Source organism: Coptis chinensis, chromosome 2 (genome assembly GCF_015680905.1).
Source record: "Coptis chinensis isolate HL-2020 chromosome 2, ASM1568090v1, whole genome shotgun sequence".
Classification (NCBI taxonomy): Eukaryota; Viridiplantae; Streptophyta; class Magnoliopsida; order Ranunculales; family Ranunculaceae; genus Coptis; species Coptis chinensis.
In genome coordinates, this window is record NC_141457.1 from 7,480,115 (window position 1) to 7,552,203 (window position 72,089).

The 72,089-nt window shown below is 42.0% G+C and overlaps 4 protein-coding genes across 6 annotated transcripts; all 4 read right to left on the bottom strand.

Moving 5' to 3' along the window:
• Positions 1-24,384: 24,384 nt before the first annotated feature.
• LOC147514655 (uncharacterized) lies at positions 24,385-32,043 on the bottom strand. Of its 3 annotated transcripts, none has more exons than XR_015213250.1 (3): positions 31,872-32,043; positions 31,489-31,547; positions 24,385-24,675 (listed from the first exon to the last, which is right to left on the bottom strand). XR_015213250.1 is itself a non-coding variant. In XM_086594390.1 (3 exons), exons 1-3 carry the CDS (start codon positions 28,102-28,104, stop codon positions 24,639-24,641), a joined length of 408 nt encoding a protein of 135 aa, XP_086450516.1. In that variant the 5' UTR covers positions 28,105-28,123; the 3' UTR covers positions 24,385-24,638. The 3 variants fall into 3 exon arrangements, 1 of the variants encoding a protein (XP_086450516.1); XM_086594390.1 differs by lacking the exons at positions 31,489-31,547; positions 31,872-32,043 and adding exons at positions 27,661-27,948; positions 28,022-28,123; XR_015213251.1 differs by lacking the exons at positions 31,489-31,547; positions 31,872-32,043 and adding an exon at positions 25,405-25,543.
• Positions 32,044-45,487: 13,444 nt separating this feature from the next.
• On the bottom strand, positions 45,488-46,540 carry LOC147514656 (uncharacterized). The gene has a single exon (XM_086592649.1). It carries the CDS (start codon positions 46,538-46,540, stop codon positions 45,488-45,490), a length of 1,053 nt encoding a protein of 350 aa, XP_086448775.1.
• A 1,427-nt stretch (positions 46,541-47,967) lies between these two features.
• LOC147514657 (uncharacterized) lies at positions 47,968-50,013 on the bottom strand. Its single transcript, XM_086592650.1, has one exon. The coding sequence runs from the start codon at positions 50,011-50,013 to the stop codon at positions 47,968-47,970; it is 2,046 nt and encodes a 681-aa protein (XP_086448776.1).
• Positions 50,014-54,095: 4,082 nt separating this feature from the next.
• On the bottom strand, positions 54,096-56,378 carry LOC147514658 (uncharacterized). Its single transcript, XM_086594391.1, has 3 exons — positions 56,255-56,378; positions 54,809-54,979; positions 54,096-54,551 (listed from the first exon to the last, which is right to left on the bottom strand). Exons 1-3 carry the CDS (start codon positions 56,312-56,314, stop codon positions 54,288-54,290), a joined length of 495 nt encoding a protein of 164 aa, XP_086450517.1. The 5' UTR covers positions 56,315-56,378; the 3' UTR covers positions 54,096-54,287.
• Positions 56,379-72,089: the final 15,711 nt, after the last annotated feature.

Sequence of the window (72,089 nt, forward strand, 5' to 3'; positions counted from 1 at the left end):
CTATTCTTAAAGATAGAAAAGACTGACTAATCATCCTAACTAGAGCTTATTCATTTTTAACCATTTTGATTCCTTTCTCTTTTCCAAGCAACGGAATTTCTACCTTACCTTTGGATTAGTATTTTGACTTCAAATCTCACCATTTCATACACTCACAAGAAAATCTCTCTCAGATAAGTTTTCTATTTTACCTCCATATGTAGGGAAATGAGTAAAAAAATAGAACATCCCACACATTTAGTCAGAAAGACGAAAATTTTCAAATATATAAATAAAGTCTCATGGAAAGAATGTCAATCACATTTGAAGTGTCGGGTCCTTCACTTTAGCATCCTCTCACCTATTCTACACTTCATATCATACTTTAGTGATAAGTCTGGGTATTAAAATGGGGCTTAGGACAGGTTAACAAGAAAAGGGTAAAAAGGATTCAAAAATTTCTGAGAATATACTAAAGACTTTTTGCTTTTGACCTTCTTGGAAATTTTCTTCACTTGTAGACTGCAACACTTGACCTCTATCACTACTTTTGCTCAATTATTTATATTTCTTTTCTTTCTTTTTTTTTTTTTTTTTTTTTTTTTTAATTGAGCAAAAGGAATGATTTTCTTCATTTGACTTTAGTAAAATTTCCTTCAAAAATCTTCTTCATTCTAGCTTTCTCTTTAGTCTTTAGAAATCCTCAGAAATATGGATAAGGCTGATAATATGGGATATACTCCTTATCTGGAGTTGGGTTTAAGATGGTTGGTTTAAGAATAAAAGGTTTAATATATAAGGCTCAAAAGTGGTTAATATGATAATCCTACTAGGTGGGATAAAGGCTGATTGGGTTACTACTTGACTTATCAGTATGATATTCCGCTTTGAATAGACTACAAGACCTAATGGCTATCTCCCCAGTTGATGCCACCTCGTGATTGACCAAATCAAGAATAAATGAGACTATACAACGAATTTAAGCACTGAAAAATGGTTGAGTCAACTTGGACTCAGATTTACGTAAAGACTTTCCAAGGAATTAAAATTGAAAGGCTCAAGTCTCACAGGTCAAGTCTCTGTACTAATCATCTAGTTTGGTAGAAGTTTAAGTTGCTCTTTCATTTGAAATTCCTCTAGTGGTGTATTATATGAACTTACTTTAGACTAAGACTTTTATCAGTGAGATCTATTTCTAGTAATAGAAACTTAGTCTAAAAGTCTTACTAATCCTGGTCATGACTTATAATTTCCTATTTCATTAGCCAGTTTAAACGATAAAAATATACTTTTCACCTAGAATCACCATAATTCACATATAAACTTCCCAAATATTGTAATTAAAATATTGCAAAATTTTAATTCTCACCCCCCTAACTAAATTAGGCAATGTCCTCAATGACTAAATAAAATAACTGAAAGCTTACCATAATTGAAATAATCAGAGAAAAGGAGGGATATTACCTTAAATGCATGCAAAATTACATCAACTAAAATCTGTAGAATTTATATCCTTAACAAAACAAATAAGAGTGATGATTTATAAGGATCAATAATTACTACAACGACTAAATATTTGTCATGTGCTCAATCTGTAGAGTGATACGTCTCTAAAAAGACAGAGAAAATGTGCTAAAGTGGAATGTAAGAGTCACATGTACAAATGACACGACTGAAAAATAAAAAATAAACAATGAATAATAATAATAATAATAATAATAATAATAATTTAAATCAATAGTAATAATAATAATTTAAATCAATAGTTTCATTGTTGCACGGAATACAAGATTTGTCTCTGCCTACAAATAAAAGTGATAAAACCATAATAGACAATCAAATACATGAGTGATCAAAAATAGTTTTAAAGAAAATGCGGAACTGTGAGCTAAGTCCAAATTTTTCTACCAGAAAATCAGTTATGATAATAAACTCGGTTTCATTATCCCATTACAACTCCATTTTCCCAGGCCACTCGCCTTCTCATAATCGATTCGACAATCATAAAAACATCAAACAATATATTTTCAGGACATTTGTCACCCTTAGAATACAAGAGACAATCCCAACCCCGATATTCGCATTCTTGTTTAAAAAAAATCCGTTTATGGCATTGTTATCAAACAACTCTCCATAACAGAGTTCGGCATGAATTTTTCGTTTGGTCGTCATGTTCAACCGTTTGCGAACTTATCCTCGAGCTGTCATAATGGAGATGGCCATACAGAAGGTAAACTAACACAACAACACTACTAGAACAAATCGCAAAAACAGGTTGCTCATTAAACCAAAAAATCGCCCTGTACACCAAAAACCTTGTTTCTCCGAAAATTTTCAAGCCTAACTACGGCACCATTCCTTCTTCACAGTTCAACACCCATTACTACCTTCATGTTTTTCCCATTCTCCTCAATCAACAGCCAACAAAAAAAAGAAAACAAACTGAAAAATTAATTCAAATCGCGAATTTCAGCCACCCATAATCTAAACCGAAGCGGTGATACAAGTGTTGAACACGGCGGTCGAATCTTGAGCCACCCATAATTCAAATCCCATTATGCTTGACCGGCGGTCGATCTTCTTGGTGAGCAAGTGTTGTTGAACTGACGATAAGGCCTCGATCGGGCTGGAAGTTGCGGGTTGTGGTGGGTGGAGTTAAATTGTGATGAGGTGGTTGTTATTTGTGACTTGCGGCTGGAAGTATGCGACTTGTGGTGGGGGCGGCTGGAAGTGTGTCCGAAGAGGAAGAAGGAGTGTGGGTGTTTTGGGAAGAAGAAGAAGAAGTTTTTTTTTTTTTTTGGTTGTTGGGCTTTTTGAGTTTTAAGGCCCAAAATCGATTTTAGAGAGTTTTACTAGGGTTGGGATTTAAAACAAAGTGGGATTCTAACTTATCGGGTCGAATAGAGATCTAGTTAAGTAATGGAGAAGAATTCCACCTTACTAAAGCACAACTTAACATATATATATGTGTCGGCAAGATACACTTCAAAGCTCATATCAATTTCATTCTTATTCATAAAAACTAATCACTCACTCCATAAACTATTGATATTTTAAGAAATTAAAAACAACTAATCCCATGACAGTAGAAAATAAAATTAACATCTATGTAAACTCTTCCATATACTATATCATAACGAGTAAAAATAGATTAATTCTCCGTGCTCTTGATACTTAAAGCTCCTTTCCGAACATTTTGTGGTGATGGGATAGAGAATACAGAGATGTAGAAAGTGTTGATGTAGTGAACGCAAGAGACGCTACAAAATATAGCTTTATAGGAAAACTTTTCAGAAGTGCTCCACGTCGTTACTAGTCCTAATCATTGAAGCTACTGACTTCGACGTTTGGGTAGATTTCAACTCCTATCTTAACTCGAATTCCAAAATCTATCGACTCTCTCTCTTTTTCCTTGCACTAATCGGGTTATGTTGGACTATCCTAAGTCCTCTATCATTGTTTGAATTGGATTTGGAGAAAGCTATCACAGTTGGAAATATAAAAGCTCAAGAATCATCAACTCACCGAATTCTTTAGCTTTATATTTCAAAGACCGTGTTCAGTGCACGATCTATTTTATTCTATTTTTGTTCGATTTTCTTGTCATGAGATACTATCTATTTAAACTACTTGGGTTGCCTCCCATAAGCCACGTTTAATGTCGCCACCGACATAGAGAGGGGAAACTTAAGGTTACCCCCTAACTAGATTTTTTTTTTTAGGTAATTTTTTTTTTTTTTTTTTTTAATTTGTGGGTATTTTATAGTCGATTCCTAGACTTAAAACTTGTTTGTAATCCAATTTTTGCTCTTTTTATCTTTCTTCTTTTCCATCGTGGCCTATACATTTTAGTAGAGGGCTTAGTCATCTTAATTAAATCTTTAATAAATCTACGATTAAAAGTAGCTTGACATAAAGATGCTTCTCGAATGTCTTCTATTTTTGTATGAGGTTGACCAGTGTCTAGCAATGTATTAATATGATGTATAACACTATCCTTGTTATAATTCATGCCTAATTGTGATACACATGATAAAAATGGATCTTTGTAGTGAGTGTTCCTAAAACTTTTATTAGCTATTGTGTGTACTATACATAGATCATCCATCTTTTCCGTATCATCGTCAGGGTTTCTAAATAGTGTAAATATGTTTACATCTACTCTCATATTCCCGAAAGTGATAAACATGTTCCCATTCCTACAATTAATTAAAGCTTCTGCTGTAGCTAAGAATGGTCTACCCAAGATGATAGGAATTTGGTTTCCATTTGTAGGTAAAGTGTCAAGAACTATAAAGTCAACGGGGTAATAAAAATTAGAGACCTTGATAATCACATCCTCTATTATTCCTCGTGGAATCTTAATAGATCTATCAGCTAACTGTAGTCTAACATTTGTTGGTTTCAAGTCTTTTAACCCTAGTCGTTTATAAACCGAGTATGGTAATAAATTCACACTAGCACCTAAATCCAATAATGCTTGATCGGTGTAGTCGCCTCTCCTATTCTACACATAACCGTAGGACTACCGGGTCCTTATGTTTTACTACACGGCTTTGTTCGTAGAAAGGATGAACAACATTGTGCAATAAAAGCGCCCTTAGGAATATTTGTTTTCTTCTTTACTAGGTCTTTTATAAATTTTGCATATGAAGGTATTTGTTTAATTGCACTTAGAAAAGGAATATTGATATGTAGATTTTTAAAAATATTCATGATCTCATTATATTGTGCTTCCTTTTTGTTATCTTTTAACCTAGAGGGGAATGGTGCGGGTGGAATTTTTCGGGTTACCCGCTTCTTTGGTTTTCTCAGTTTCAACTGACTTTTCCTTATCTTTTGTTATAACAACTTCATCAGAATCAGGTATGTCAACTTTGTTATCTACTTTCTTTCCTAACCTAAAGGTAGATATTGAGTTAACTACCTCTGTGGGTACGGATGAAGGGGTGGTTTCAACTTGATAAACATTTCTACCTTTAGGGTTTTGTTCAGGTTGACTTGGTAGAGTTCCCTTGGGTCTGTCTGCTAGACTAGCTAGTATCTAATTGAATTGTTGGCTCATCTGTTGAGTTATTTGTTGAGTTACCTGAGAAATTTGTTGTGTTACTTGTTGAGCCATAATATCAAATTTTTGGTCAATTCTTTTGAATTCATTCTCAGTTTTGGTGGCTAAAGCTTTCATGGTTTCATCTGTGGTGTTGGGTTGGGTTTGGTAATTAGCCATAGGATCAATAGCTGATTCTCTATTTACGTTTGGTTGTTGTTGTTGTGGGTAATACTTGTGGAGAAGGTATTATCGGCCTCTATTATTCATGTATTGTTGCCTATTGTTCTTGATTTGATTACCTTGAAAACCATATTGGTTTTTTGAATTGTGGAGACATGTTCTGTCTCCATTGATAATTATTTCGTGGATCTTGGTTATAGTTATTACTAAAGTTATGGGCAACAAATACTGGACAAACTAGTGTATCATGGTCTGTGGCAAAACAACTTTCACAAAATTGATTGACACTCATTGCTTGTTGAGGTTGATTATTCATTGGAGGGTTTGAAGTAAATGAATCAAATTTCTTATTTAAGTTTTCGATTCCTGTGGTTAAACTAGCAATGGCACCTTCAAGTTTCTCATTAAGTTCATTTTTAATCTCATACATACCTGGTTTACTAAAACTCATCCCCCATCTACCGTGCCATGTCCTCATGGTCACTACTATTGGCCCAATCCTTAGAACTCTCAGAAAAGTTTTGCAAAAAAGTGTATGCTTCATCCGGAGTAAGACTAGTAAATCTTCCTCCATTCATTGATTCAATTAACTGACGGTTCATAGGTGAAAGACCTTTTATAAAGTAATGTACTATATTAAGTATGTCAAAACCATGATGTGGACAACGGACAAGTAAATCATTAAATCTATCCCATGTTGTATGAAACTCTTCATTAGGTTTTCCTTTGAATGTTGAAATAGCCAATTGCATGGCCTCAGTTTTACGTAAAGGGTAATATTGTTTCATAAACTTTTGTGATAGTTGCTCCCAAGTAGTTATAGAATTAGAGGGTAGGGATCTATACCAACGTAGTGCGACATCCTCAAAAGTCAAGGGGAACAACCTTAATCTAATTTCTTCAGGGGAAAGATGAGGTGCTTTAAAAGTACTTAATATGCTCAAGAATTTACTCAGATGATTATATGGTTCTTCATTTGTCTTGCCATAATATCTTGGCAACATATTAAGAGTGGTGGGTTTAATCTCATAGTTATTGTTATTGTCTGGCATCACTATGCAGTTCGGTGGTTGAATTGCGATAGGTTGAAACAAGGTGCTAAGAGTTCTTTGATCAGCCATGGCGGCTAATGGTACTCTCTCTGGTGTATCTTCTAAGTCTACTAGTGGTGTGTGTGTTTTTAATCGAATCGATCCTCGAAGTTTGATGGTGTGGTCTCCTCCAAAACCAGAATTGGAAGATTGTTACAAGAATTAGCTCTTCTGATTAAACGTTTACGAGGTGAATCACGAAACCAAGTTTTCATGCACTAGATAATAAAGCTATATCTAATATGAACTTAATTAACTAAATTATATTATCAAACTATATGATGCTAACTATTAATGCTAATTATGAAACCGCTAACAGGGGATTCACGGTGGAAGAGAAGCACTTACTGTTACAGCAAGCAAAACAAGTCCAAAATTTTTGAAAGTTTTATAGAAGCTACCTGATACGTCCAGAAAGTAGCCTGTAAAATTTCAGAGCAATCGGAGCTTGCTAAGTTCCTCTTCTGTACTGTTAAATCCTGCAGAGTCCAGTGAAGAAGTTTTCTGCACACACTGTAAACAATCGATTAAATAAATATGTAAAAGAGCACTAAAAATCACGAAATTTTTACTGAAGTCTCCTGACGTGTCAGGGATGATTCTGTAAAAAGTTTGGATTATTTAGAATTTTATAGATCCTTCTTCTCGACTGTTCTTCCAGAGACCTTGGTCCTGAAAAGCTGCAGAAACACACTTAAAACAAGCAAATAGTTAAGTGGTCAAAACAGGTTAAAAATTACTCAAATTTTTACTGAAAGCTCCTGACGTGTCGAGGTTCCTCCTGTTTAAAATTTAGAATTTTTGATATTGTGTAAATAACTCTGCTTGACTGTTTTTACAGATGCTTGCGTCCTGAAAACTGAAAATGGGGTACTGCAAAGACGATGTTAGTTACTCAGGTAAGACAAGTACTAAAAATTCGAAAAAATTTCAATAAATTACCAATACTTGACAGATCAACTCTGTAAAATTTCAGAATATTTTGAAATTTTTAAATATGTTTTCTATACTATTCTTTTCTGTTAAACAAACACTGAACTTTATGAAAATACTTTCTACTATGCAAATCTAATTGAATTAAACTAAATTAATCTAATTATGCTAAATATGCAATTTATACTATATGAATTCCTAAATTAAAGTAATCTAAACTAAATATTCTATCACCTAATCAATTTAGAGCGGGCAGCGGCGCCATTGAAAAAGCACGCAACACGTAATTATTTGTGTGTCGTTGTTTGTGTTACGTATCTTTTGCAAATCTTACTTAGCCTAATATATATTGATTAGTATAGTGGCTAGCAAGGTATCAATCCTACTCTAATTAACTAGTTGATAGTAATAGAAATTCATAATCTAAATTACTCTAATGGATGCAAGTAAAAGATGTGGCTAAGTAATAAGTAATATATGGTTGATTTGATTTGAGATTTAAACTATGCATAAAATAAACTAAATTAAATATATGAATATGAATCAAGAGAGAGAATATCTTGGGAGAGATGAATCCACCAAAATCATAGAATTAGTCTAACAGATCTACCTATCATGCTTAATATAAATCACCAATAGAAACTCACCATACCTACAAACCTTATGCTCATAACCATGATGATAATATGTGGCTTTCAACGTGCTTTCTATCTTTCCATCAAATACTTCTTCAATCTCCAATGATATCTTCTATCTAACCAAATTGTGCTTTAAGTGGCATTCAATATACAACTCTAGGTGCCATGGAAAATCCACATGTGGCATTAACCATACAACTAATTGAGGTGCCATAAAGAATCCAATCATCACACTAGAACACTAAAAACTAGAAGAAAAGAATCTAGGGTTTGTGGTATTTGGCTCTACACAATCTTGAATTACCCTAAGACCTCCTAACCTCCACAGGAGCGTTAGATCAATGGATGAATAAGAAGAAACTCAATGAGGGATTTAAACTAAAACATGATAGAAGAAGAACTAAACTAAAACATACAAAAAAGGCTTCATCTCCCCTCCCAAGAGAAGGGAAGTTAGCCCCTCATACTATGCTATGAACACAATATGAAAAGGAATAATCTTTATAGCTATTAATGGTGAAAATGTCTGAACTTTCTTCTCTCTTAATTCTAGATCTAAGATGCAAAAACTAAATTTCCTAGATGATTGTAAACTGAGGTTTTTGTGCCTTATATATTGGCTTACATGCTCGTCTGGATAAAGATCCGAATCCCATGTTTATTTGGTGTCAAACTCTCTGTAATCTTTCTAGAAGCAATCCTTATAAAGTTGGATTCGGTTGGGCCAAAGTTGGACGTGGCCCACTTTGTTCTCATGAGGCTATTTCTCAGAAGTCGCAGCCTTCGATAGCTTTAGTTTCCTAATTCTTGTGAAACTCTGACTTCTTTTCCATGTTAATCTTATCTTCCTATGAAGTCGAAATTAAGGCTTTGAGATCAGATTGAAGACTCTTCTAACTCAATTATTATCCTCTTTTAGAGTCCCATTAGGCTTGGCACTTATGGAGACAAATATGACATTTTGCCCTAGGCCTTTAGTGTAATTCCCAGTGACTCCCCTTTTTGACTTGTTTGACTTCTTTTCCCTCCATATTTCACATTTAGGTTCTTTGACCTGCAAAAACTCAAATTGCATCATATTAGAATATTTAAATATAAAATGGAGACTAACATACACATAATTGGGGTTATAAATCATTACTTTTGAGCACTTATCACCTTCTATCTGAACCATGAGCGAGCCCACCAGCTACACGATGGCCAAAGATTTAGTTGCTGAGATCAAATCTAAAAAACCAAAGGAGAACACTGGGGGCTTTAGTAAAAAAGTTACTCCACCAGTCAGGACCCCAGAGGTGGCCCAAGTTCCTGTTACTCCACCAGTTAGGACCCCAGAGGTGGCCCAAGTTCCTGTCACTTCACCATTCAGGACTCCAGAGGTCGCCCAAGTTCCTGTTACTCCACCAGTCAATATCTCGGAGGTCACACCAGCTTCTGTTGTCATGACCACAGAGGTCACATCAACCCCTGTTGTTGTAACCACAGAGGTCACTCCAATGCCCATGGCCAAGATCTCCACTATTCAGATTGACAAAACAGTACCCACAACCAGCTCCTCGGAGGTTGCTTCGGACTCTAAAGCACCAGTTCAAACTAAAGAGAAGGAGCGAGTGAACCTAGGGACTAAAGATGATCCCAAGTTTGTATATGTAGGGGCTAACCTTGACCCCGCACTCAAAGCACAACTTGTAAACTTTTTGTCATTGAATAACGACGTTTTCACTTGGTCGTACCTCGATGTGCCTGGTATCGACCCTAGTGTTGCATGTCATAGATTAAACGTCAACCCTAATGCTAGACCAGTTTGACAGCGACCTAGGAGGCTATCCCTGAGATTTCAAAAAGCAATTAATGATGAGGTCGACAAACTCAAACAAGTCGGCTTCATCCGGAAGGTCAATTACTCAGACTGGATCGCTAACATAGTAGCAGTCCCAAAAAAGAAAGGCACAGTTCGCCTCTACGATGACTTCACTAATGTCAACCAAGAAACGCCTAAAAAAAGCTTCCCTTTACCTAGAATCGACCGACTTGTAGACCAGACTTGTGGTCATGAACTTTTGTCATTTATGGATGCATACAGTGGATACAACCAGATTCCACTCGCTGAAGAAGATCAGGAGAAAACTTCATTCATCACAGAATAGGGAATCTACTGCTACAACGTCCTCCCGTTCGGCCTCAAGAACGCAGGAGCGACCTACCAACGGCTCGTCACTGACATGTTCCAGGACATGTTGGGGGACACCATGGAAGTCTATATTGATGACATGGTGGTCAAGAGCAAGAAAGCGGTTGACCACCTCAGTCACCTTGAGCAGGCGTTATCCAGATTATGCCGAACTAAGATGAAGCTAAATCCTTAGAAATACCTTTTTGGAGGGTCCTCTGGAAAGTTTCTTGGGTATCAAGTATCACAACGAGGGATCGAAGCTAATCCAGACCAGATCTGAGCATTCTTGGAAATGCCCGATCCAAAGACAAAGAAGCAAATACAAAAACTATCAGGAATGGTTGTAGCACTCAACCGATTCATATCAATGGCGTCAGACAAATGCCGACCTTTCCTGCAGCGTCTTAAAAAAGGGGAGCAATTCTCATGGAATGACCAATGCTACCAAGCGTTCTCCACTCTCAAAGAATACTTGACGACACCGCCCGTCCTAGCAAAACCAACAGATGGTGAAACGCTGGGGCTCTACCTTGTGGTGTCTGATTTTGCCATCAGTTTGGTTCTCTTCAAGGAAGACAGCAACTCAGAGAAACCTATCAACTTCACAAGTAAGACATTAACACTAGCATAAAAGAACTACTCTTACATTGAAAGAGCAGTACTCGCCTTGCTATACTCTGCAAGGAAGTTCAGGCCTTATTTTCAAGCACATGCAAGCAAAGTACTCACCGACCTCCCACTGAAGAAGATCCTTCTTAAAGAAAATAAGACAACTCGCATGGCAGTATGGGTAGAAGAGCTCGGGGAACATCACATCGAGTTCGTCCTGTGTATTTCTCAGAAAAGGCAGGTCGTTGCAGATTTTCTTGTCGATGACCTGAATTGGGAACCAGAAATAGACATCCCATCCGTTAAAAAATAGGACAAGGCCATCTGGTCACTCTTTGTGGATGGTTCTAACAACCCCAGAGGAAGTGGAATCGGAGTCGTCTTAGTATCCCCAGATGGAACTATGGTTGAGAAGTCAGTTCGCATCGACTTCGCGACCTCTAATAACGAGGCCGAGTACGAGACACTAATCATGGGGATCAGAATGGCGCTACAACTCGGTGTACATGAACTTCAAGTCTTTAGTGACTCACAACTGGTTGTTCGCCAGATTGCTAAAGAGTACACTACCCATGAAGGTAACCTTTCTAAATACCTTCAAGTTATTTATCAGTTACTTCATTCTTTTAAGAAAGCCACCATACACCACTTCTTGCGTGACGAGAACCGTCACGAGGACAGTTTAGCTTATCTGGCTATTCAAACACCAAACTGCGCCCCTAAATACTCATCGAAGTAATTGACCGACATGCTTATCAAACTGAACACCACCTAGAAATCAGCGACCTATGCCCACTCTCTGACAGTTAGATGAGTCAAACATGGATGCAACCCCTCATAGAGTACATCCAACATGGTACAATCCCAGAAGAGCGTACCAAAGCTAGACAAGTTCAATATCAGGCACGTCATTACTGCCTAATCAACAACAAATTATTCAGAAAGTCTGCTGGCAGACCTCACTTGAGGTGCATAAGCCCATAATAAGGTCAGTTGATTTTTGCAGAAATCCATGAGGGCGAATGCGGGAACCATGCTGGAGGTCGCTCCTTGGCTCACAAAGAGATCTCCCAGGGGTACTTCTGGCCACGAATGCAGGTCGATGCCAAAAAGTACGTACTCAAATGCATCAAATGCCAGACATTTGGCCACAATATCATTCAGCCAGCACACGAGTTAATCAACATAGCCAGCCCATGGCCATTTCACATGTGGGGCTTGGATATCATGAGACCATTCATCCCACAAAAAAGCATTAGCTTTTAGTTCGTCTTGGCCGCAACTGATTACTTTACTAAGTGGGTCGAACCAATCTCCTTAGCTCATGTCAAAGAATCCCACGTCAGAAACTTCATATGGGCACACATCATCACCTGATTTGGCTTGCCACACACACTGGTGATGGACAACGGTTCCCAGTTCAAGGGAAAAACAGTCAAAAAGTTTCTGGCCAAGTGGAAGATCGTTCATACATTTTCCACTCCCCAGTATGCCCAAAACAATGGCCAAGCAAAAGCTAACAATAAAGCAATCTTGGAGAACTTGAAGAAAAAGATTGAAAAGAATAAGAGCCAATGGCCAAATCAGTTAGAGAACATTCTATGGGCTCACCGAACTACAGCTCGTTCTAGCACAGGCGAGTCACCATTTTCATTATGCTATGGCATGGAAGTCGTTATTCCTACCGAACTGACGATCACCACGACTCGGTCAGAACTCGTCGAATCTGGACAAAATAACTCCGTCCTAGCTCGAGAGGTCGACTTACTGGAAGAACGCCGCGACCTAGCTGCCATCAGAGTGGCATCTTACCATCAGACTCTAAAGAAGTCATACAATAAGCGAGTCAATCCTCGATCCTTTCAACCTGGTGACCTGGTTCTGAAAAAGTCTCAAGATGACTCTAAGCTAGCATTAACATGGGAGGGTCCGTACATAGTGGAACACGTCGTCGGCAATGGAGCATACTAGATCAAGACCCAAGAGGGGAAACCATTACCACGTCCTTGGAACACTTATTTATTGAAGAAATTTTATCAATAAAAGTGTAATGTTTTCCAATCTATGTTTCTATTTACTACAAATTTCGGTATAATTTACTTATGCATATTATTGCAACCCACTCCGTTCAAGTTCATCAACAGACATGGAACTCGCATTGAAAGAGCCACAAACATACGCGAACCACAAACACTCTCATGAGTTCAAACGCTCTCTGCGAGCAACTCGCTTTCTTAAGCTAACACGCTCTTTGCGAACAATACACTTTCTTAAGCTAACACGCTCTTTGCGAACAATACACTTTCTTAAGCTAACACGCTCTCCGTGAGCAACACACTTTCTTAAGCTAACACGCTCTCCGCGAGCAACACGTTTTCTTAAGCTAATACGCTATCCGTGAGCAACATGCTTTCTTAAGCTAATATGCTCTCCGTGAGCAACACGCTTTCTAAAGCTAACACGCTCTCCGCGAGCAATACGCTTTCTTAAGCTAACACTGCACACTCTCCGCGAGCAACACGCTTTCTTAAGCTAATATGCTCTCCACGAACAACACACTTTCTTAAGCTAACACGCTTTCCGCGAGCAACACACTTTCTTAAGCTAATCCGCTCTCCGTGAGCAACATGCTTTCTTAAGTTAACAAGCTCTCTGTGAGCAATACACTTTCTTAAGCTACCACACTCACTCGAGTTACCAGGCTTCATAGCCTATACAGTTCTTACTAGTTGACGACCTACAACTCTAGGATAAACTAAGTGAGAACGCTCTCTGCGAGCAGAACACTCTTTATGAGCAAAATGCTTCCTTAAGCTAATTTTCAGGCTCCTTAGCTCTTACATGCCTTATTTATTGTAGACAAAACAATAGGTACAAGCAGTTAGGCATAAGCAAAGGACATGCATTCCATAAATATTCATAAATTGAACTGCCTGAACAAACTCAGGAAACCAGTTCACAAATCCACCGATCTGCTGGAACTACCCAGAAATCCAGATCGGTCTTCTTACAACTTTTGGAAATATCGAACTGCCACTTACGTGGAAACCACTTCATTCTGTAGCAATGTAACCATAAAGCAAAGCGAACTGCCCATACAAGCCTGGGAAACCAGTTCTATAGTTTTAATCTCTTACAAAGAAGGGAACAGGCAAAATATTCAAAGTATTTCATAACTTACTTTCAGAAGACAAGTTCAGCAACCATAGTCAAGAACCAGGAACAATATGTTTATCATCAGCAGGCACAGCGGGAGCAACACTGGTTGAGGGAGCGTTCCTCGCATCTCTTGGTACGACACACATACTTGTACCTAGAGCCCTACGATCACACACCTCTTTTAGCTGCAAGTGCTTCTCTTCCAGCACTGCATATTTGCCGCATGCCCGGTCGTATGCGCCTTGCGCCTTACGTGCAATGCCCTGGCAATGTTTAGCATACTCCATCACAACCGCTAGCTTTTCTTGCAAATCCATCATTGAACTAACCAACACCGACCTCTCATCAGTAACGTCCTGGTGCTTTTTCGTCATAACTTTCAATTTCTTCTTGTCAGCCTCCCATGCAGCTCGAATATGCCCCAACTCAACCTTAGCACTATCACCATTGTCAGCACGTTGAACAGTATCTTTAAGTTTATCATACCCAGCAAGGAACTACAAATAAAATACTAAGGTTAGAGCCGCCCATCAAAAAATAGGAAACCATACCAGATGAAGAGCTTATCAAACAACAAGCCATGTCCATAGTCCTTAACATCATCCCCAAGTCTTCATCTTCAACTTCTGCTTTATCATCGTCCAGTACTATCCCTTCAAGAAGGCAGGTCGCTATGGGTGCCGAGTGGAAGCTACAGTCACAACGTTTGACCATAAGCTTCTTCCCCGTCCTCCCAACGTAGAAGAACTCGCTCCCCACGTCACCAACATGCTGTACAGAGCTGTCACCAGCAGGATTTTGGCCTTGACCCAGGTCGCCACGTTCTTTAGCCGTCAGGTTGTCCCCATCCCTCCGACTAGGGGACCTGAACACAATGCCTCCAGTAGAGCGACCTACACCTTTAGATTGCTTGTTACTCTTTGGGTCAGGAGCAACCGCCTTCCTTTTGCCACGATCACAATGACGATGGGGTACAAACTCTATCTCTTCCATTACGAGGGGGGATACTTCCCTTGCCCCTCTATCATCAGTTGTACCTCCACGTCGTCTGGCCATCAGTTATGCTAAAAGACACCCAATGATTAGCAACTCAAATCAACAAGACAAGAAGAACAAAACAATGAAAAACACCTACCTGAAATGATCAAGAAGGTGGCATAAGAACCTTGGAGCAGCAGCGTCAAAAAATGGTAGAGCAAATACTCTTAAATTGCTTTCAACAGTTCTTTTTATATTCAAGTAACGTACCTTCCCAAGGAGTATCATAATTACATCGAGACGCCAAACGTCAGGCCACCTGGCAACCATCATTTAGTATACCAAACTGTTCATATTCCTAAACGTGCCACGCACGTACCACGGTCTCTTCTCACTAGAGTGATTTATAAGGGAGAACGCTTCATAAGAGCAAGACGCTCACCCGACTTTTCACAATTTGAGCCCTATAATGCTAGAATTAAGCAGCAGAACGCTCAATCAGGCTCATAGATTACTTAACCTCACCCACTCTTACCAAGGGTCACAGACACAGCCAGACAATTCCAATATTATCAAGAATAGCACATTCAAACCATCAAGCAACTTAAACAAAATGAAAGAAGCAAAAATAGGCATTTCATAAAGGCAAAAGGATGAACTGCTCGACCAACCTTAGGTCCTAGTTCGATCGTCTACTAACCGAGCTGCTGAGTCTACTCAGAAAATCCAACTCGGTCATCCACTATTCACCACCTCACGAGCTCCCCAGAACAATCTGGGAAGCCAGTTCGTTCAGTATTTTAACAACCCAAAAGAAAGGCGAATTGCCCAGGTTACCCCAAGAAACTAGCTCTAATGTATTACAACTTACACCATCAGAACAAGCAATAATCACTCACAGCTCACAAATTCAAGAAAGAACAGACATATTTTTGGTAGACAAGGGGTCTAGCACGTCCTCCGCAGTGTTCACATCACCTGCAACAATTAAGAGACCAGCAACATCCACATCCACATCCACAAGCACGTCAGAAGCGACCTCTTCAGTTTGAGACTCAATGACCTCCAGAGCAACTCCAGGCAATACAGGAGCATCACATGCATCTCCCAGTACCCCCGTCTAACACTGTTGTACTGGAAGCCCCGCATTCATGCTCCTATTTGAAAGCTTTGTATTCTGCCTCTAGCTCGAGGAAATTAGTGTCCAGAACTTGGTAAGCTTCAGTAGCCTGCTGAGCGACGTCTTTACAGTGCTGGGTGTAGCCAGTCACCTTGGCAGTCAACGCCCTCGCAGCATCAACTTCTTCCCTCGCGGCATGGAGCTTCAGCTTTGTTTCTTCCAACTCAGTGCTCAGCAAGATCTTTGTCAAACAAACGTCCTGGTGCTCTTTCTTCAGGTCCTCGAGCTCTTGGCGATCAAGGCCATACGCCTCCTAGACATTCTTCAATTCCTCCTTCAGCTTAGACACAGACTCCCTGTCTGACTCGGATATCTGAGCGATCACCTTCAGCTTCTAATATCCGTTCACAATTTGCATGAGCGCATAACCACAACAACATTCAATCCCTGAGGTTCTAATAAAGAGTTAGAGAGTAAGATCTAGAGAACGTCACTTACCAGACAGTGAGCCACATCCATTCGCCTCAGATTATCAGCAAGGCCTTTGGAGTCCAGTTCCTTACGGTTACCATCCAGAGACATATAATCAATCATACAGGACGCAATCTTACTTGACTTGAAGCTTACATCAGTTCGTTGCACCCCCTAGTCGTCCACATACACCACCTGACGATCCAGATCAGCATAAGCCATAACAGACTTCCCACTCACCTTCCTCGGGGCCTTCAACTTCGCCGACGAGCTGGGCTCTCGAGGAAACGAAACAAAAAATGGCTTTTTGAATCTCAGGTTGGGCGCATGCATTGGGAAATCTCGTTTCCAGATCCAAGAGACTCAGGTTGGGCGCATGCCTTGACCTGGTGCTACGAGTGGTTTTACCTCCAACTCGTTCACCACCAACAACACCACCAACACCAGAGCTGCCCCCAACAAGGAGCTCCGTAGTCCTTGCAACCTTAACAGCCCTAGGCTCAGCCTCATCAGCTTTTCTCTCCAACGAGTTGCTTCGCTCGTGAGGCTTGAAGACCATTTCATCCAACTCAAGGGGAGAGCTACTTGACCCCCCTCCCCCTTCAGATTGCCTAACCGACCCACTAGCCCCCGAGGCTCCAGCACCCCCGACAAGACGCTTAGGACAAGCGCGGCTGCGGTTCCTGTCCTCTCTTGTCACCAAATCACTCTTGTTCTTCTCCATCGCTACTTCACTAGAAGATTCACGAACAGCTTGGCCCCGATCCCTTCCTTTTTGACTTCTCCTCGCTCCACAAAGAAGTGCGTGACCTCAGGAAGTTTCTCCCGTTTCTGAGCCCGAGTTAACTTCGTAAACTTCTCTATCACCTCTCGATTAGTTCACTTCTTTATAATGAGCTCTGCAAAAACAGCACAGAACCATGTTAGTTAGCATATCAACAATTCAAACATCAAAACAATAGATCAATACACTCCTACCCACCCGAAAAATTGCAAACCCTAGTTTGCAAACTACAACCTCGGGCACAGAAGTTCCCAACTAACAGCAACGGCCTCCTCTCCCAAGCCTCATTGCTCACACCATCTAACACGCTAGATTTTCTTGTCACCTTCTACAAGCTAAAGTTAAAAGCACGAGATCGCTTTACTGAGTAATGCTCAATAATGTCAGTGACCCCTATGCGGTATTCACTACTCGCATTTAGCAGATCAAACACCTTAAGCAGCCGCTAGGTATTACCCACAAACTGGCAGGGCGCTTTCCAACAAAATTTCAAAAAATCACAGGTCAGCTTCGAGAACGGTATCCTCATACCAGCCCTTAGCTGCCCCTCACAGACTATTATCCCATAGTTTGGTGGTGTGTACCTCTCACTGAACACCTATACATTCTTGTCCAGTTTGTGTATCTCCAGGTCGCCCCCTTGGATACCAAACACTTTCCTTAGATCAGCGAAAGCTTTCGTTACACATTTATCTACAATCCTAGGGGGCAACCTACTAGAAGACGACCCCTTATCACGACTTGAAGTACTAGCTACAACAGCAACATATTCAGATCGTACTTCCTCCTCCACATCCTCACTCTCAAACCCTACTGATTCCTCCCTCTCATCCTCCATTTCCCCACAACTCAACGACACTTCTTGAATCTCTTCAGATCGAGTATCGTCCGAATCAGACATTCCCCTTTTTTCTTAGTGATTATAGATCCTAAACAAGACAAGCTAAAGACGACCTAACAACTAAACGAAACAAACAAGAACACAAGAAAAATGAGCAGCAACAATGGTGGAAGCACTAACCTGAAGAGTTCTAGTCTCTGCGGTTCTGGAAACGAAACAAAAAATGGCTTTTTGAATCTCCAAAAGTTGTTTTATATAACCGCCCCTCTTGTTCCCAATGCATCATGATTACAACCTAACCCCTAGCCCGCACACGTCTACCAAAGACCTGTCTTTTCAAAATTTCGGAAAAAGCGGCGACACATTTCCTCACCAACTGCTCAGATTCTCTCACGTGGCGGCCACGTGCCAACTATCACCCCACATCAGTTCGTCATACAACACGAACTGACTTCCATAGCACGGTGGGTATTTCCTTGCACACCAGTTCACTTCTTCACTCATGTTCAACACGCGCCACCGTTTTCTCTCAGCAGGTCGCTTCTATGTACAACACGCCCTACTGAGAGGGGGCTATGTGAGGGAGTGATATCCTCATTCAGGAATATCAAGCACTTGTCCAGCATAGCGGAAATACCACACCGACCTTTGACCTCGTTCCCCAAACTGCCTTCAGAGCAACCTACATCATCAACTCACACACCCGAACTACGAGATCGCTCCAGAATAGATCGACTCGCACATCCTCACACTGAGCGTTTATCTCGTGACACATCATATCTTTTAGAAGCAATCATTGCCAAAGCCATATTTACACATTCTATCACCACAAATTATGAACCACTGTAACCACTCCCCATCATTACAGAATTCCTACCAACACCATTCCAATACTCCTTCTCAATCTCAACCATACATTTGTGGTTGTCAGTACACGTGTTGGATAGATCTCCACGTTCACCAGCTATAAATACCCCCTACATGAACTACGCCAGACCTGATTCTTCTCTCCCCCAGAATAGAGAGATAGATACGTAAGCAGTCGCTCAACAACGAACTCGGTCTTTCCCATTTCCAAACCCATTCTTTCCCCCTATCACATTTGTAAGGGATAACTAAAACGCTCCTTTACACTTACGTAGTGGGTTGTCAGGTGGATGAGATAGGAAACTTTCATTTTGATGGCAATGAAGTTCAACTCACTGAAATTGAAATTGTGGCTATGACAGAGGCCCTAGGTAACGCTAACAGCTTCTTGTGGAACCGTGGTAGCTTCTTTCTATATGATGAATCAGTTCTAGTTGTCTTGACAAGGATTTCCTTCAGAGCTATGGCTTTCTTAAGTAAAGCCGCTAAAAATTTCAGCTCAGCCTCATTCAATCTGGGATTCCAAAGCCTAAAGGTTTTTAGACAGTAAAATTTACTTTGAAATGCGAAGTTGTCTCCACAACCTTCTTGGTCTCTCCCACACTCCAGCTGGCACATTGAAAACCAATGAATGTGATGGAAGTAACTGAATAAGATGGTAGTTTCAATAATAGTAGTGAATGATTACTAAAAAAATTAGGAAAGTTATTGGATAAAATACAAATGTGACACACCAATGCAATTCATCAAGCAGTTAATACGGCAAATAAGCTGGCTTAATTAAAAGGCGAAGGAATAAAGTTTTGTTAAGTACCTTGAATCTTTTCCAGACAAGAGTCCCTACATGAGGCAACCTTTCTAAGAATGTTGCCAGTGCTTGGACGCAAGAACAAGTAGACCAATGTCTTTCAAGTACCTTAAATCATGAAATAGATCAGGAATCCTTCCTAACATGTCTGAGTCTGTCAACACCTTTAGAAAGGAGAAGAAACATCAATACATTGCAAGGAATAAGAAAATTTGTGAGTCATAAAAAACAGTAAAGCATAGAATGTAAGAGTCGTGATTAATGACAGAGTTTAACACCTTACAGACATAAAAAAATCGAGTCACTACACCATATCTGTTGAAAAAAGACACTTTTAGATGTCATTTTTCCAAAAAAAAGACATTTTTGGGTGTCGTATGGTGACCCATTTTTTTTTGCAGTCTTTTTTTTTTCTACAACACTTGACAAGTGTCTTTTTTTCATTTATTTTTTTAAAAAAGGCCGATTCAGGGCCAAAAAATGCCCCTACAGTTCTGTAGCATTAATAGCATCAGTAATAAACATATACTTGTGCCTTTTGAAGTGTGCAGTAATAGACAAAGCCCAGTCCTCATCCATCATCAAATGGCTAATAGAAACAATTTTATAGCCTACTCGGCCTCTCGACCCTAATAGCAGTTAAAGGTTCCCATCAAGAAGTTACTCAGCTTCTACTAACAAACCATCGCAGCTTCTTTTAGTACTTTTACAACCTACTAACACTATCACTGATTCTCATAACATATTCAAGTTGAGGATATTCCATCCATAGAAACTCAACCAAAACTCAAAACAGAAAACTCAACCAAAACATTTAGTCGTTAAATGGTACTAAGTTCCTAAAAAGTTCAGGATATCCATCCATAGAAACAAAATAGAAAATAGTGTATTCTTCTAGTACCAATTGCTTTTAAAATACATCAAATATTGATGGAATTCTCCATCCTCGACTTCCCGCCTCTTGTTGTGTATTCATTAATGGAAACTCAGTAGAACCTGAAACAAATAATAAGATGTTTCTTTAAAAATAGAACTCTTTAAATGCCTGAGACTGAAAGAACAAAACACTAGTGACAACAAATACTATCAACATACAAAACATGATAGATACAAACCAACCTCAACCCCCCAATTGCTTTATTTAAGTCTTTTTGCAGTTAACAAACAATATTCTAGTAAGAATTAAGTCCTATCACAATTTTCATCCAGTATAATTTTCCACTGAACCAAAAAGTCCATAAGAATCAAAACAGTTTACATGCAACAAGGAAGCCCATAAATGTTACTAGTACTTTTTATTATGGTAAAACAATTGGTACACCAGACAAGGATGGAAAGAATTGAATGCAGCCCATTTGTAGTTCATAATTAGCCACAGATTGTCCTGTTCAACATATCAAAGAAACTACTTGAGATTGATCAGTACTACTACCACAACTTGATCAAGAAGAAAGTGTAAAAGAAGTACTCTCAGAAACCACAACACCCAAACCAAGATTTCCAAAGTTTCATGAACAGAAGATACTTAGACTACCTTCTTTTCCAAAACTAGAAGAACAAAGAAGTAGACCATTTGAGGAAGTTTCTGAGATTTGTAGTGTATCAACTAGTGCATTAACTGATGAAAGAAGTTATGAATATGATGAAGTTATGCAACAAAGATTTGGTCAATCTCCAAGTAAGCAGTTTCAAAGGAAAAGGTCATATTCAGGTGATTTTTACACGAGAGGGGAATCTCCAGTTAAAAGATCATATCCGCATTGGCTTAATAATAGTTGAAAATGAATAACTCTTTATGTGAGTAGGTAAGTTTGACAAAGAGTGCAGATGAGTGTTATACAATTGGGTCCATAAATTGTCAACTTTGTCCTCCAAACACCATATATCCAGTTCAACATCAGAGACACTTATGAGGCACAAGCATCCTTTGACCTCTGATAAGATACAATAGTTGGTATTAGTCAATGAATCATGCATGTGCAACAACTCTTCCGTACCATAAAAACTGTATGCTATTATATTCAGCTTAAAAAAAAACAATCTAAACTAGAAGCAGTATATATACTTGGCCATAACTAGTCATTCTAAGCAAGTATATATACTTGGCCGAAAATCACACTTATCCTAAAATCACAAGAAATAAAGATAAGTTATACACACACAAACACAAGAAGAAAAGACAAGAAGTAAAGAAATGATAACACAGACAAATAGAATACCGTACCTAAAGAAAACGAGTAAAATCCTTCGGCCATTTAACTGCTGTAGGAAGGTGTAGCTCCCCGAATGTTCTTTTGGATCCAAATAAGTGCTCAGTGCGGTCAATGACAAGACATACACGGACGTTGTAAATGTCCATTGGGGTATCCAGAGTTGCATCAAGAATGATATTTGCCCTTGTTGCCCTTCCCTTGGCAACAACTTCTCGATGCATGTTAATCAATTCACATAATTCCATCCCTCTAGAGGAATCACCATGTGATTGTGAGCGTGTTGGATCCCTCGCCTACAAGTAATAAGTTAACAAAGACAAAACCACGATTTAGTTATCTCATAAATTAGCTTAAGCCCCTAGGCATAATGTCTCACATTCAAATCATACATTTGACGTCGTTGATGAATCTGCAATGATCATTCTATGTGATTGCTGACTGATAAGAGCCCAAAACTGTAGTTTTAACCCTGTAACAGTCATACTTTTAGACCAATTATGTGAGTAATAATTAAGAGTTAATACTGATTACGTGTTTTTATGCATTTCAGGCTTCAAAGTCCATTATGTGCAGAAATGTGCCACTTTAGCGAGATAAATGAGCAAAGGTCAGTTGCTAAGGAATTCTGTGATTAAAGGTCAAGATTCAAGAAGACAAAACCTTTCTAAAAGCCCGGTCAAAAGCTGAAAAGTCGACGTGGGCAGGAACAGCACGCAAAGTCAGCAGAACTTCCGAAGGCCGTATCTTTGGACTCAGACCTCGGAATTGGGCCTACTTTATGTCAAAACGACCGGCTCGGAAAGAGCTTTCCAATGGTCTAAGCCTTGACCCAATCAGAGGAGCAGAAGTGGACGAAAAGTCTGTTGAAGACAACTATAACTGAAGAGGCCTTTTTGGACTAAAAGAATTGGGTTTCGGGCCTGATTCTCTAGCCCAAAACATGGCTCCAAGCCCATGCACGATTTTTGGATCTGAAAACATATAAAAACAAAAGCTTAGCTCTTTGTTAATGGTAGCTAATTAGACCTAAAAATATAGATAATTCTAGATCTAGATTTAATTGTTTTTAATTTAGTTTAGCTTCAATTCAATTCTTGTTTTAGATTAAACTCTTAGAATCATTGTTCTTAATTAGTTTGATAAATAAAATAGCTATTGGTCATTTCGATTTTGTCATTTCAAATTATAAATCTAGTTTAATTCTTGTTGATAATCATTTCTGAGTTGTTAAATTAGATTGAAGTATTGTTAGTTAAATTAGTTAAGTTAGAATTTTGATATGATGTTTAGTTATAATAATATGGGAAATGATGGTTTGATGAATCAAGGCTAAACCTCCATTAGAGGGGTTGATGAAGCCTTGATGAAAGCTTAGTTGTATAAGTGTAGAATCGTTGTAGAGTCTATTCCATTCTAGAAGGTCGTGTTTTGCCATGAGAATGGGTAAACGACCTCACATGCTAGTTATAATTGGTAGAAATGCCATGTTAATTAGGGATTAGAACAAGCAATTCTTACAGTAAGAACGTAAGAATTGGATTACAACAGTCTATGCTAGGTGATTAAGTTGGATTCGAGGTGGAATCAATTCCCCTCTAATTCTTTATCTAGATTCACATTCAAGATTCAAGATTATCATTTTAGTTATTAAGTAACTTATTAATTTCATTCACCTTGTAGTATAGAATTCCCCTCGTAAACCTCTCATTAGACTTAAGACCGATTAATAACTATGAAATCATTCCATGCTAGAGAACTAGGAGTGGAACGAATTTGTTACTCCACTCTATTTCGATAGAATTGAGAGTAGAAAACTTGATAAATATAGACTCGTAATAAGTTTTAGTTTACTTGCGTTTTGAGTTTCATCGTTCACAATCGTAGGTAAACTATCATTTTATGTATTATCACTGACCTGCCACTTTTTCTCTTGTCTCCAACAAGATCTTAGTGATGGTGACCATTTGTCGCTCTAAACTTCCAAACCGCTCTTCAAGCATTGGGTGTTGTTGCTTTTGTGGGCAAAGCTGCTCTTTAGCAGGAGCTGATGATGCAAGGAATGTCTTTGATATGCCAACACTCATACCCAACACTCGACCAAATTTATCAGGGCCACACACTTGAGCAATTGGATTATGGTCTAGGTCCAAGTTTACGCTAGCAGGGTCATCCTCAATTACAGCCTTGATTCTTTCTTATCATGACAGCATATTAGTCATTTAATAAATTTCAGAAGCAGTATATAAAAGAGAACAGAAAATAGGCAGTGGTCAGATTCATCATTCATGAAAATAGGCAGTCAAACTCACCATCCTTTCTGGCGCAATAAAAGAGCCATCCTTGTGAGTATGGATAGCCATATATGAATCCGTTCTAGTTACTTTAACATTTAGATTTTTCGATTTCTACAAAACATTACCAACTCTGTTAGAAGTAAATATGGTGTTACGAATAAAATTAACAATTGACAAGGTAGATTAGTACCATATCATGGACTGTCCTTGCTGCTCCCCTTCTACCTGATGTGTGTAAAGCATTCATAGCTTCTCTAGCCACCTTGCCCTTTGTTCGCATGAGTTTTCTCGAAGGTTTAGATTCATTATCCATGAAATTTTCCCATTCTTCCAATTTCACTCCTGTTGGGCAGTTCCTTTTCCTATCGACGTCATTGTCATACTTGTCATAGTACTTCACGCGGAGACGATGCTTAAACTCCCTAAAGCTTTTGGCGACCTTCTTCAGATTTATCTTTTTGTATGCATCATCCACATTGTATTCTTTCTGTATAAGAATCTAATATTAATAAAAGATAATCCACAATACATAATACTGAACAAAATATTTCACAATTGATAAAATGAGAATTTATATCCATTGCATTAGATCAGGTCTGCAACCAATTCAAATGAATGCTCAAACATAACCTAATATGGATATTTTAATCTCTTAAAGAGTTATTAAGTGTTAGTTCATTATAAAATATGACTAACAATGAATATGGACGAGAGACTAGAGGCAGAGTTAGTACACAATCACACCTGACCTTCTCTCACAATGGATGGATATTCAGTGGAATGTGGATCATACATGGTGCACAAATATTTTGGGTAACAGTGGGTCTTAAATAGACATCGATACTACACCTAAAAGGCTAAAATGATACATACAGAGCATGCAATTGCACAAGAAACCAGTGAACTTTGTGCCAAAAATCATGGAAAATGGCTTCTAGGTGTCTTGCGTAGTTTGCATAACTACATAATCTACTCAAAGTTTTAGGCCCTTTAAAAAGCAGGCGCAGTGTGCAATATCAATTGCTAAAAACCCAAAAAAACTTAGCATCAAACTTGCACACTTGGGTCGTCAACAGTTCAACACAATTATACTTACGTTCATACATCAGTAATTGTATCCAGCACTACACTAGATATCCAGGGTCTTTCAAGCCATGCATGACTCATACTAAAAAAAGAGAGAGAGAACCATAATGGATAAGAGCATAAGACTAACCACGACGCTGCTCCAGATTATGTTTTTTGTTGGACTAGGCACATTTTTGAAACTCTCATAAGAGATAGGACAATGTGTCTTTGTTATCCCACCAAGCAAACTAGAAAATCCTTCTGAACCGTCTCCAATAGGCTGTCCGTTAGAGTCAAATTCAACTTTCTTCTTTCCCTTGGAAGAGACTATAAAATAAAAATAAATAATAAAATTACTGAAAAGGCAAAAATATGCCAGTCAATTCGTGGGAATATATAAAAGAATAACTATCAACAAATAAAATTACTGAACATATACTATATGTACCACAAGAACCTCCACCTCCAGAAACTTGGGAAATCACTAGATGATGATCCTGGAATCAAGAAAAGTTATGATATCAGGTACAGGTGCAATACATTTAATAGATTATAATGTTTTTCTTATTTGTGTTGCAAGGAAATCTCTACCCCGAAGATGCTCAAAAAAATGGGATACTAAGGAAGGCCTCGAGTCTGCAAGTATAAAAGGACTAGAGAACTTAGTATTAAGTAAATAGAGTGCCTATAATTGACAACCCTTCATTAGATTTAAACTTTGTACCTGAATTAGATATATGTATGCCACCGTTGAGATCTTTAGCCATCACAGCCTCACGTGATAACATTGTCTTCCTAGCCCTCTTTTCCGCTTGCTTTGAGCTCTTAGTAGGATAAAAGATAGACTGTTAGGTAGAAACCATTAACAAACTAAAATTTTACGTATTTAAAAGAAAGTACCTCTGTGCTCTCCTGTCTCAACATATCCGATCCTATGGATTTCAATGAATAGACACTTAGCAGAAACCCCAACACAGCTAGAAGAAAAGCACTATACTTGACCTGCAAATAATGCCATACATGCAATCATATTTAACTAAGAAGAACTTTATTAGTTAAGCCACACCCGACTTACCAGAACTCATCAAGAATTATACATACACAAGTAGTGCAGAACATACGAACATAAAACAATATTAACACCTAATACACTGCCAATACAAAAGCATACAAAGGCCCCAGATACGCAATCCAAAACTTAGAATGCAAATTGTAGCGTATGGAACAAATATAAAGTAACAGACGGTTCAATAACACTGCCAAATGCTGCCTCAGACAAGCTGATATAAAAAACCAAATCAGCATGTGACAAATCAAGTCACTAAGATTTCAGACATAAGAAGTACATATCTAGAATTAGCAAATGCACATAAATATTTAGGTGAAAGTGTACTGTGAGTAGTTGGGTTTCTCATGGAAAAGAAACAATAGAAATATAAAAAATTACCCATTCAATAAATAAATAGTAAAAAAGAAACATTACAGCGGGTCCATGAACGGGATCAGTAGACCAAGTACCTTAGTGAACATCAATAATTTATCTTCTAACACTAATGAACTCAAAAGTGTCTCGTTACAATCTTGACTAAAAAACTAAAGGGTTTTCATACACATCCATGTCTCTAGTCATTCTCTTTGGAGGTAACACGACATTCCAACCACTCCTCGTTAGGTCTTTGCAATAAAAAACCTGTGATGCTTGTGAGGCAAGAATAAATGGCTCATCTACAATCTTCGAACCTCTTTTAAACTTGCTCAAATCCACGAATATTAAATTAATATCCGGATCAGTGTAACATCCATTCACTTTATCTTCCACACGAACCCAATCACAACAAAAAACAGTTATAGTGAAATCAAAGTAGTCGAGTTCGAGAATTTGTCTAATGATCCCATAATAAGTAGTATCATCAGACACGAGCTTCTTATCCTTTGCACTTGCACAAAAGTTAGTCATCGCATTCATTTTAATTCCATAATTCTGAGTTGTCTTGTTAGTGTCCCATTCAGCAGTAGAAAACACATATCCATTGGCTTGGTATGTGTTATACGAAATCGTTTGGAAGTTGGGACCATCAGCAAGTCTCTTGATGGGAGAAACCTCTTCATTTTGTAGCTGTCAAAAAATCCACAAAAGTTAATATTATTCTGTAAGAACTACATGATCCTACGTGTTACTCTAAGTGATTACTAAGGTACTGAAACTATACTTGTTCCCTTAACCAAGGAATAAAACTCATTGGTGTTTTGGTGTTGCCTTTTCTCTTACGACCACTTGGTTTAAATCTTTGCAAGTATATTTGGTATTTCCTACAATGAAATGACATAATAGACAAGTTAAATAGGTCTTTAGAGTTTCACAGTCTCATAAATAACATTATAAACATGACAAGGGTAGACTTACTTTTGCCATGGAATAGAAAGTTTTGAGCACTCCAACACCCATCTACGTACTTGTTCATACTGCACATTACTCAATCTATATACGCCTTTCTTATTGAGAGGTTTCTCATTTGTCAGCTCTCCTGTGTCATCCATGAATCTCTCTTTACCTCTCTTGTAGCTTCCCTTTGAACCATCAGGCATATGCTCCATACAATACATTATTGATTCCTCGACGGCGTAACGCTCAGCAATACAACCTTCAGGATGTGTTGGATTCTTTACATACCTCTTGTAGTCTCTCATCATCCTAGTACAAATTAACAACATATATTACAAATATCAAATAATAAAAATATAGATAGCTCACTCATAGAACATACCGTTCGAAAACATACATCCACCGACACCAAACAGGTCCACAAAGTTCTACCTCTTCCGCCAAATGCACAACAAGGTGCATCATGACGACAAAGAATGAAGGAGAAAAATATTTCTCAAAAACGTACAACGCTTTAATCACTCTTTGTCTAGCAGCTTCAAGCTCATCGAGGTATATTTCTTTGGAGCAAAGGATGTTGAAAAATGTTGACAATTGTCGGATTGCTACTCATAATTGCTTATGTTCTTTAAAGCAATGCATGAGTAATAACGACAAAAGTTGTTACATCATTACATGATAATCATGCGACTTCAAGCCTTTTAATTGAAAATCTTCCTTGCTCACCCGTTGCTTCCAATTGGAACTATATCCTATAGGTACCTTTAATGTGGCCAAGGTCTCAAAGAACAATTTTTTTTTCTTCAGATCGGGATAAAGTAAAATTAGCCTTTGATAGCAACAACTTATTTCCCACTTCTTTTGGCCACAAGTGTTGCTTTATATTCATCTCCTTAAAGTCTAAGCATGCTTGCAAACCATCCTTGCTCTTGTCCATTTCCAAAATTGTCGCAATAAGGTTCTCGGCTACATTTTTCTCCACATGCATTACATCCACATTGTGAGGACTAAGCAAGAACTGTTAATTACGAAAACACACAAATTACAATGATGTATAATGATGTACGACAAACCAAATTAAGAAATGGAAAATTAAGTTACCTCCCAATATGGCAAGTCAAAGAGTTTTGATATTTTTGACCATGCAGTCACGCCCTCATCATTAACATTTTTTTTCCCTTTCTTTCGTGCTACCTTTCCATAAACCGTTTCAAAACTTTCCACTTTGCTTTTTACCTCAGAATCACTCAATCTTCTTGGAGCTTCCCCATGTTCTTCCTTCCTATCAAATGGTTTTTTTTGTCGCCTAAAAGGATGATCCTCTGGAAGAAATCTCCTAGTGCCCATATATGCATTCTTATTCCCATGTTTTAACCTAATTGAATATGTCTTTTCGCCGCATGGAGGACAACCATAGTTTCCACCAGTCTTACAACTCGATAACATGCCTAACGTAGGAAAATCATGTATGACCCACAACAAAACTGCTTTCATAGTAAATGTGGTGTTACTATGAGAGTTGTATGTTTTGGTGCCTATAGACCATAACTCATTCAACTCGGAGATTAGGGGTTGCAATAGACATTAATGTCTTTCCCTGGACTACTTTTCCCAGGTATCAACATGTACAACATAATAAACTGTTTAACCATACAAAGAGATGGTGGGAGATTATATGGAATAATCATAACGGGCCAACACGAATAACAACTGTTAGAATGAGAAAACGGATTAAATCCATCTGTCGCAAGTCCCAGACGGACATTGCGTGGCTCAGCAGAAAATTTTGGCCACTTTGCATCAACTGTGCTCCAATTGAGAGAGTCAACCGGATGTCTCACTCTATTTTCGTCAACCACCACCCTCGAATGCCATGTCATGTTCTCCGCAATCCATGGAACACTAAAAAAAATATATACATATATTTCATTAAAAACTGATTGATTCAAAGGGTAAGAAGTAAATGCGATAACGTACAAGTATTGAAGCCAAAGCCTTACCTATACAATCTTTGTAACCTAGGTATTAATGGAAAGTATCTCAAGACTTTTGTTGGTACGGGTTTAGCCTTTTTCTTGTCTGTAAGATCAACAGCTTCAACATTCTTCCATTTGCTCACACCATATTTAGGACACTCTTGAAGAGCTTTAAGTGTTTTCCAATACAAAATGCAATTATTAGGACATGCATCGATTGTTTCATAGTCCATACCTAAAGATTTAATCAGCCCTTTAGCCTCATATACCGACAGAGGCAATGTATTATCTTCAGGAAGAATATCTTTTAGCGTATCCAATAATTCTGTGAAGCTATTATCGGACCATTGATGTTTTGTCTTGAGGTTTATCAACCCAACTATTACTGATAACTTAGTCTTTTCTTGTCTGCATGAGGAATATATTGGTCTCTTCACATCCTCCCACAAATTATTGAACTTCATCTCCTTTTTTAAATTAACTAGATTTTGGTTACATTGTTCATTATGGCAATTGACATCCACATCTTCATCTGAACTAATCTCATCCGAACTTATCTCATCCGCATTGAAATCTTCATCCGAACTAATCTTATCTACGTATTCATCCAAATCATCAAGTTGGACAGTCCTAAGCTCTTCATTCACAAAGTTAATTTCTTGAGGATGGGTATCTTCGGGAGAGTTATGAGTGGATGAACCAAAAGGTTCAAAGTTCTTAACATTGTTTACAAATGACTCCCCATGAAAATACCATGTAGTGTAAGACTCGTCAAATCCATAACGAACCAAATGTACAAAAATGGTTTTTGGATCAACCATTCCACGAACATTACAACACTTGGCACACAGACAAGAAGACCAAGTTCTTTTTCCTAAACTATCCCTCATGAATTCAAGGAATGATTCGATTCCATCTAGATATGCATCACTCCCCACTGATTCCTTCATCCACTCTCTGTCTGGACATGACAAACTCATCCCTACTTAATGCAATATGTAGATAAGTACATATTATTTCACAACATTATGAACAATCAATAACTAAAAACAAAATAACAAGTCTTCATTATCCATTTAAACTCACAAAAACTCATGAAATTTTCGCATGCTCAATCAAAAATCCTCAGTTAAGTGCATGGAAACTAATAAAACATGTCAAAACATCAAAATAAAGTAAACCCAAGTTGGCTAAACAGCATATGCCATTACCTATTTTGAAAATACACGACAAACAAAATAGTTACACTAACAATTTTTTGCTAGCAACAAAATCTGAACCCTGGCTTTGATATAAACAAGTAAACAACAATAAAGAAATGGAAATGTATAACAAGATCACAACTAAGGTAACAATTTAATTAACAAAATATTCACTTGTTCAATATTTACGTCTATGTTACCGGAAAACAAAATATTCTATTCACTCACTTAATTTTCTTTTTCTTTTTTTTTTCCCCTGGTACATTCTTTCTGTATTCAACAAATGCTCAAACTTAAATATTTCTTCTAGCATTTTTTTTCTCAAACTAATAAAAAAAAAACAAAGGGCATAACACTCATAGCCAAATTATATAAGAAATTGGAACATAAAAATAACACACTAACGAAGAGAACAAAAATGAAAGAAATTTAGCTCAATAACAAGTAAATCAGCTATAGAAATCTAATTCTAAACTTCTTGAGCTACAGTGTTGGACAATACTGTTATTTTAGTGTCAATGCATTGATGAATATCAATATTTCATATTTTTACGGTTTAACCTTTTGCAATTTAACAGGTCGGGGTCTGCCTTAACCCCAACTTAATCTTTAAAAAAAAAAAACTTTTCCCAATATAGTAATGCTTGAATGTAGTAGATAAATGCAGTTACCTGAAAAGTTGATCCACAAGTTTTGATGGTGCTGCTGGATCAGTAGAAACTTTGACAACCTGAACAAACATTATTGAAATCTTAGCATTCACTTCATTTTAGAAATAGCATACGTATGCATGTAAATCAATTACAATCATATGACTTTGGAATTCTTTATAAGAGAAACATATTAAAGGTGTACTAAAACATACATGAATGAAAATATATACGAGATGGGCAATAAACTGGTGTATAGTTAAGACGTATGTAATCAAAAAAATTCAATTCCAAATTCAAATCACACGCATAATAAAAAAAAATCGTCAATTAACAAAAAAATTATCACTAGAATTCAATTTGTTAAACAATCAATCAAAACAGCTATTGATAAAGACGTTTACCTGATGAAATTCTCAATAATGAAGAGAGAGTTGATTTGATGAAGAGAGTTGATTAGGTTTTGAGATTGAGTGATTTGATGAAGAGAGTTGATTAGGTTTTGAGATGGAGTGATTTGAGTGAGTGAGTGATTTGAGAGAGTGAGTTTTTGAGAGATCTGGAAAGTGATTTGAGAGAGCGAGTTTTTGAGAGATCTGGAAATAAGAAAAAGTGATTTGAGAGAGTGATTTTTTTCTTGTTTTTTCTTTTTCTTTTTTGATTGGCTGTGATTCGACGCTCAGGGTTTGTTCCACGATGCCCGTGGTACGTGTGAACAATAGACAAAAGTGGGGCGTCAGTACACTTGTCTTTTTCTAACGAATGTGAGTCAGATTCTGTCAAACATAAAAAATAGCCCAGTTAAATTCTAAATCATATAAGATGACAAAAGAATTTGCATACTAGAGAATTTTGAATATCCATCATTTCGCCTTGTAAGAATAAAGTTGATCAATACAAAAACCTGTAACTAAAAGCTTTTGTTTCAAACTCGACTTACTCTCTGTTGTTTGGAGTTAGTTTTTTTTTTAAGCTTTCGCGAAACAGTACTGATGCACGCACCCAACTAATTTTTTTTTTTGGCTTTCGTGAAACAATACTGATGGCACGCACGCGCCCAACTAAACCTTGCCTAAGGCGCACCCACGCTCTGCCGTATTCTCAGACACTGATATCTTTTTCGGTCTAGTATAAAAACATAAGTTTTTCTAATTGGAAAAATTGAACCTAATTAACCAATACTAGAACAGAGAGAAAGATTGAGAGTGAGTATTTATTCTTTGTGAGTGAATTGAGAGCTCTTGTAACCTGATACTCTGTGCATCTAGTAAAACTTGAAATTCGCCGGTGGACGTAGGCACATTGTCTAACCACGTTATATCCGTGTCTTGTGGTTTGTTTTCTTTTGCATTAATCTCTTTACTTTATATTCTAGTTAATTGTTATTGATAAGTGTTGAGATAATACTTGGAGGGTGTTGAATTCTTGTCTAGTGAGAAAGATCAATCCTTGTATAGGGTTTATCTATTTGTAGTGAATAACATTATTTTCGTTGTTAGTTATTTACAACAATTGGTATCAGAGCGAGGTATACGACCTAGGATTTTGAGTTTTGGTGAAAAACCATAATGCTCAAAATTTGTGTAGACAAGGTGCTCGATAAAATTTCGAAGTGAAATTTTTTTGGGTTATTGTGTGTAACTTGAAAAATGGCTCCCAAGATGTCAAATGCTAGATTTGAAGTAGAGAAATTTAATGGGAAGAATAACTTTGGAATTTGGCAAGTCCAAGTAAAGGACATCCTCATCCAACAAGGTTTGCACAAGGCTTTAAAGGGGATTAAATCAAGGGCGGCGAATGTAAGTGATGATGATTGGGAAGAGTTTGATCTACAGGCTTGTTCATCAATCCGGTTATGTCTTGCAAATGAGGTTTTATTTGTATAATGTGATGGGAGAAAATACCACTGCTGGTATTTGGCTCAAACTAGAATTTATGTATATGACCAAGAGCATGACGAACAAGATGTACCTTAAGAAGCGTCTTTATCGGTACATGATGGTGGATAGTTCAACGATGCAAGAGCACGTTTGTGAGTTCCATCGACGCCTAGCGGATTATTTGAATGTTGGCATGAAGATGGATGATGAGGATCAACCGGCATGTTTAATATTCTCTTTGCTCGAGAGCTATGAGCATCTAATGACTACTTTTATGAACAGAGAAGATGTTAATCTTGACAAAGTTCAAAGTGTGTTTCTTTCTTATAAGTTGATGAAGAAAACACGAGTTAAGAATAGCATTGATGCAGGTCAGGGGCTAGTGGCAAGAGGAATGTCGTATGAAAAGGCCTCTACAAGCAATGAAAGGTCTAGGTCCAAGTCAAAGAAGCTGCTGAAACATGTGAAATGCTACAATTGTGATGAAAAGGGACATTACGCAAGTAATTGTCCTCACCCGAAGAAAGATAACAAGAATAATGGCAAGAAGAAAGGTAAGGCTAAAGTTGAGGCAAGTTTTGCTTTCGGCTCTGAAAGGGACAATGTGAGTCTCTGTGTGTCCACACAAGACTATATGGCCGAAAGGTGGATTCTTGATTCCGGATGTTCCTACTATATGTGCCCGAATAGAAAGTGGTTTATTTCTTATGAGAGCATTGATGGTAATGACGTTTTGATGGGTAATGACGTTGCTTGTAAGACAGTAGGAATTGGAACTATACGGGTCAAGATGCATGATGGTGTAGTAAGGACTTTAACCGATGTGATGCATGTTCCTGAGCTAAAGAAAAACCTTATTTCTCTTGGTACCATGGATTCCAAAGGCTACAGGTTTGTTGGGGGGAAGGTGGAGTCCTAAAGATTGTTAGTGACTCTTTAGCTGTTATGAAGGGTCAAAGACATGGAACCTTGTATACTTTGATGGATAGTACATTAATAGGTGATGTAGTAGTGAGTGCATGTAGTGATGATTCTGAGTGCACTAAGATATGACATATGCGTCTAGGGCATATGAGTGAAAAAGGTTTGTTTGAGTTGTGCAAGCGAGGGTTCTTGAAGAAGCCAAGTATGGGGTTCTATGAGCATTGTGTCTATGGGAAGTAGTGCAGAATCAAGTTCAGTTCAAGCGAGGGTTGTCTGAGTTGTTATGAAGGGTAGTACGGTGATAGGCGATGTAGTAGTGAGTGCATGTAGTGATGATTTTGAGTGCACTAAGATGTGGCATATGCGTCTAGGGCATATAAGTGAAAATGGTTTGTCTGAGTTGTGCAAGCGAGGGTTCTTGAAGAAGCCAAGTATGGGGTTCTGTGAGCATTGTGTCTATGGGAAGTAGTGTAGAGTCAAGTTCAGTTTAAGCAAGCACACGACAACAGGCATCCTTGATTATGTGCATACGGATGTTTGGGGACCATCTAGAGTGGCTTCAAAAGGAGGTAACCGCTATTATTTCTCATTCATTGATGATCATACTCGTTATGTGTGGGTGTATATGATGAAAACGAAAGATGAAGTGTTTGAGATATTTAAGAAGTGGAAGGCAAGGGTTGAGAATCGCACAGATAAGAAGGTAAAGACATTAAGGTTTGACAATGGTACTGAGTATACTTATAGGCCTTTCTAAGAGTTTTGTGCGCAACAAAGAATTGCCAGACACTAGATAGTCAGGGGCATGCCTCAGTAGAATGGAATGGCAGAGAGGATGAATAGAACCTTGCTTGAAAGGGTGAGATATTTGTTGTCTAATGCCAGTCTAGGCAAATAGTATTGGGTAGATGCAGTGTCCATGGTGTGTTACCTGTACAATATGTCACTAGTTCTAGCTATAGATTGCAAGACGCCTTATGAGGTGTGGTCAGGTAACCCAGTTGATTATAGTATTTTGTGAGTGTTTGGATCGACTGCTTACTACCATGTGAGGGAAAACAAGCTAGATCCTAGAGCTAAGAAGACAATATTCTTGGGCTTTGCAAATAGGGTAAAGGGATACAGATTGTGGTGTCTAGAAGACCACAAGTTCCTGGTCAGCAGAGATGTTACCTTTGATGAGACTTCTGTGTTATCTTTTAGTAAGTCGGAAAAAGCTGGGCAGAATGGTGAGTCTATAGAAGTTCAAGCTACTGAGCTTGAGTTATCTAATGTAGCAGATGACTAGTTGGTTTATGATGAGGTACCAGATCATGGAACCACGTAGCAATAGGAAGAAGAGCATTGATAAGTGCTCAAAAAGTGCTATTTAACCCTCGATTATGCCTCTTGTTTAGCCAGCTTAGTGGACTAATAGTGTTTATAAGTTGTGTTTTAAGATTCTACAGGTGAAAAAGAGAGTTTTGTAGAATATTAGAGAAAATGGGGTAAAACGAAGCAATTCGGAGCATTAAGGATCACATGGGAGGCCCGTGGACAATCATGGAGAAGGCCAAGGAATTGGAGCTATTAAAGATGCGACTTGGACCTATTTTAAAGTCTATTTGGAAGCCCAAGGCCAAAGGATTCGTTGCTTGGACCAAAGCCCGCAAAAGAGGATAGAAGGATAGAGCGTAAGAGAGAAAAATCGGCTTATCGTGCGGGGACGATGGATCGGCCCAAACGCATTGATTGAGTCGGGACGTATAGATCGAAAGGCCCGTGACGCATTTATTAAGTCACAGGGGGCGCATGAATAATGCGTCCCGACGCATGAATCGAATCGAATCGTAGCCAATTCCTTCGGTTTTGAAGACGAAGTCGGACTCTGGAAGAAGTCTATTTGTATTAGGAAACAAATGACGGTTTGGAATGCTTCTAGAGCTCATTGTAACCCCTATAAATAGAGGACCTAAGTGCCTCATGTAATTGGCCAATTCACTTATATTCTTGTCTCGAACTTGAGGAGAGAGAGATTAATAATAAAAGATCGGTTTTAACTAGTGAGAAGTCTTAATAAATTAGTCTTTCTAGTCTTATGTTCTTCGACTCTTCTTCTTCTCGTTCTTCAGTATTCTTCCTTCTTTATGGAAGGCTAATCTTCTCCTTCAAGGGAGGAGATGAAGCCGATGCTTAAGGTTTAATGATTCTTCCGGTTCATGGTGTTCTTCAATCAAGGTTAGTTCTTTATGTTTTTAGTTATTAGTTCCATTGCCCACACCCGGGGATGGAAGTATAGAATAGGGTTTATGTTTTGCAATATTAATATCATGCTAGTGTTCTTTACTTTTCTTCTAGTAGTATAGTTCTTTAGAGTTAGGGAAGTATTCTTTGTGTTGCCTTAGGACGGGTATCTCGGGAGTGGCTGCCTAGGGGAAGTATTCTTTGTATTTGCCTTAAGTGGTGATTCATTGAATGGCCGCCCTATTAGGAAGTACTCCTTGATGTTGCTCTTGGTAATACATTGAATGGCTGCCTGAGCTTACATAAAAGGAAAGAAGATATTAATAGCATAAACATAGGAACAACCTTAAGTAGAGTTAATTGTTAACGATGTTTCGTCCAAGAGGGCATCGGCACTCGCTCGATTGCCTAATTGTAGTCTACTTGTAAGAACAACCATGAATCAGAAGGTCATAGGTCAAAAGTATTGGTGGATTCTAATCTCTTGAATTCCCTCTCTTATAAATTCTCAATAGTTTAGTTAGTTTAGCTTAGTTTAGTATCTACAATCTCTACAATATTAGTTTTTAATCCCTCAAACCCCCTTTCCAGTCCTGTTCTTCACATAACATACACTTAAAAGTGGAACGATACCCTACTCATCCTTTACTTATTGAGGGATAATTAGGTTTTGATACGCTTCTATTTGTTCAACGACCATCATACATCTACATCATCCATCATCTCATCTACACACACAAAAAGAGGCAGTGTCAAGCATGAGCATCCACAACTTGTAGTGGCTAACCTTAGGCCAAAGAGACAAGTTAAGGAAGTGCACAAGTATGGGCACGATAAGCCGGTGAAACACTATGGTCAGGTGGATTTAGTTGCATATGTACTGAATATTGAAGATGATGAGCCAGATAGCTTCAAGGAAGCTGTTAGAGATGCTCATTACAGAGATTGGTTGGTTGCTATGTAGGAAGAGATGGAATCTCTTGATAAAAATCACACATAAGACCTTGTTTTATTGCCAAAGGGAAAAAGGACTATCGGCAGTAAATGGGTGTTCAGAAAGAAAGAGGTCATTCTTGAGTCTGATAGTACTTAGTACAAGGCAAGAGTGGTAACAAAGGGTTTTTCATAGAAGGAAGGAGTCGACTACAATGAGGTATTTCCCCCGGTGGTCAAACATACTTCTATTCGTGTGTTATTAAGTTTAGTTGCTCACTTCAACTTGGAGTTAGAGCAACTTGATGTGAAAATTGCTTTCTTGCATGAAGACTTGGAGGAAGAGATCTATATGAGACAACCTGAAGGTTTTGTTGTTGCTAAGAAAGAAGATTATGTGTGCAAGTTGAATCGGTCATTGTATGGTTTAAAGCTATCGCCAAGGTAATGGTACAAGCACTTTGACACGTTCATGATGCAACATGAGTATACCTGAAGTAAGTATGACTGTTGTATTTACTTTCGTAGGCTTCGTGGTAATGACTTCATCTATCTCTTGTTTTATGTGGATGACATGCTTATTGCTTCCAAAAGTATGGTGGAGATAGACAAGTTGAAATCTCAACTTAGCTCTGAGTTTGAGATGAAGGACTTGGGTGGAGCGAAGAAGATATTGGGCATGGAGATTGACAGAGATAGGAAGAAGCGATGGATAGTTGTATCTCAGAAGAAATATCTTCAGAAAGTAATTTCTTGTTTTGGTATGGAGAATGCAAAGTCGGTTTCTACACCTTTAGCTGGGCATTTTAGGTTTTCAGCTAAGTTCTCTCCTAGTTTGGTGGAGGAACAAAATCATATGGCTCTTGTTCCTTATGCTAGAGCAGTGGGCAGTTTGATGTATGCAATGGTGTGCACACGCCCCGACATTTCACAGGCAATCAGTGCTGTAAGAAGGTATATGGCAAATCCTGGGAAGCAATATTGGGAGGCAGTGAAATGGGTATTGAGATACTTGAAGGGTACCTTGGATGTGGGATTAGTTTATGGTGGAGGTACTTGTTATGTCAGTGGTTATGTGGATTCCGATTATGCTGGTGATCTAGATAAACGACGATCGACTACTGGTTATGTGTTTATGATGCATGGTGCACCGGTTAGTTGGAGGTCTATGCTACAGGCTACAGTTGCTCTATCTACTACAGAGGCAGAGTATATGGCAGTGGTAGAGGCAGTGAAAGAGGCACTATGGCTTCGAGGTCTTCTGGATGATATGAGAATTGAACAGAATAGTGTTGCTTTGTATTGTGATATTCAGAGTGCTATTCATGTGGCGAAGAACCAGGTTCATCATGCTCGGACCAAGCATATTGATGTCCGTTATCACTTTGTACGGGATGTTGTTGAGGATGGTAATGTAGCACTTGAGAAAGTGGACACCCATGACAATCCTGCTGATATGCTTGCGAAGGTTGTCACCGAAGTTAAGTTACAACACTGTTTGGACTTGTTCTAAATCCTACATGTTTGATTAGAGCCCTTTGTGGGAATGGCCCTTCGGGGCGGTTGACGGCGAGTTTCAGAATGTTGTTTTGAAGACTAGTGACTCTTAGTGGATCTTATGTTCGGCTTGGTTTTATGTGTTAAAACCTCACCGAGGTGGAGAATGTTGTTTGGAGTTAGTTTTTTTTTAAGCTTTCGGGAAACAATCATTGAGGCGGCATCAATGATTGCCAACTCAACTAATTTTTTCTTTTTTGGCTTTCGCAAAAAACAAGATCGATGAAAAGCGACGCTAACTAAACCTTGCCTAAAGGCGCCAGCGATTCTGCTTTGTATTCTCAGACACTGATCTCTTTTTCGGTCCAGTATAAAAACATAAGTTTTTCTAATTGGAAAAACTTAACCTAACCAATACTAGAACAGAGAGAAAGATTGAGAGTGAGTGTTTATTCTTTGTGAGTGAATTGAGAGCTCTTGTAACCTGATACTCTGTGCATCTAGTAAAACTTGGAATTCGCCGGTGGACGTATGTAGGCACATTGTCTAACCACGTTATATCCTTGTCTTGTGGTTTGTTTTCTTTTGCATTAGTCTCTTTACTTTATATGCTAGTTAATTGATATTGAAAAGTGTTGGGATAGTACTTGGAAAGCGTTGAAGTCTTGTCTAGTGAGAAACATCAATCCTTGTGTAGGGTTGATCTATTTGTAGTGAATAACATTGTTTCCGTTGTTAGTTATTCACAACACTCTTAAATCCACATGGACCCAAAGTCCAAATACCTCACCATTTTCATTTCAATAACTTTTCTAGCTCTGTTGGCTACTAAATACAATTGACACCATTTCATGTAGCATTGACAACCGAGGGAAAATATTCAACTCAAAAACTATCTCAAAAACATCAAATGGAAAAGCCTTAATAGTTTTACATATCGAATCTAAAAATACTGAAATAACAACAAAGGCTTGCTACTAAAACAATAAAACTCAGACCAGATTGTGCATAACTTAGAAAATCCTCTCACTATGAATTTGTCCTTTACAAGAAACTTGTACTGCTTGCTTATCCATCAGAAGCACTATGGAATCTTACCTCTAATACATCTGATCTATTGTGCAAAAAAAGTGATTTGAAGATATGGAATAGCCATAATTCAATGGTGAGATTAGCAGGCTAGACTAAGAAACTTACAATACATCTGTCTATTTATCTGTCTCTTGACTCGAAATGGGAGCAGGTTTGAAATAGGTAGCATGCTGTATGCTGTGGTTTTGTAATATCGTATGGAACACAAACCACACTAGGCAGTGCATAAACAATTACAAAAAAGTTAAAAAATCATATACCTTAAGAAAAGATTCCTTGATTGTCAAAGCTTTAATATTACAAATCCCTTTGAGAATATCAGCAAAATGTTGCTCACACACTTCCTTCGGATAATCGCTGTGTACAGAGATCTGTATCAATGTCTGTGTAAGAGCTCTATATCCTACCCCCAACCTTCAATGTCCTCCCCTCTTACCCCCTCTTCTTTCCTTCCCTCCCCTCCCTTTTTTTTCTCTCTACACTGTTTCTTTTTATACTACCCCTCTCCTTTTCCTACCCGTTGATCTCGTCTCCATCCTTCGGTCCATCTGAGCGCATCTGTCTCTTAGGGTTCCGCGGCCTAGCTGTCATGCCACCTGTTCTTCCTCTGTTAAGTGGTCTCCTATTGGACTTTGACCGCTCTGTCCCCACATGCTTCAGTACGGCTTGCCCACTTTTGCAGATCTGCGGCCTATATCCGGTGCTTCGTGCCTTCCCTTTCTTACACTACCGGCGCGCTGATCACGTACACTCGACTCCGCGCTTGTCCCGCTTCGGCCCCCTTATTCCCATCTATCCTCCACTCCCTCATTCCGTCATGGCCGCTTGCATCGGTTCGTCGTCCAGCAATCTTCGTAGTCACGAATTCTACCGCTTCTGGATGCCCGCTACCGGCCAGCGGGCCTCGAGGAGGTTGGCCGAGGCCGAGAACCTTACACCCCTTTGTCGTTAGTTAGACTGTTTGGTCCTCCCTCGGGGGTTTGCCGCACGCGCCGTCATGTCACTTATTGCGTCGCGCTCTGCGTCTCCTGGGTAATGCTGCGCTCCGCGTGTCAAGCTCCTAACGGTTCCCTGTAGTCCCGCCGGTTTCCGCGACCTTGGCGTTACCATTTTACCCCAGCCCTATTTAAACTCCGCTTTCATTCTTTCTCCCATTTTTTGCCTTTGGTCTTCCTTGTCTCGCGTTTCCCTTCCCTTTTCTATCTTCCTTGTGCTTTCCCACCTGACTTGACTCGTTTTGGCTTGGTTCCGGCCGGATTTTGGCGTTGCTGGACTCCATTTCAGGTTGGTCTTTTATAGTTCTTGTTATTCTTATCGTTTTGTCCTCTTTGTTTGCTTCTATCCCTTCTCGTTAAACTTCCACTACCACTGTTAACATCGTTTCTTTTTTTCTAATCTGTTCATCTTCCTCTTGATGGCGGCGACGGCCTCGAGTCCCCTCCTCCTCTCCTCCGCCGACTCTTAGCCCTAGATCTACCGAGGTGGCTTCTCCACCTCCATTGGCGCCACGCCCCCTCCCCTCGGCCGTTTCCCCCTTTATTGCCGCCCTCTAGATATCGCAGGGCGACTTAAGTCGCGATTAGGGCTGCTTTATGGTATTCCGCCGGCATTTTGATAGAACCGCGTGCCGTCCGTCACCCCACTACCCCCACTTAGTGCCTCCGCGGCCCGGGTGTCTAGTCGTGACAGTAGGTCAGATTGTCGCCGGGCTGCGGCTCCCCCTCACCGTACTGGATGTGGAAGTGTGCAACCATTTCAACATCCCTCCCTGCCAAGGCATCGGCAACTTCTGGAGAATAATGTATGCCGCGAACTATTACAACAGGACAGGCGACCCCCAGATAACTTGCCGTGACCTTGTCTCCCACTATTTTCTAAAGAAAAGTACCAAGGATGTGGGTATAGGCTACCAATCCTTCTGTGTCCGCCCCCAAAAGAAAACGTTCTTACTCCGTGTCACTACCTCGGACAAACAGTGGCACCACTACCCACTGTACGTTTCCGGTAACTTCCTGCCTGCAGGCCTCCCGGCAGGAGTAACACTCAACCACCTCGTTTTCCAATCTAGTGGTGAGTTTCATCCTCGTCCTTTCTTCTTTCGGCCTTTGGTCCGCTGACTAACCTTAGACTCTTGTTTGTGTTTCTGCGCAGGTTGGCGATCTGACTCCAAATCCCGCGTATACTCTGGCTACCTCTGTCCCATCTTCGACAGGCTCCGCGACCTCGGTATTGCTCAAGCCGAACGCCTGAACGTTAACCCCTCTACTGGTACCCCTTTGTTGGAAGTTCCTCAACTCCGTGACTTCCTGGGCTTTTCTGCCCCTTTTTATCGTCCGCCTCCTCCGAAGGAACGTAGACCCAGAGCCTCGCCACCCCATAAAAACCGTTCGGCCGGCCTCCCCATCGCCGCCGCCGACCTATTCGAAGCTCACGTTCCACATCCACCGCCCCGTCATCTCTTGCTCCCCCTCAGGCTTCGGCACTCGACCGGCTTCCCTCCTACCGTGCCATCTCTACTTGGGAAGATCAATTCACCCCTCCACAGTCCCCCTCCGCGAACATGGATCTCTCACAGATGAAGTTGTTCGATAGTGATGAGGACGAAGTAACCGAAGTCTCTCCCCCTATCGCTGCGGCCATTCCTGCTGATGGGCCGCCGACCAAGCGTCAGAGGACGGTAGGGTCCGAAGATCCCGTTCCCGCCGCCCGTGTGACCGAAGAAGATGCTCCCCTTCCTATCCCCGGCCAGGGAAAGAGGTTGCCCCACCTGCCGACTTTGTCCGGTTTTCAAAAATGTGCGCCACCGCAGAGTCAATGTTGAGGATTCGGCTCTTGAGAACCCCGCGGTGGCGTCCTCCATCTTTTACGGCTCCCACCTGCCAAAGGACCGGGCTTATGCTGATGCCGGTACCTTTGAACACCATCGTACCTCTCTCTCAGATATCTGGTGGGAGAAGGTACTTCCCACTCTTCCCGCTATAATTTTTTTTTTTTTTTTTAACACCCTAACCCTCGTCTCGTGCATTGCTTAGGTGAGCCTGAACATGTCGTATATGATCCGCGGCTTGTTCAGTGCCAGGTCTAAGGTGGATTCCTTGGAGAGAGAGATCGGTGGTCCTGACGGTCTGCGCGCTATTTGTGCCGCGACTCAACAATGACTAGGCGCCCGCCGACTGGCAAAATCTCGAGCTCAGGATGAATTGAGAATCGCTGAGAACAACCATCAGAATTATATGGATTCGGTCAATGACCGCCTGAGCCAACAACGCGCCTCTCTCCTCCAGCAGCACCAACGAGACACTGCGGCTCTTAAAGATCAGCACCAGGCAGATATGACTTCCCTCCAGATCCACTACCGGTCCTTGGCGGACAAGAGAGTAGCCCGAAAGATCCGAGAGGAGCATTCTAGGCTTCTCCAGGAAGGCCGCCTCCTACCTGAGGCGCCGTCGATCCCCGCTGATGAAGATATGGGCACCGTGGGGGAGATGGGTACCGCGGTGGAGACCAGACCGGAAGGGTCGGCTGGCGCTGGGGACGTTGTTGAAGATTTAGAAGAAAGCCGAGAGGCTGTTGATGAAGCCCCTGCGGAGGCCGCTGCCTCTCCCGCTGATGATGCCGCTGATGTTTCTACTGAAGAGTCCCCTGTTGGCGATTCAGGCGATACCACCTTGGATGCACATTTAACTACTCCGTGAACTCGAACTTGCTTTACTTGTGTTTGTATCTGTTTCTGTATGTTTCAGTTGTGGCTTCCTTGACGTTTTTGAATACTGTTTAATTCCCTCCTTATGCAAGGAGTTTTGCTTAAAATTGTAACTTTGTTGACATTGTGGCCTCCCACTGGTGGTGCCCTATTTTCACGTGCCATGTTTAACTCAAATGTTTGCCATCTCTATCATTGTGTGTATTCGATTCTACCTCTCCCCCCGCTCTCTCCACGGCCGGTGGGCCAGCTAGGGCATTGCCTCGCCCTTATGTTTGATTCGGACCTCTTGTCCGCGAAGGGCTCTCCGCTCGCTGTGACCGGCAGGCCGGCTGGGGCATTGCCTTGCCCCTAATGTTGATTCGGACCTCATGTCCGCGAAGGGTTCTACCCCCCGCTCTCTGTGACCGGCAGGCCGGCTGGGGCATTGCCTTGCCCCTAATTTTGATTCGGACCTCATGTCCGCGAAGGGTTCTACCCCGCTCTCTGCGGACCGGGGCGGTGGGGCATTGCCTTGCCCTAATGTTGATTCGGACCTCATGTCCGAAGGTTCTACCCCCGCTCTCGTGGACCGGCGGGCGGGTGGGGGCATTGCCTTGCCCCTAATTTTGATTCGGACCTCATGTCGCGAAGACCTCTCGTGGACCGGGGGCGGGGGCATTGCCTTGCCCCCTAATTTTGATTCGGACCTCATGTCGCGAAGCGGCTCTCCCCGCTCTCTGTGACCGGCGGGCCGGCTGGGGCATGGCCTTGCCCCTAAGTTTGATTCGGACCTCATGTCCGCTGAAGGGATCTCCCCGGCTCGGTGGCCGGGCGGGCGGGGGGCATTGCCTTGCCCTAAGTTGACTTCGATCATTTGTTAGCTTCTTAAAAGTGCGTTGTTTTATATATGTACAAAAGCCCACGTCCTTTATGCGGACCGGTTTACATTCGGATATGAAATTTTTTCAACATTCTTACATTCCATGGCCTCTCTATCTGTTTTTCCATCCTCGGTCTGCGGTCGATCGTTCGGCTCCTCCGACACCCACCACCAAGTGCGGCCCTTCCCAATTGGGTCCCAACTTTCCTTCGTTAAGCTTTTTTAGTCTTTGGCGGTGATTTCGTCGGAGAACCCAATCGCCGGTCGGAAACTGCGGATCCGCGCGATCGCTTGCCATCTACATCTCCGCGGATGACGGTGATATTCCTCGACCCTAATCGTCGTTTCGTGTCTCGTCTCTCCTCCGCTAAGTTCGGTCGCGAGCCAATATGCCCGATTCTTCCCCATCATCCCACTTTGCCTTTGTGCGTGTAGTGGTTGCCATCATTTCTGAAGGGATCACGGCCTCGATGCCATATGCCAATGAGAACGGCGTCTCCTTTGTGGTCGTCCGTGGTGTAGTGCGGTATGCCCATAGCACCTTACTTAATTCATCAGCCCATGCCCCCTTGCGACCTTCCAACTTTCTTTTAAGGTTGTTCATGATCGTCTTGTTCGATGATTCGGCCTGGCCATTCCCCTCCGGGTTGTATGGGGCCGAGAATCCCTGTTTCACACTATACGTCTGCAAGAAGTCCCTCACTTTTGACCCCGTGAACTGCGTTCCGTTGTCCGCGACGATGGTGTGCGGCAACCCAAATCTACAGATAACGTTTTCCCACAAAAATTTGATCACCTGCTCCTCCTTGACTTGCTGCAAGGCTACGGCTTCCACCCACTTTGTGAAATAATCCGTCGCCGCCAGCATGAACCTTCTTTTCCCCTTCGCCATCGGTAACGGACCCACTATATCCATGGCCCACATGGCAAATGGTACGGATTTGGACCGTTATGCAACGGGTTCTGGGCGCAAATATTATTTGAGCAACCCGGCGACACTTCCCACATTTCTTGGCAAATTCGCGATCTCTTCATATGAGGCCAGAAGTACCCCTGCGTCAATAATCGGTGTGCCGTTGTCCTGCCCGCCGAATGGCTCCCACAGTCCCCGGCATGAAGCTCTGCCAGGACTTCTTGTGCTAAACTTGGTCCCAGGCATCTTAGCAGCGGTCCATCGAAGTTCTTTCGATACATTTCTCCCTCTACCAGAATATATCTGCGCGCCGTTTGCTCTAACCTCCTTCTTTCCTTCTCGTCCATCACCTCTCCTCCCTCCAAGAAATGTTTGATAGGGCTCATCCATCCCATTTCCCCCTCCGCAGCTTGACATACTTCAACCTTTTTTTCAATGCTGGACCTCTCTAATTTCTTGATTCTTAAGGTTCTTTCCTCTGCTCCGGGCATTGCGGCCGCGACATAGGCAAGGGCATCGGCATGCCGATTCTCCCCGCGGCCCAAATGTATGAATCTGATTTTCCCGAACTCGGCTGCTCTGCGATGCACCACTTCTAAATACTCTGCCATCCGAGCACACCTAGCAACGAATCCGCCGTTCACTTGACATACTACTAGGTTGGAATCCGAATAGACAGTTAACTCGCCGACTCCTAATTCCCTGGCCATTTCCAACCCTGCGATCACGGCTTCATACTCCGACTCATTATTAGTAGCCGCGAACCCAAGCCTCATGGACAACTCGATTTGGTCATTGTCAGGGGTGACCAACACCGCACCAATTCCGCTGCCCGCGTCTGTTGCGGAACCGTCCGCGAACACTCTCCATCCGTTCCTTTTGTCCCAGGGATCCATCCCATCCGGCTCTCCCTCTAGTTCGGGCTCCATGAGCATCTCTTCCCCCCACGTGGGGTCTTCTGCGGGGAAATCTGCCAGAAACTCCGCTACCACCTGAGCCTTTTCTGCGGTTCTCACTTGATACTGTATTCCATAGGAACTCAACATTACCGCCCATTTGAGCATTCTTCCAGATTTCTCCGCCCTCCAGGCTTGCGAGGCGGGTTAAATCACTACCACCACGCGGAATGTGCTTCAAAGTCACGGCTTCAACCCGGTGGCCGAGAATATCGCGCCAAGGCATACTTTTCCACTTTGCTGTATCGTGTTTCCGCATCCAGCAGTGTTTTGCTTTGGAAGTACACTGGTCTTTCGACCTTGTCCACCACTCGAACGAGGACTGAACTTACCGCATATTCGGACACTCCCAGATATAAGTATAACTTCTCCCCGGGTTCTGGCCGCGACAGCAAAGGCGCCCTTCCCAGGTACCTCTTCAACTCCTGAAACGCCTCTTCGCACTCGGTCGTCCACACAAAGTCTGGCGTCCTTCTCAACAACCTATACAGCGGCCTGCATTTGTCAGACGACTTGGATATGAATCGATTCAAGGCCGCGACCCGTCCCGCCAGCCTCTGTACTTCCTTAACACCCCGGGGTGACGGCATCTCTATTAGTGCCCGTATTTGATCGGGATTAGCTTCTATTCCTCGGTGGGTCACAATATAACCCAGAAACTTCCCGGTAGTGACCCCGAATGTGCACTTCTCGGGATTCAGCTTCAAATTATGTGCCCGCAATATGCCAAACGTCTCTTTCAACCCCTCTATATGCTCTTCTTCCGACATGCTTTTCTCTACCATGTCATCGATGTATACCTCAATACCCTTCCGCATTTTGCTTGCAAACATCTTCTCTCCCAGTCGCTGAAACGTAGCCCCGGCATTCTTCAAACCAAACGGCATTCTTGTGTAACAATATGTTCCTCCCTCCACTATAAACGAGGTCTTTTCTTGATCCGGTCCATACATCGCGACTTGGTTGTACCCCATCGAGGCGTCCATAAAGGAGAAAATTTTGAACCCCGCCGTCCGATCTACAAGCTCATCCACCCGCGGCATGGGGTAACTGTCCTTGGGGCACTCGAGTTGGCGTCCGTAAAGTCTACACATCGCGGACTTTCCATTCTTCTTTGGTACCGCGACTATGTTGGATAGCCAGTCCGAGAACTCCACTTCCCGAATTATGCCTGCTCTTTTTAGCCTCGCGACCTCATCGCGGATCTCCTCTGCGTATCTCGGCCTAACATTGCGCATCTCGTTTTTCCGGGGGGCGTCCTCCCTCATGTGTAATCGGGTGACAAAGCAAACTTCGGGGTCCAACCACGTTATCTCTTCGATTGTCCAAGCAAAGGCGTCCTTATTTCTCGAGAGGAACTGCACCAATTTATCTTTCCCCTCTTTCGACAAATTCGACCCTATCGATGTAAATTTTTCTTCTTCCCCGGCTCCTATATTTACTGACTCGATCTCATCCAGCGTTTTTGTCTCCACCGGTGCCCCAGCCTCCTCTTCTGCGGAGGCACACTGTAATTGCTATGCCTGTCTTTTCTTTGGTTTCGAGGTCTCCCCCTCGTCCCCCCGAATCATCCTTTTCACCGTTCCTTGATGGCTATTCCGCGCTGTCACCTGGTCTCCGCGGACTTCATGCATCCCCGTCGGGGTGGGGAATCTAATTACCTGATAGTAGGTGGATGGTACCCCTTTCATCTGATGGATCCATCGCCGGCCGAGGATGGCGTTGTACTGCGAGTTCGCGTCCACAACCTTGAATCGTGAGAACACCGTCACGGGTCCTGTCGTCACTGGCAATAGAAGTTCTCCCAGTGGTTCGGTCATACTCCCATTGAACCCGTACAAGTTAGTCCGGGATGGCCTCAATTGTTTCCTGCCTATCTTCATTTCTTCCATCGTTCCCACGAACAACAAATCCACCGCACTGCCGCAATCAATCAAGACCCTTTTCACTATATAATTTCCCATGGCCACCGTGATTACCAGCGCATCTTCATGCGGGACATCCACCCCTTTCAAGTCGGCGTCTGTAAACACGATGCTTCCTTTACTTGCCGCGGGCCATGGTACTGGCCGCGAATACCCTACCTCTTCATTAACTTGTTGGATGCTAGCTGTCCGCCGTATTCGATCCCGATGCGCATTGTGGCTCAAGATTTCCCCACTAAATATGACATTTATCGTCCCCAGAATTCGCCCCGGGCTTGGCAGCCGCTCCGCTTTCTCTTTCCCCTTAGTAAACTCCTTAAGCATCCCTCTCCCAATCATCTTCTGTACCATCCACTTGAGGGCGTAACATTCATTCGTTTCATGGTTCTGTATCTGATGATATGCACAATACGGTTTGCCCGGTATTTCGTTGGGCTTGCTCCGCGGTCCTTCGTAACCTTTTAAATCTTGTATCAGCGGCAACAGTTCCTCCAACGGCCTGTCCACGGGTATCGGATCCACTTCTCGATACGGTTTCCGTTCTCTATATTCTCTCCGGCCTTCAACTCCACTCCTTTCTGACCGTGCAATGACACCCCCGCGTCCACCACTCTCCCTACCTGCCGACTCATACCTTCCGCGGTCCTTGCTTCGCTCCAAAGCCAGCACAGCTTTCCCTGACTTCCTTGTCTCTTTCTGTAATGTGTCTTCATACCGTATATACTTCTCTACCCTCGGGTACAAGTCTTGTAATGACGTGATCTCGTTCTTAGCCACCGATTCGTGCACTCTCGTTCCCGGCCGCAGCCCCCTCTCAAAAGCGATCACCGCAGTCCTCTCGTCCAAGTTCTCCACCTTCAAGGTTTCCGCCTTAAATCTGCACAAGAATTCCCTCACTGACTCCGCGGTCCTCTGTCTCACATTGAACAGGGCCGCTATGTCCACCACCCTCCTTTTTTGGTGTATGAAGTGATCCACGAAGGCTTGCTCCATCTCCAGAAAGTTGTGTATACTCTTTTCCGGCAACCTATAATACCAGTCCGAGGCTCCCCCCTTCAAGCTTGCTGGGAACATCATGCACCGCAATCCGTTGTACCTGGGTTCCTGCCACAGCGGCATTTGCTGCCGAAAGTGGTGGATGTGGTCCGCTGGGTCTCCGGTCCCATCGTACCTCTCAAACCTTGGCTGGTTGAACCGCTTTGGGACCTCCGCCTTCCAGACTGCGTCCGCCAATGGGTTGCGATTCAACCCAGCCACTACCTGGTTTGCCGTCCCGGATGTGCCTTTTGCTTGCTCCCAGCTTGCTTTCAGATCGTTGGCAATCATCTCCTTCACCTGTTCCCTAGTGAGCCCCGGCACCCCATTCTCCCCTTCATTGGTTCTCCCTTCTTCCTCTCTCACCGTTTCCGACATCTCCTTTTCTGACTCCTCTACGGTTTCCCTCTCTCTTCGTAACTCCTCGTTCTCTTCCCTCAACTTCGCTACCTCCTCTCTTAATTGTCTCGTTTCTTCCGAAGACGATGCCATTGTCTCTTCCGCCCTGTGTTCTCCCCCATCATCTCCTACCGATTCAGCCACCTCTTCTCTGACCGGTGCTTTCCTCGGTCGTCCCACACCTCTCTTTGCTTTCATTGCCATATCTTCTACCGTTTAACTCTCTTTCGGTCCCCACAGACGGCGCCAAATGTAAGAGCTCTATATCCTACCCCCAACCTTCAATGTCCTCCCCTCTTACCCCCTCTTCTTTCCTTCCCTCCCCTTTTTTTCTCTCTACACTGTTTCTTTTTATACTACCCCTCTCCTTTTCCTACCCGTTGATCTCGTCTCCATCCTTCGGTCCATCTGAGCGCATCTGTCTCTTAGGGTTCCGCGGCCTAGCTGTGATGCCACCTGTTCTTCCTCTGTTAAGTGGTCTCCTATTGGACTTTGACCGCTCTGTCCCCACATGCTTCAGTACGGCTTGCCCACTTTTGCAGATCTGCGGCCTATATCCGGTGCTTCGTGCCTTCCCTTTCTTACACTACCTCGCGCCTGATCCTATACACTCGACTCCGCCGCTTGTCCTGCTTCGGCCCCCTTATTCCCATCTATCCTCCACTCCCTCATTCCGTCATGGCCGCTTGCATCGGTTCGTCGTCCAGCAATCTTCGTAGTCACGAATTCTACCGCTACAGTCTGCAGTAACTAGAGCAGAAAGGTTCTCGAAAGGGTATTCATCACCTATGTAAAACAACCATTCGAGTGATGCCAGATTCGGGCAACATATTTTTACGTTGGGAGAACCAAAAGGACATTGAAAACAGAAACCTAAGGTCTTCAGGAGAGGAGCAGATATGTTTAGAATTTTGAGATGCCAAACATTACATTTTGTTAAGAACAAAGTTTCCAATACTGAGAAGTTCAAGGTAAGTTTACCATTGGAATCACCATCAGGAAATTGAGCTTCACACAATTTCAAACACTTGATCGAGGACGATGTACAAAACGACTCTGGAAATTGAATGAAATCACGGAAATGCAATATCTTAATGTTGGATGCAAATAGCTGGTGAAGCCATTCATTAGGATCTTTTGAACTTGAAGAAAAGTAAAGATGAAGCTCTCTACATTTCGACCCAAAATTTATGACTCGACTCCAAGAAGTGGTTGCTGCATTTGAGGCTAAATTTTTGTATTTTAGAATCATCGCGGAGTAAAAGAACACGGTACACAAAATGTATAAATGCAGTTAGTGTTTTTTTGGGAGTTGTAGTACGTTTTTGGAGTTCGAAGTTGAGAGTGGAAGTGGACCTCCATAGTTATCTCCACCTTTTGGAAAGAATGCTTGTTTCGACCACCACCTTCATGTCCAAGAATGACAAGATGTGATGTATAACACCATCAGGTAGACCACTGATCTTGTCCACATTACTATTCTTCATCTTGTTTCTTTCAGATAAGAAAAGACCTATAGCAGAGTACTAAGTGAACAGTTAGAACTATAGCAGAGTATAACTGCCAGGCAGTGGGGAGTGAGCCGAGAAGGGGGAGGCAGATTAAAAGAAGCACAGGTAAACAAGGAGACTGGAGAGAGTGTGGAGACTGGAGACCGGAGAAGTCACAATTTTTACTATGGAATAATATATAGGCCAAGCTTTGGGCTTGGGCATTATTCTAAAGTGGACTGGGCAGACTTTGTATGGTCATTTCCGTTCCCTCGGCCGATGGAAACGCAAGCTAGCTAGTTTCAAACAAGGCCCAAAATATCGAATTCGGTGAATATTTCGATGTATCTAAAAACCGATATATATTGGATATATCAGAAATATTAGAGATACCTATTTTTTTGTTGACCAGTCAAAATTTTGTTTTGTATGTCAATATATTGAAAATATCATCAATTATATCGGAAATATCGTCGATTATATTAAAAATATCATCAATATATCGGTCAAAATCAACAATATTTAGTCAGTCAACAATATCGGTCAAAGTCAACAATTTATATCGTATATATTGTATATATCGGAAATTGTGATATATATCGGAAAAAATGATTCAATATTCAGTTGAAATATATCAAATATTTCCATGTCAGTGTACCAAAAAATGATATATATCGGTGATATCTTAGATATATCGGCGATATTTTGGGCCTTCGTTTCAAAGAGAAAAAGGATATATCTCATAACTTTTAGTTTCTTATAAGTTACATGAAATGATGAAAACAAACTCGATCAAGAAATCAAAGAGGATAGTTAGGACTTGGCTGAGCCATAGTACAAAATATCAGGATATGGGTATTTATCGATATTCAATTTATGGATATGTATCGTGAATATATCATCCTCTTTGGGGATATTTGACATTGTTTCACATGCAAATATCGTGGATATATCCAAAATATCGACAAATATCATAGATATTGTGGATATTTCTTGATATATTATGATACATTATTTATATTTATTTGAAATATAATGGTAAATATTAAATAAAATTGTTATATATACAAAATATCACAAAATATCGCAAAATATCACAAATATCGCAAATATTATCGAAATATAACTAATATTTGTAGTCGTATATATCTCTAAACATATCGTGATATTTATATATCTTTTTCTGAAATATAGATAGATATCTCTAAATATCGTGATGTATCAGGATATTTTGTACTATGGGCTGAGCTACTGAATAAAGCGATATACTGAATTCTGAATAGGCTTAAACTAAGTGAAGATTACTTGAGTATGGAGTGATTTTTTGCTCCCAGCGATATTGCTCCAAGGTCTCTAAGGGGACTCTAGAGCCAACCACCTGTCCATCATAACTAGAAACCCAGCCTAGCAGTAACCGATTTTATTTCCAACTTCCTAATTTGTCCCTTACCTTATATCAAATTAAAAATAGAATTTCTCTTCTTCTCCACCTGAGTACATGATTCCGCCATCGAAGTTAGTTTGACTCTATCTTGTATTCATCAAGTTCTGCTCATTCACAACTTAAGTCAAACCTTGATTCAGTTTGGTAATTGTGATATTGATATCATATATATTTTTTACTAAATTAAAATTTGTAGTGTTTACTCAAAACAGTGAACAATGCTGTTTCCTCTGGAAAAAAATGAGGAGGCCAGAAGCCCATCGCCGCACTTTCTCTCTTTTCCATTTTATATTTTATAGGGATAAAATAGGAAGTCAAGATTTTCAATGGTTTTTGGCTATCTGGCTTTCTTATTTTACTGACAGGTGGTTGGCTCTAGAGTCCGCTTGGAGGCCTTGGAGCAATATCGCTGGGAGCAAAAAATCACTATTGAGTATGTACCCCTGACCTCAATAATTAAGTGAGGTGGCATTTTATTTTTATGCATGTTAAACTGTTGGACCATACAAATACAAACATTTAGGTCAATCTAAGTTTCACCAACTTCATCTTATTCTTCTCCCTATAATTTCTTCGCTGTGCCTCAGAGGTTCAATGTACAAAACTATTACCAGCATACAACTGCAGATTATCAGCATGGGACTACTTCAGTCTTCAACCTCCATTACGAGAAAATATAGTTGCAACAGGTTCAAGACAAGCCTTAGATTATCTCCAAGTTAAAACACAAGCCTACATGGAGATGTAAGCTATCGGCAAACAGGATTCAGCTGCTCAGACTCAAGTTTCATCGCATTGTGTTCAAGATTGAAAGCAAAATAGAAATTAAGAAAGACCAACAAGTCATTGATGAAGCTAAGAAAGTCTTTAATGACAATGGTCGACGAAACAGCTCCAAGCAACAAAAACGAAGATATTTGTAATGTTGAAAAACCATAAGAAGGCACACAAGCAGCTTCTATAAAAACAAGATGAGAAGGAAGAGTAGGTGTTAAAATCCTGACAGACCGATTCTCAACTTTAAAAAATAAAAAAAAAATCCCAAGAAAGAGTAGGAAATTACCCAAAAAAGTCGAATCATATATTCATATCGACCTGCAGCATTTTGTGATGGTTGGTTGAGCATTGCATGTATCAGGTCAGATCACACTCATATATATGCATGATAGTAAGGGAAGAATAAATTCATGTTGATCCATGAGTCAAAATATAATAAACGAAGTAAAATAATATCCATTCCAAAATAGACATCACGTTGTAGCTCCTACATCCTAAGAACATCATTGACTGCAAAATAGTAAAATTGCATTGCATGAGAAAGATGAGATTAACTGCAACGTGACTTCAACTAATACAAGCAACAAAATTGACATCAATTTATAAGGAAAAAGTTCATACAGTCAGCTAATAAGCCCACAATTACATTCAACCAGATGGTATGAAGAATACTCTTAACTTCAATTAAATTTCATACCATATATATGTGGTAGGTTCACAGGTTGATGAGACAAGAATCTTCAATATGGCTGGCAACGGAGTTCAACTTACTGAAATGACACTGAGACACTAGCAGACGCTCTAGGTAAGGCAATTAGTTTCTCGCGGAATTCTGCTAGCTTTTTTCCATGTGATGAGTCTGAATTACTTGTCTTGACAACCATTTCCTTCAGAACTATGGCCCTCATAAGTAAAACCTTTAAAAACTTCAGTTCATCCTCATTCATTCTGGGATTCACAATCTTAAATGTCTTCAGAGAATAAAATTCATGTGGAAATGGAAAGTCTTCCTGATTTTCTGAATTAGAGCCCTGCTATGAATCACATTGAAAAATTGATGCATAAGATGGTAACTTATTTTATGATTAACTAATTACTTGAAATATAAACCGATAGAAAAACCTCATGAACAGTTGTTACTGGAAAAGTCCTTAGTCCTTGATGACATACTTATGAGTACGACAGACTTCAGTACCATTCATCCCAAAGGTGAGTTGACTTAATACAGGTACTCGCTACAACAAATAAGTTGGTTTGAATATAAAGTAAGTGAAGTTTTGTTAAGTACCTGAGTTTTTACGTAGACAATAATAGTTTCTATACTGGGCAACCTTTGTAAGAACATTGCTAGTGCTTGGGTACCAACACCAGCAAAACTCCATTGTTTCAACTTCAAGTACCTTAGCTTATGAAATAGGTCGGGAATCCTTTCCAGTAAGTCAGAATGGTCTGTTAAAATCTGCAGAAAAGAGAAGAGAAATCAACAGATGCCAAGGGATATCCAAAACTGTTACTGAAGAAACAAAAAAAGAAAAACATATTACGTGAATTGTACTCATCAGTGATCGACAGGATTAAAACAAAAGGTTGAGTAAAATTTTGTATAGTGTCTAAAATTTTGTGATAGCACAGTTTAAGTTCTAAAATTTCACGGTCTTAAAGATAACATGTTGAATATGCACAATGAAGCCTTTAAAATATCCATCATTTAGCCACATACCGATAAAGTTTCAATTTTTTTTTTTGTTATTTTGTTACTTTTTACATTTTTTTTGGAGAAACCTCCTTATACATAGAGGTGGTTGTTTACAGCCCAAACAACAAGGTGTTTAAAAATGAAATATGACACATGCCGTCGCCTCTTAGTGACATCGCCAGCACGTCATAGGAGTCACCTCTAAGAAGACTTGCAGTCTCTTTTGTCCTCCTAAGCAGCTATGTAACCATCCCATCTTGCTTGCAGGGTCATTGCCAGTCTCAAAAGGTATTTGAACATGAAGGCATAACCGAATCCAACAAAATCTTGCTCGCAGGGTCATCACCAGTCCGAAAGGCCTTAAACAATTAGACGAGTGAAAACCCCCTAGACAACACAAGTGAATTTCGAACCAGCAACAGCCGCTTGAGGAGAGGGGTGCAGAACCGTTAAGCGACAGCCAACAACCTCGTGTGGAAGCTATGTCACTGTCTACCTAGCCCCAAGGCTAACATCACCAACCCCAAGCTGAAATAAACAATGGAGCCACAATCGACTCTGGAGAAACCAAGCTCAAAAGGTTTCATCACGAGCACATAGGCATAAATAATTAGACGGTTGAAAACTCCTCAGATGAGCTACAGAGCCCACATTTGGCGGGACTGTTGCACAACAATTGAGCCAATGGCACATGTGCCGTTTCTCGACGAACTAACAAGGAAAGAATTAAAAAAAACACACACACACTTGGAATTAACTCCCTATAATACCAACACATTTCGTATTAATCTATCATTTAAGACTTCTGAGTTCCAGTCGATTGTGCAAAATAGAAAATGTGGTTATTGCAAAAGAAAATCAACTCATCGGAAATCATAAACTCAACTATGAGATTGGCATGACTGAGGAGCTTACAATTCCTCCCATCATAGCATGTTCTGGTTTTGTAAAATCATATGCGTCTAAACAACATTAGGAGAAGTTTGTAAACATTTTAAGAGATATATTACTATAAGAAAGAAATGGAAAGCAATGTACCTCAACAATCTGACCTCTTTCAAGTGTCAGAGCCTTTATATTACAAATTCCTCTTAGCATATTTTAGAGAGACGTTGAACATACAATTCGTCCAGCATCTTTTTCCAATCTAAGTCGTCATATACATCAAGGTCCACTGTAGCAAGAGTGCAAACGTTCTCTAAAACAAAATCACCACCAAACCAGAATGACATGTCGAGTGACGCCAGATTTGGGCAACATATTTTTACCTTGCAAGGAACAGTAATAAAAGATAACTGTAACGTCTTAAGTAGAGAAGTTGATATGTTTAAAATCTTAAGATGGTTGATACCACAGTATCTTAAGACCAAAGTTTCCAATACAGAGGAGCTAAATGTAAGCACACCATTGGAATCACCATCGGGAAAAGTAGCCCACCTCAATTTCAAAACCTTGATGGGCCAAGAAGCTGAGAAGAAGGACTTTGGCAGTGGAGTGCTGCTACACAAAACCAAATCCATTGTGTTAATGTTGGATGTAAACCAGGGCCGTCCCTGAGTTTTCAATGTCCCTGTGCAAACAACAAAATGTGGCTCTCTTCCAGTCTTCCATCAATACAAAATGGATCATCGAAATATTGCTCTTCTCGCATTTTTAGTTGCAAAATCATCAATGAAGCTTTTTAGTCTTTTTTGTGATATAGTCGATCTAAGATATGATTTCAATCATTTTAATTTTGAAAAACTTATTTCTGCAAACGCGACAGTAACGGGAACAGTCAACAAAATTCTATAAGCTATGCTTGCTTGAAGAAAAATCAAAAGTTAGGTGAATAAGTAATTGAGATTGATCAAAGTGAAAACTAATACAAATCTACACTTGTAAATAAAGAAATTTTGAGAACGAGAGGATACTAGATGATCAGAAGGTAAATGAGTTTTTTTTTTTTTTTTTTTTTTTTACTCTTTTTTTTTGTATTTGAGTAATTGAGGAGCGACTCAAGCAACAAGTAATTGGAGTGATTTTCCAATAATTAGGGAGGGAGAGATATCTGGCCGTTGAGAAGATCTCCTCATTTATTATATCTCTTATTTTATTTTTTTTACGAAAATAATTAATGAGGAAAGAAAATATGAGAGGACATTTCGGTTGTTTATTGTGAAATTTCCGATTTTTTGGGCTTTTGGTTGGTTTTGGATTTTAATTTGCCAAATAGGCATTTTCACCTAAACATATATTTTTAGGGCCTTACATATTCGGGTCCTGTGCGGTCGCCCACATGGCACCTACTCAGGGCCGGGCCTGATGTAAACAGCTGGTGAAGCCATTCAATAGGATCTACCTTTCTAACATAAAATTGAAGAGAAAGCTCTTGTACATTTTGACCAATAGCAGCAACGATCCATGAAACTTTATGACTCGACTCCACTAGTCTATCTCTGCTTATGAGGCTAAACTTTTGTATTGTGGAATCGTCACGGTGCAAAAGAACCCGGTCCACAAAATGCATTAATCCAGTTCGTGTTGTTTCGGGAGTTGTAGTACGTGGTTTTTTTATTTCGAGGTTGAGAGTGGGTGTAGACTTCCATACATTTCTCCAACTTTTGGAGAGAATGCTTGTTTGGACCACCACTTTTGTAAGGGAGTGATATCCCCCCTTAGGAATATCAGGCGCGTACTCACCACGGTGGAACTATCACACCGACCTGTGGAACCAGATCGCACCCATAAGCTAAGAGAACGTTCCAGCACAGTTCGCACCAGTACGCGAACTAGGCTATAACGTGACTCAACTTGCCTTCTAGAAGCAATCATGAGCAAAGGAGCACATGCACGGATCACTGCCACCAGCTACTGACCACTGCCGCAAGCTACTTGCCCAGACTACTAATCTTCATCATCACAGCAGACCTATAAAGACAGGTCTCGCACGCCTCCTTGATCTAGACCCCACATTGGTGATGCACTTTACACGTGGTGAGCGAGGATTCATTCTGAACATCTATAAATACCCCTCCCATGAACTACGCCAGACCTGATTCTTCTCTCCCTCAAAAATCAAGAGCAAGATACGTAGGCAGTTCGCTCCTAAGCCGAACTCGGTCCCCTTAATATCCCTTTTCAGTTCCCATCCAACTGTATATGTAAAGGAAAGCTGAATCACGCCTTTACATTGGCACCGTTTGTGGTCTCGATTTCTTGAGAAACCACCTAACAAATCCAAATTCTAAAAACCAAATATCTCAAGCCCACGAAGCATGGCAAGCCTCGAAGCTCAAGTTCAAGGCCTTGCGAACCAGTTAGGTTTAACCAATGCTGCTCTTCGTGCACAAGTTGACGCTCAACAACAGCCAGCTAGTAACGTCGCTGAGAACGGCATCAATGAAGTTAATCAACAGATTAATGAGTTGTCCCAACGGATCGACCAGAGCGCAGTACGTAAAGACGCATCCCAGATCGTTCAGAAAATGCTCAAGACGTACCGCGCTTCCCCGTTCACCACAGAGGTACTCAGTAAACCCTCTCCTCAAGATTTTGTCCAGCCACATTTCCCAATGTACGATGGTAGCACATGCCCCGGCCAACATGTAGCCCGCTACATTTAAAGCCTGGCCCTTTACAGCTCCTCGGAGTTTGACCATCTTCACTGTCGACTCTTTCCCGCCAGCCTCAAAGATGGCCCACTCGATTGGTTCTTTTCACTCGAGTCGGATTCGATCAAAACTTTCAAGCAGCTCACTGATCTGTTTGCCAGCCAGTACGTGCACAACAGACGTAAAAAAGCAGATCTGGATTCACTCTTCCAGCTATCATTTGGAGAGAATGAAACCATTCGCCAGTTCCTAGGTCGGTTCAAAGCCGAACTGTTATGCATGGAAAGTGGCCTCAAAGAGTCTTTTGCCACTCTGGCATTCTCCAATGCCTGTCGGGTGCGTAACACAGACCTCTCCAGGTCGCTGATGAGGTCGCGCCCAGAAACCCTATCAGAGCTATACGCTCACGTCGACAAGTATATCAAAAAGCAAGAAGGTTTACGACATCACGGTCTATCAGACGACCAAGAAGTTGCGGCAATCTCTGATGACACTCCACCTGCCAAAAAATGGCCCAGGTCGCAAGCACCCAAATTAGGCAACCGCTTGGATAACAACAGAGAGTTCGCTGTCCTAACACGCTTCCCAGCTACATACTGGAAAAGATCAAGCAAGCCTCATACTTCCAGCCTAGCGTACGGCAACCCGCAGACCGACCTGACATGCCCTACTGCGCATTCCACAAAGCAAAATGTCACGAGACCGACGCTTGCTGGGGGCTCAAACATTATCTCCAAGATCTCATTGAAGCCGGACAGATAAAGCAGTACACCAACATTGTTGATGGCGACTTGCGCCACAAGCTTATGGCCCGACGAGTGCGTAGCAGATCTCCACCCCGCAGGGAACGCCAAAGCGTCCAAGCTCGCTCCCGCAGCAGAGGACGCCTGTCGACCGTTCCTAGCATGATCGTCGCCCACACTCGTCAGATCGTACCAACGGCCGAACTATACATATGATCACTTTCCAGATGACTCTGTTACTTCTTCTAGAGAAAAACGAAGGCGTGTCGGTGCTCTTCAAGAAGTCTACCATTTTTCTTCACAAGCAGCACACGCCCCGCGACATTCGGGTCGCCACTCAGGGGATATCACCTTCACAGAGGCCGACCTCACCAAGGTCTACCTCCCTCACAACGATGCGCTTGTCGTCCACGTCAGGATCAGCGACTGGACAGTTAAGCGCGACCTGATAGACCCTAGCAGCTCATGTGACATTTTGTTCTACCACACAATCCAAGAGATGAACCTACCCAAGTTAGTATTCATAGATCCTATTGCTCCTCTTTATGGGTTCAATGGCTCCAGAGCTGACCCAATAGGCGACATTATACTCCCAGTTTCAGTGGGATCAAGAGAGGATAAAGTCAGCTTCAACACGCGTTTCAGCATCTTGGATATTAAGTCATCATACAATGCCATCCTAGGATGGCGTTGAATTCATCAAATGCAGGAAGTACCGTCTACACTGCATCAAGTACTCCATTTTCCAGGCCCCAGGGGAATGATGGAGCTTCGTAGTAACCAGCTCGAAGCCTATCACTGTAATCAAATCCACTCAGCAAACAAGACCGCTGAGGCCCCAATCAGCATAAGAAACGAGCCCACCAGCTACATTATGGCCAAAGACCTGGTGCCGAAGTCAGAGGCAACGCACCAACTCAGAGCGCGGGAGGCTCTAACAAGAAGGCCTATCCATTTGAACAGACTCTGAAAGTTGCTAAGGCAGCCACTCACTCACTCATCAAGACACTAGAGATCGCTCCCGTAACTAGTGTTCCACCTGTGCAGACCACAGAGGTCGCCCCACCAAATCCACCACCATCGAAACAGCTTCTGCAGTGTAATCTAGCTTATGTTGTCATAACCACAGAAGTCAGCCCACACTCTGTGGTCATAACCACAGAAAACGCTCCAACTCCTACATCAACTCCAATCACTCATTAGACCAACAGCGCATCCACAGAGCTCAACCCCCCAGAGGACGCTCTCCCAACACAAGCTATGGCACCAGCTGAAGAGAGGTAGCGAGTGAATCTAGGAACGGAAGACGACCCTAAGTTCGTCTATATAGGGGCTAACCTCGACCCCACACTTAAAACCCAGCTTGTAAATTTTTTGTCCATGAATAAAGATGTTTTCGCTTGGTCGTATATTGACGTGCCAGGAATAGATCCCAACGTTGCCTGCCATAGGTTGAACGTCAACCCTAGTGCCAAACCAGTTCGACAGCGGCCTAGGAGACTATCACTACGGTTCCAAAAAGCAATCAACGATGAGGTCGATAAACTCAAGCAAGTCGGGTTCATCCGGAAGGTCGACTACCCAAATTGGATCGCTAACATAGTGGGGGTCCCAAAAAAGAATGGCACGGTCCGCCTCTGCGTTGACTTTACCAATGTCAACCAAGAAACACCCAAAGACAGCTTCCCGTTACCAAGGATCGACCGACTTGTGGACCAGACTTGCGGCCACGAGCTCCTCTCCTTCATGGATGCTTATAGTGGGTACAACCAAATACCACTTGCCGAGGAAGATCAAGAGAAAACATCCTTCATTACCGAACATGGGGTTTATTGCTACAACGTTCTCCCATTCGGCCTCAAAAAACGGTAGCGGGCGTATCGTATCAACGAATGGTAACTGACATGTTCCAAGACATGTTAGGAGACACCGTGGAAGTATATATTGATGACATGGTTGTCAAGAGCAAAAAAGCAGGTGACTACCTCACCCACCTCGAGCAAGCGTTCTCTAGGTTACGCCGAACTCGCATGAAGCTGAACCCAGAAAAATGCCTTTTTGGAGCGTCCTCCGGCAAATTTCTAGGCTATCGGGTCTCCGTGGAATGGAAAGCTAACCGGATCAAATTCGTAGCGTTCTTGGATATGCCCGACCCGCAGACAAAGAAGCAGATACAGAAGCTATCAGGCATGGTTGCTGCACTCAACCGATTCATATCTAGGGCATCAGACAAGTGCCGACCGTTCCTGCAACTCCTCAAAAAAGGCGAGCAGTTCTCATGGAACGATCAATGTCACCAGGCCTTTTCCACTCTCAAAGAATACCTCACAACACCTCCCATCTTAGCCAAACCAACAGACGGCGAAACGCTGGAGCTGTATCTAGCAATATCAGACTTCGCTATTAGTTCGGTTCTGTTCAAGGAAGACAACAACTCAGAAAAACCAATCTACTTTACGAGTAAGACACTAACTCCAGTCGAAAAGAACTACTCTTATATCGAAAGAGTAGTTTTAGCACTGTTATACTCTGCAAGGAAATTCAGGCCATATTTCCAGGCACACCCAATCAAAGTACTCACCGACCTCCCATTGAAGAAGATACTTCATAAGGAAAATAAGACAACTCGCATGGTAGTTTGGGCCGAAGAGCTCGGCGAACATCACATCGAGTTCGTCCCACGCACCTCGCAGAAGGGACAAGTTGTGACTGACTTCCTTTCCGACTTCTCGGTGGACGATCTACATTGGGAGCCCGAGACAGACATCCTACCCCCCAAGCACAGCGACAAGACTGTTTGGTCCCTCTTCGTAGATGGTTCCAACAACCCCGGCAGAAGTGGCGTTGGCATCGTATTAGTATCGCCTGCCGGAGAAGTAATGGAGAAATCAGTTCGCATCGACTTTGCGACCTCCAATAATGAAGCTGAGTACGAGGCAGTAATTATGGGGATTAGAATGGTGCTACAGCTGGGTGTACAAGAGCTTCAAGTCTTTAGTGACTCGCAACTGGTCGTTCGCCAGATTGCTAAAGAGTACACTACCCACGAAGATAACCTTTCTAAATACCTTAAAGTTGTTACTCATTTACTTCTATCTTTCAAAAGGGCCACCATGCACCACTTTTTGCGCGACGAGAACCGCCACGCAGACAGTTTAGCCTACTTGACTACTCAAACACCAAGCGGCGCCCCGAGACAACCCCCGAGACAACTCCTCATTGAAGTAGTTGACCGACCTGCCTACCAAGTAGAGCATGTCTTAGAAATCGGCGACCTCTGCTCACTCTCTGAAGACCAGATGAGCCAAACATGGATGCAGCCCATCATAGAGTACATTCAGAAAGGCACACTTCCGGCAGAACAGAGCAAAGCCAGACAGATGCCATACCAAGCACGTCGCTATTGTGTTATGAATAACAAGTTGTTTCAAAAATCTGCTGGAGGACCTCACTTGAGATGCTTAAGTCTAACTCAGGGTCAATTGATTTTTGCTGAGATTCATGAAGGAGAATGCGGCAATCATGCTGGAGGTCATTCTTTGGCCCACAAAGTGATCTCTCAAGGATACTTTTGGCCTCGCATGCAGATCGATGCCAAAGTATATGTGCTCAAATGTCTCAAATGCCAAACCTTTGGCCACAACATCATCCAACCCGCTCGCGAATTGATCAACATTGCAAGTCCCTGGCCATTCCACATGTGGGGCATGGATATCATGGGACCATTCATCCCACAGAAGAGCATTGGGTTCCACTTCGTTTTAGCTGCAACCGATTACTTCACCAAGTGGATCGAAGCAGTTCCTTTGGCACATGTCAAGGAGTCACACGTCAGAAATTTTATTTGGACTCACATTGTCACCAGAGTTGGCCTGCCACACACCTTGGTGATGGACAATGGTTCCCAGTTCAAAGGCAAAACGGTCAAAGAATTTTTGGCCAAGTGGAAGATAGTTCACGCATTCTTTACTCCGCGATGCGGCTCAAAGCAATGGTGGTCAGCAGGAGGCCCGGCAATAAGGCCATTTTAGAAAACTTAAAGAAAAAGATTGAAAAGAACAAGAGCCAATGGCCAAACCAGCTAGAGAATATTATGTGGGCCCATCGCACCACAGCTCGCTCCAGCACAGGCGAGTCACCATTATCCTTGTGTTATGGCACCGAAGCTGTTATTCCAACCGAACTGACAATCACAACAACTCGATCCGAGCTTGTCGAGTCAGGACATAATGACTCGGTCCTCGCCCGAGAGGTTGATTTGTTGGAGGAGCACCGCGATCTGGCAGCTATCAAAGTGGCATTATATCAACAAACGAGTACATCCTAGATCCTTCCAGCCTGGTGATCTAGTTCTGAAAAAGACGCAGGATGACTCCAAACTAGCCGCAACATGGGAAGGACCCTACGTAGTAGACCGAGTTGTGGGCAATGGGGCCTACTGGATCAAGACACAAGAAGGGAAAGCACTTCCATGACCTTGGAACACGTACTTGTTAAAGAGATTTTATCAATAAAAATTCAGTCTCGTACACAGTCATGTTCTTAATCGTTGATAATTCTGATAGTTTAGTTACATTCGTATTGTCAACCACTCCAGTCAAATACCTCTGGGATCAACTTCGTGAGAACGCTCTTAGTGAGCAGAACGCCCTCACGGGCTACAAACGCTCTCAGCGAGCCATACGCCCCCAGCGGCTTAAAAACGCTCTTCGCGAGCGCACGCTCTCCGGAGCTTACAGGCTCATAGCCTCTCCAAATCTCGCCAAGTTGAGGACCCATACTCTTGGGATCAACTTCGTGAGAACGCTCTTAGTAAGCAATACGCCCTCAGGGGCTACACACGCTCTCAGTAAGCAGAACGCCCTCAGGGGCTACAAACGCTCTCAGCGAGCCATACGCCCCCAGCGGCTTAAAATGCTCTTCGCAAACAGAACGCTCTCAGGAGCTTACAGGCTCATAGCCTTTCCAAATCTCGCCAAGTTAAGGACCCATACTCCTGGGATCAACTTCGAGAGAACGCTCTTAGTAAGCAATACGCCCTCAGGGGCTACACACGCTCTCAGAAAGCAGTACGCCTTCAGAGGCTAAATGCGATCATCACGAACAGATAGCTCTAAGAAGCTTACCGGCCCTTCACCTCTCTAAATCTCGCTAAGTCGAGAACCTATACTTAGAGGTTCATCGCAATGAGATTGCTCACTCGAGCACTACTTAACAAGCATATCGCTTTCTTAAACTAAGTCTCAAGCCTCATATCCACAATATGCTACAAGCATCATAAACGGAATAGTAGCAAAAAGAGATCAAGCATAAGCAAAAACACGAATTCCATGCATATTCGTTAAAAGTACTACGGGCCCAAATCCCAGACACTTGTTCATGCTTCCACCGATCTGCTGGGTTTACCCAGGAAATCCAGATTGGCAGCTGTTACATTTGTTAAAAGGCATCGAGCTGCCACTTTCGTGGAAACCAGCTCGTCCAAGGTCTAACCAAAAAGGCGAACTGCTCAGGCAGACATGAGAAACCAGCTCTATTGTTAACTCTCTTCCAGAGAGGCGAACTCGCAACACAAACAAATAAAATAACTGCCTCCAATGCTTACAAAGAAAAGTTCGGGCAATCAGCGTCCTGCATCTGTCACAACATGCTTATCCCTTGGCGCGGCACTGGTCGAAGGGAGATGCCTCGTCTCACGGGCAACAACAAGCGCGGTGGCGTCTTCAGCTTCCTGGTCATGCTTCTCCAGTAGCTCCATGTACAACTCCGCCAGTACAGAGTGATCCTCACAAGTTCGATCATACTCTTTTTGCGCCTTACGAGCCACCATTTGACACTGCTTGGCATACTCAGTCACAGACGCCAGCTGCCTCTGCAAATCCGTCATAGAGTTTACTAGTACAGTCTTCTCTTTCAGCGTCTCATGATGCTTGTTCCTTAGGGACGCCAACTTCTTCTTATCGGCCTCCCAAGTAGAACACATCATAGCCAGCTCGGCCACGCCACCATCACCACTACCAGGTCGCTGAACAGTACGTTTCAATCTATCATATCCTGCCAAGAACTGCACGAAGGACATTAACGTTCAATCGTCCTCATTCAAGTCACAATAAAATGTATAAATAGAAAGCTTACCAAACAACAAGCCGCGTCGGTGGTCTTCAGGGTCGTCTCCAAGCTTTCACTCTCCAACTCGGCTTTGTCACCATCGAGCACTATCCCTTCCAGGAGGCAACTCGCTATGGAGGCCGAGTGGAAGCTACAATCAGAACGCTTCACCATGCGCTTCTTCCCAGTACGACCAACGTAGTAGAAGTCGCTCCCCACATCACCACGACGCGGGGATGAGCTGCCAGACGCAGCATGGCGATCTTGCTCCCGATCGTCACCCCCTCCGCGACTTGGAGACCTGAAGACGACCCCCCCAGGTCGCCCACCTCCCCCTACCTTCGCACGCTTGCCTTTCCTAGCGCTAGAATCATCAGCCTTACGCTTACCATGGTTCCCTAGCGGGTGAGGTCGGAAGGCCATCTCCTCCATCACGAGGGGTGAAGTCTCCCTAACACCCTCACTACCGCCAGCACTCTGGGCATTACGTCTGGCCATTGTCAGTCCTACAGAGCACATTCAAGCATCAGCGAGCTACCACGCAAACAAAGTTTCCTAAGATAAACCACAAATCAAGTAAAGCACAGACATACCTGAGATGATCAGTAAAAACGCGGAACCTCGCACCGTCTAGGAAAGCAGAGCAAACTTGAAGAAAAAGAAAGGCAAATACTCTTCAGTTTCTCGAAGCAGTTCTATTTATGCCTACGAAACGTCTCTTCCCAAGATAAGTCATAATGGCATTGAGACTCCAAACGGCAGGCCACTTGGCACCCATCATTTCATATCTCCCGACCACCCATATTCTTACACGTGCCACGCATGCACTGTAGCTCAGGCAACTCCAAAGTAAAGAATGCCCCTTGCATCCTCATAGACATGTGCGACCTGAACTGTTTAAATCGGATACCAAGCACGACAAACCAGCAAAGTCACAGATCATCGACACCGTACCCTCCATACGACAAGTCGCAACAGCATACACATACTTACAAAGTGCAAACATTCATATCATACACAATACTACGTATAGAAAGCAAAGCAACATGTTTCACATTCACAAAAGGAGCGAACTGACGACAGCAGGGAAGCCCCAGTTCGCAGACTAACCGAGCTGCTGAGAATACTCAGGAAATCCAGCACAGTTAGCCACTAGTTATCATGATCAATGGCAAAGAAGAAAAACGAGCTACCCAGGTCAACCCAGGAAACCAGCTCTATTGTTTACGGCCAAAGGCCAATTACAGCCACAAACACTAACAACCTTTTTAAACAACATCATCAAAATTTTCTGCAAGAACGACATTTAACACTGGGGCAGAGCTCGGATCACCAGCAGACGCCACAACTACCTCGGTAGCGACCGCATTTAGCTCGCCAGAACCCTGAAGCTGATCACTCACCACACCAGTAAGGGGGGAAAGCACGACTGCAGGAACAACGCTAGCATCTTCGAGTGGTCCGCCCCCGCATTCTCCCGAAGTTCTGTGCTCCCACTTCTCTTGCAGGTCGTCCAATTTTTTCTCCAGTTCCTCCACCTCAGCACGGATGGTGAGATATGCCTCTTTCGCTTGCAGTGTGGAAGTCTTACATCGTTCAGCATAGGTGTTCGCTGCGACTAGCTGGCCCCTCAACGCCTCCACCTCATGCTTTAGCCCGATCGACTCATTCACTGCAGATGTCTTCTCCAGCGTCAAGGTAGTGAGTTGAGGCTTCAAAGCGTCCAGTTCTTTCTTCTTAGATTGTTGCACAGCTCGCAGATTTGAAAGCTCATCCCTCAGCGACTCGACCTCCGTCTTCTCGGTTTCGACGCTCTGGCGGCCGTCTTAAACACGGTACCAACGATCAGCTGCGACAACTCGCACAACATATCACGTTAGTATCAAACAACAACATATAACACGATAACACAGCCAAGCTTGAGCACAAATGTTACTTACCAGGCACATCGCCTTATCCATCCCCCTCAGATTCGACTCCAGCTCCTTCGTATCCAGGTCTTTCCTATCACCGTCCAGAGTCATACTCTCCAGCAAACAAGCAGCTATAGGTGCGGACTTGTAGCTGCAGTCAGACCTCTTCACATAGCGCTTTTTCCTAGTCACTTCGTCTATATACATCAGGTTGCGCTCCAGCTCGTCTTTCCCAGCACTGGAGTGCCCCTTACCAGTCTCCCTCATACCAACCTTCCCCTTCATCTTGCCAGAAACGTCTCCAACAACCCTGGTTTGAGCGACCTCCGGGGCAACCTCCGGGGCGTCCTCACCTAGGACGTTGAAGTTGGGCATCGGTCTCGCCCTCGAGCTGCGAGCTGCCCTTCCCCCGGTTCGCACTTCACCACCCCCAGTGCGGTCTCAGCTACCCTCGCAACCTTGGTAGGTCGAGACTCTGGGTCGTTCCCCTTCCTCGTTGGCAAGCGAGACTCAGGGACTTCGAAGAGAACGTCCTCCAAATCGAATGGAGCCTCCTCTTGGCCTTTCCCCACTCCAGACCCAGACGCACCAGCACCTCCAGCGGGTCGCTTCACCCCGACACGGCCTCGGTTCCTATCTTCCTTAGTCACCAGATCACTCCTACGTTTTTCCATTACAGGCTTCCTCGACGTCCTCCCGTTCACCTTATCTCGCGCCCTGGTCTTTTGCACTTTCCTTCTCTCCCTAATTGCGGGTCCTCCCCGTTCTTCAAAGAAATGAGCAACTTCTGGTAGCTTTGCTCGTTTCTCAGCTCGCGTCAACCTAGCGAACTTCTCAATCACCTGTCGGCTCGACTCCTTTTCTAGGTGGATATCTGCACAGACAACAAAACAATAATTTCAGTACAAAATCAACCAACGCAAGATCGATATTATCAGACAACGTACTGGTACCCACCAGTAAAGTCGCATATTTTATTGTCCACACTGAACCCGCTCGCACAATAGCTTCCAACAAGCAGCAGCGGTCGTTTATCCCATGACTCGTTACTCTTACCATCCAGAACGCTCGACAGCATAGCTCGAGTTTAATTTGCAAGCTAAAGTTCAGCGACCGAGATCGCTTTAATAAGTAATGCTCGATAACATCAACGACCTCTATCCGGTACTCACCGCTGGCGTTCAACAGGTCAAAAACCTTGAACAACCGCCACGTATTATCCACAAACTGAACAGGCGCTTTGCCACAGCGGTTCAAGACCTCACAAACCAGCTTTGAGAACGGTATCGTCATGTACGCCCTCAGTTGCCCCTCACAGATTATCACCCCATGATTCGGTGGGGTGTACCTCTCGCTATAGACCAGAGCGTTCTGGTTAGGCTCATGGATCTCCAGACCGCTTACGGTTATCTCATATTTCTCCCTTAAATATGGGAACGCCCTCAAAGCATGTCTGTCCACAGCCCTAGGCGGCAGCCCGCTAGAAGACGACCTCTCACAGCGACCTGAAATGCTAGCTTAAGCAGCTACAGATGCAGATAGAGCCGCATTTACCTCAGTTCAAGCCTCCTCAACCGCCTCATCTTCATCATCACCCTCACCCACCCCACACACAGACTCATCTTTCTCTTCCTCTTCGTCATCCCAACCAAGAGAAACTTTGCGAACCTCATGAGATCGCGTGTCATCTGAGTCAGACATCTTTCCTCTAACCCTAACAATTCTAGCCACTAGTAACTAACCGATTGTCCTAACAGCTCTAGAACAGAGACTAAGCACGAAGCAAGAAGCATGAGTTCAACAATGGTAGAAAACTAACCTGAAGGATGTTGCGGTAGTGAAGTAGTTTTTACCAGATGAAGCAGCCAAATGACATTTCAAAAGAGCCAACGAAATTTTTGAACAACCGCCCCTCCAGTTTCCAAGGCATCATGATTAAACCCCAACCCTAGCTGCACACGACTTCCAACCAATTGTCCTGTCTTTTCACATCTCGAAAAAATGGGGTGACACGTTTTTCTTTGCAACTGCTCAGATTCTCCCACGTGCTGGTCACGTGTCAAACATCCATGCCCACCAGCTCACAGGGTACCACAGATCGTTCTCCCCAGCTCATTGGATATCTCCACCTCTAGCATGACCCACACGCGCTACTGTTTTCTCTCAGCAAACCACTCCTCTGACCAACGCGCCCTACTGCGAGGGGGCTGTGTAAGGGAGTGATATCCCCCCTTAGGAATATTAGGCGCGTACTCAGCACGGTGGAACTATCACACCGACCTGTGGAACCAGATCGCACCCATAAGCTAAGAGAACGTTCCAGCACAGTTCGCACCAGTACGCGAACCAGGCTATAACGTGACTCAGCTTGCCTTCTAAAAGCAATCATGAGCAAAGGAGCACATGCACGGATCACTGCCACCAGCTATTGACCATTGCCGCAAGCTACTTGCCCAGACTACTAATCTCCATCATCACAGCAGACCTATAAAGACAGGTCTCGCACGCCTCCTTGATCTAGACCCCACGTTGGTGATGCACTTTACACGTGGTGAGCGAGGATTCATTCTAAACATCTATAAATACCCCTCTCATGAACTACGCCAGACTTGATTCTTCTCTCCCTCAAAAATCAAGAACAAGATTCGTAGGCAGTTCGCTCCTAAGCCAAACTCGGTCCCCTTAATATCCCTTTTCAGTTCCCATCCAACTGTATATGTAAAGGAAAGCTGAATCATGCCTTTACAACTTTCATGTCCAAGTATGATAATATGTGATGGATGATAGCATCAGGTAAACCACTTATCTTGTCCACATTACTCTTCTTCATGGCGTTTGTTTGTTTTCCCAAATCTTCTCAAATGGATTTAATTCAAACACACAAGGGTTTTTCAATCCCAGACCCTAAACCTTTTCATTTCAAGCACACCCAATCACCCAAGCCATATGACCATGTGGGACTAAATTGGATAGGCCAAGATTTGGTCTTGGGCCTTCGGCAAGTCCTTAACTATTGAGATTGGGCCCTTCAAAATTATGAGGAGAACTCCAAGATAAAGATGAAGATGAAGCTCTTCCACATTTCGACCTAAAGCAGCAATAATCCATAACAATTTATGACTCAGCTCCAAGACAAGGTTGCTACATTTGAGGCTAAGGGGGTGTTTGGATCCTATTTATTTATTGCCAATAAATATTTATTAATGAAAAATGTTTTTTGAAAAAATAAACATGTTCGGTTTCTAGTTTTGTAGAAAATTGTTTCGGAAAATTAACTATAGGCTGAACTGTCAAATTTCTACGACAAAAAACTAGGTGTTCTGAACCAGTCAAATGGTAATCTACACTTTTCGTTACCAAAAACCAAATTAACCAAAGAGCCCAGTTATATTAATGTAATTTTCGTTACCAAAAACCAAATTAACCAAGGTGCCCAGTTATATTAACAGAGAGCGACTCTAGAGGACAAATCGGCTGAAAAAGGAATTCTAGAGGACACCTTTTTTTTGTAATCACTCACAAGGACCGGGTGGATGAAAGTTCAAGTTTATCCTTGACGCGAAATAGCAACGGCTCAGGTAGATGAAAGGTTAAGTATACCCCTGAAGAAAAAAAATAAACGACCCTACCCAACCGAAACAATCCGGTTATGAACAATGATTGTTTATACCTATCCATGTATGAACATTAGCAATGAACATTGATTATTCATACCCCCAATTATGAAATTAGCTATGAACAATGAGTGTTCATACCTATTTGAGCTATGAACAAGCATTGTTCATACCTATCCATGTATGAACATTGATCCAGTTATAAACATTGATTGTTCATACCTACCCATGTTGAACATCAACTATAAACATTGATTATGTCTATGAAAACATGAACCCAAAACAGATATGAACAATAATTGCTCATACCCAAAACAGATATGAACAATCATTGTTTATACCCCTAATTATGAACATTAGCTATGAACAATGAGTGTTCATGTCACACCCCAAATTTTCAGAAAAATTAAAACTAATATTCAATCATCTGGAAACCCGGGGTGAAACAAAACCCACTAACATATTATCAACCACGATATTAAAATCTGAGATCAAATTAAAACAGAAAGAACAACGCTTCATTTACAAATAAATTTTTTACTAACCAACTCTATTACATCTGTTTCAATTCAAAACTGTACACTTTCGAAAAACTTAAACCAGAAGACTCCAAGAGCAAATCCAAGTCCGTGTCTTCATCCATCGTGACTCCACCATCTATGTTCCCAAGAACACACCCACGTTGCAAAACAAAGCAAACATGGGTTGACAAATTGAATTCTTTGGTATGAGTAGAACTAACAACAAAATATATATAATAATATTTCAAATGAATAAATATAACATTACTAACAATTTCAACTTGGAAGACAATGTAGTTCCATTTTCCAAAAACGGCGTGTAGTTTCTTCCCAAGTAAGATTTCACCCCCAACATACAAATTCCAAGAATCTCATATAACA

Coding starts and splice junctions, on each gene's coding strand:
- LOC147514655 (XM_086594390.1), bottom strand. CDS start 28,104: ATGATGCACCTTGTTGTGCATTTGGCGGAAGAGGTAGAACTTTGTGGA. Junction 27,949..28,021: donor TGGATGTATGTTTTCGAACG/GTATGTTCTATG, acceptor AATTTGTACTAG/GATGATGAGAGACTACAAGA. Junction 24,676..27,660: donor CTTTCTATTCCATGGCAAAA/GTAAGTCTACCC, acceptor ATTCTTATACAG/AAAGAATACAATGTGGATGA.
- LOC147514656 (XM_086592649.1), bottom strand. CDS start 46,540: ATGTTGAGTTCCTATGGAATACAGTATCAAGTGAGAACCGCAGAAAAG.
- LOC147514657 (XM_086592650.1), bottom strand. CDS start 50,013: ATGGCAATGAAAGCAAAGAGAGGTGTGGGACGACCGAGGAAAGCACCG.
- LOC147514658 (XM_086594391.1), bottom strand. CDS start 56,314: ATGCTAAGAGGAATTTGTAATATAAAGGCTCTGACACTTGAAAGAGGT. Junction 54,980..56,254: donor AAAGAGGTCAGATTGTTGAG/GTACATTGCTTT, acceptor TCTTTTCTGCAG/ATTTTAACAGACCATTCTGA. Junction 54,552..54,808: donor TTGTCTACGTAAAAACTCAG/GTACTTAACAAA, acceptor GATTCATAGCAG/GGCTCTAATTCAGAAAATCA.